Below are 71551 nucleotides of genomic sequence, written 5' to 3' on the forward strand. Positions count from 1 at the left end.
GCCCCCTCCTGGAAAGTTTGTGAAGGAGGACTTGTATGCAAGAAACAGATGGCGCAGAGTGCAATATCTAACGGAACAGTTTTGGAGTAGGTGGAAAGTGGAGTACCTTCTGAACATATCTACAAGACAAAAATGGCACCTGCCTCGTCGCAACCTTGAGGTCAATGACATTGTCATCATAAAGGAAGACATACTTCCCAGAAGTCAGTGGCAACTGGGTCGAGTTGTTGAAGCACCACAAGAGGACGGCGGCTTGGTGAGCAGAGTCAAGCTTCAAGTTGGTGATCGAAATTCAATAAAGAAGCAGGGTACAACACACAAACCTCACATTATTGAGAGACCTGTTCAAAAACTTGTAGTTCTTTTAGAAAGTCGCTAACTGACATTCATTAGTCTCACATCAGACATTATATTGCTGAAGGTTCAAATGTGACATTAACTGAATTTTGTTTGTTGACTACTTCTTTAACGTCCATTCGTCATGCTTAAAATCATGCATGAATTGTTCATATGTTCTCATCATACATGATTTGGTGAGAGTGTAAATGCCCATTCCATTATTTATGCTGTTTGTAGGTTGCTACCCATAGTACCCACTAGGGGCGCTGTAGTTTGGTTCACTTTAAGATAAGATAATAAAATAAGATTTATTTGTCATTGTCATCAACAGATTACAACGAAATTGAGATTTGCTCGACTCGAGTTAAGATGCAGGTTATGTGTATATACATAATATACAAAGATAAGGAAATAAATAGTACAAAATGAGAAATAAACTTAGACATCAGAAGATGGTTGCAGCGCCTGGAGGTGTCGCAACAGAATTTACATTTTTAACAAAGTGGTGTCAAGAGCAGAAGTTATAATGCCTTTGAATTTAGTGCCATGATTGCCATTGGGTAAAAACTTTGAGTTAGTATCTTCATTCAAAGCGAAAAATAAGAGGAAGTGTTGCTAGTTTCCTGTCAGTCAGAACTTTGGGCTCAAATATCCCACGGACAAAAGGAAGAAGAGAATATTCTTCATCTTTATGACTCTGTACTGTAGCGCACATTCTTCAGAGAAGGCTAAAGGCTAAAGGCAGCACTACACGGGCTTTACCGCCATAAACTTTGCAGCCCTTGGACAACGGAGCGAGGTACATGTTTAGAACTGCATTAGTTTGTGAAGTTAGCGTTTTTTATGTAATGTATTCATGTTTTGTGTCAAACAAAGGCACTTAAGCAAATGTATACTGCTCAAAAAAATAAAGGGAACACTTTAAGTGTTAAACACCTGTTTAAGTGTTCCCTTTATTTTTTTGAGCAGTGTATTTTCTTTTCTTTTAGTTTTCACGGTGTATTTGGAGCACGGTGTATTCAGTGCTATTCAACAAACTTGGTTTCAAAAGAAGTAAATACAAATCTACTGCACCCGTCGAAGCTCTCTGTGTTTTCTTGGGTCTGAGGGTTATACAGATATATACTGTATCTATCTGTAAATATAAATATATTTATAAATATCTACAGATATATATACATATAAATATATATTTACATACACACACCTATATAGATCTTTCACAATACCTTTTGCCAAACATTTTTAAGAATAACCTTCATGCCACATGCATGCTTAAACTTAGATAGCTCTTATACATTATTGAAACTGTTCATCTTGAAAGACCTGTCGGTTCAAACACCTGAGTTTGAACTGAAAGCCTCCCTAGTCGTTCTAACTTCCTATTTCCACCTCTGTCACGGGCTCCAGTAAACCACTTTGCCTTTTCCGTATCTTCGAGTGATTCTGTAGATGGATCCATTTCTTTTAACTGCCCCTAAAATAACAAAGGTAGAAATTGTATTAGTGTTTTACTTTAGTACAATGTAACATTCATGAGATTTGCATCTCCCCTTCATGGGGCAAAAATGCTTGCAGAGATTTGCTTTTGATTATGGGAGGTTTCTATGTGAGTTATGGGAGGTTTCTATGTGAGTTATGGGAGGTTTCTATGTGAGTTATGGGAGGTTTCTATGTGAGTTATGGGAGGTTTCTATGTGAGTTATGGGAGGTTTCTATGTGAGTTATGGGAGGTTTCTGTGAGTTATGGGAGGTTTCTGTGAGTTATGGGAGGTTTCTGTGAGTTATGGGAGGTTTCTATGTGAGTTATGGGAGGTTTCTATGTGAGTTATGGGAGGTTTCTGTGAGTTATGGGAGGTTTCTATGTGAGTTATGGGAGGTTTCTGTGAGTTATGGGAGGTTTCTATGTGAGTTATGGGAGGTTTCTATGTGAGTTATGGGAGGTTTCTGTGAGTTATGGGAGGTTTCTATGTGAGTTATGGGAGGTTTCTGTGAGTTATGGGAGGTTTCTATGTGAGTTATGGGAGGTTTCTGTGAGTTATGGGAGGTTTCTGTGAGTTATGGGAGGTTTCTGTGAGTTATGGGAGGTTTCTATGTGAGTTATGGGAGGTTTCTATGTGAGTTATGGGAGGTTTCTATGTGAGTTATGGGAGGTTTCTATGTGAGTTATTTTTGTTAACATTGTTTGAAAAACAAACAATATTACCTTCAAATGTGGTCATATATCAAAACTTTTGAAGTTCTCAACACAATGAAAGAAAACTATGCGAATAAAACCAAAAATTAAAGTCTCAGTTTTTAACCTTTTTAATCTAAAAGATTACTAAAAATAACAAACAAAAGGCATATAACAACCAAAATAAATTAACATGTTTAAGAAAGAAACATGTTTCTTTCTTAAACATGGTCATTTTACTCTGACCATAAAAACTGATATTTACCATACACAACTTCAAAAGAGTCGCGGGTCTCGGAGTTTGTGTTTCCAATGTCGTCCAAAAAGGTTGAACTGGACTGTCAATTCATGGGACATGAGGACTCGCACAGCTGGACGCTCCTCCAATTTCTGTAACCATGGCAACCTTAAGTATAATAACAATAAGACAACATTTTGAAATCAGAATACATGATACATTTTGCTTTTATTAATCGGTTTGTTATTATTTCACACTTGTATGCTTAATTTTACTAATGTATTAATCTACCTTTTTCAAATAGTCAAAAGGTGATCTTCACAGGTTGATGCTTGTTACAAAGGCTCGGGTGTTTATTACTTTGGACTGGGAGAGGGAGGTGCGCCACCCGGTGGCGAGTTCGTTATTGCACATTCAGCAGCTGCAGAAGCATTATAGCTCTGGGAGTGGAGACGCAGCTGCTCAACCGTTTCGGTTGAGGTCGATGTGCGTTCTTGACTTACTACCACATCACCTCACATCCACACATCTCCAACTCCAAGCCTGTACTACTGCTATAACAACAAATAAAGAGAGCTTCACAAACAGGAAATCCCCTCAGTTTGTCTTGATCGACACACAGTGGCGAGTGTAAACATTCCACCAGCCTCAAGTTTAGAACGTAGAACCTTCGCTACAATGCTCTTGAAGTCTGGAAAAATATATATTAGTGCAGTTAAAATAACATTTGGGCTTTTCAAAAAAATAAAAAAATATTTAAGGCAAATCAGCCTTTGTATAGATTAATCACTGAAGCCTTATATTGTAAACACTGAACAGTTTCACTAATGCAATTATCCTCATTTATTTGGTACTGTGACAGGACTAAGATAGTAGTATTAATCTTAAGAGTAGTTTAGAAAATCACTAATAAATATTACTAATAAATCCTAAAATATTGTACATATAAAAGAACAAGAGCTACACTTAAATATAAGTACATTTCACATAGGTGCTAGCAAAATATTGCAAAAACATCAAAGAGAAATTCTTCATCTTTCAATCATTGACTCAGGCTTGGCCACTTCAGACTACTCTATAGACCAGGGGTCCCTAAAGTCGGTCCTCGAGGGCCGGCGTCCTGCATGTTTTAGTTCTCTCCCTGATGGCACCAACAACCTTTTCAGCGTGTCAATGTTCTTCTTAGGCCTCTAACCAGCCATCATTTGATCCAGGTGAGTTAAACCAGAGAGAGAACATGCAGGAGGCCGGCCGTCCAGGACAGACTTTGGGGACCCCTGCTATAGACCAACACACAACAGTTGCAGATTGAAACAAACTATGACAGAACAAAACGCTTTAAAGTGTCACTTACATGATAAAACAAACATGATTTAAAAATATTAACTGATATCCCCTCATTTTATTTACAAAAAAGCTTTTAGGCCCAATATACTGAAACCACGTGGGCCCCATATAGTATTCCCATTTCTGTCCCATTCCCAGTTAGTCCACATTAATGCTGAATAGGGCCCATACATTTAGCCCAAATGGGCCAACAATATGGGTCCCATTTTAGGTTAACCTTATGGGCCTCATGCAGATAGCCCAGACAAAACCCATGCCCACTCATCATTACCTATATAGCCCACAACTAAACGATTCAGTGCAGCTTCATTTAAAAACTGCACCATTACATGAGTGGGTCCCAGCCAAGCCAGCATGCTGGTTTAATTGGCTGTGAGAAAGATTATTAAAAGCCCATGTACACAGAATGAAAGCATAATCGTTACTCTTTTAAGATCAAGCAAATGGTTTTATCGTGTGAAGACACTTTGAAACAACTTTCTTTAGTGAACCGATTTTATTCTGCCGCGTTGGCGCTCAAATGGACCAGCTGTAGCTCAGCAAATAAAATGGCGCCGAAATATTTGAAAATGGTTTGGCCCAAAATAGCACGGAGTTTGAAATCGCTCTGCACCAAAATATGCTTATCGTGTGTGTAGCTGTGTGTGTTAACAATATCAGAAAAATTATCACCTGAAAGAAAAGCAAAAATAACAATAATAATTAAGTCTGTTTTGGGGTACTCCGGTCATCCGATCTGTTCCGAGCAGCACTTTTTTTTAACTAGCGATTTAAAATCTCTCCCTAAAATTTCATACAATACAGGAAAAACAGACAGAAGAAATGTACTTACAGACTGTTTCGTAGGGCAGCCAACCTGCAGACTCCGCGCCAACGGACTGATGAAGAAAATACGCTTGATTTTGAAACCGCATATCCATCCGCAGTTAACAATTTTACGTTTTCCAAGAAACACAAGATTAATTTTGAGAGTGCTACATCGGTTTAACACATGTAAAATCGATGTAGCACTCACACACGTTATCAATGAAAATAAATAAATATAGTCCTCCTTATTCAAATGTGCTTTGGAACTATTTTCTTCAGTGGATGTGTAAAGTGCCTACTTCAATTCACCAACCTTTATTGACAACGGTGCAAAATATGAACAAAAAGGTTAAATTACAACCAGATTAAAATGTATATAAAATGAATCCTTAACAGAAATGTTAAGTTTTTTATTTTATTTATACTGATGACTTGGAAAATGTTTGCAGATATATGAAAAAAACAGATTTTGCTCTCGTCTTTTTCACTTAATAATGAGTTTTGTTTGAATTTATTTTCTAAACATTTTTGTAATATTTTTCACGATGGTCTGATCTAAACTATATCTCCAAATAAAAAATAAATCCTGCTTCAAACAGGCTGCAATAAACTCTTTGGATGTCTGAACATAATTGATCAACAAATTTAGAAAAAGCAAGGACAAAAGTCCACTCTGAACCATGACCTAATTTTGAGTAAGTAGCAGTAGACGAGTCACGTATACATGACATGGCACACATTAAAACAGTCTAGTATAAGAATGTGCATCTCTATTTTAACTGTTTTTCATTGGAGAATTAATTAATAAGTTGTAATAATTTATTCAGTGAGTGAAAATATACGCCAACATACATTCTAAGTCTTGTTAGGGTTTTGTTTTAATTTGTGGATTTACATTTTACATTTTTAAATGTTTGAAAGTGTTTGTCATCTGAACTAACATGATCTGTGCCTCCGAAGTTTTAGTTCAATTGGAAAAGCACTAAAAAAAATACACTCATAATGCAGCCATTCATGGCTTGGAGCTGCTCATGACATCACTTAAGAATGGCTGTCATGTCACTCATGACGTGAACAAGGTTTTAGAGCACTTAGAAATTATAATAAAAAATAATGTAGGTATAAAATATATTTTTTCTGAGGTAACAGCCTGCAATGTCATCGATGACATCACGTCCGTCCCTGACTGTCACTGATGTCATCAAAACGAACGTGATGTCATCGATGACATCACAGGCTGTTCCTTCAGAAGTACTTGAATAAGACGACCACGTGGTAATGTGAAGGCCTGTGAAGGCCATCGCTCCACCACGTCGATGCAAAAGCCTGTGAAGGCCAGGGATCCTTCAAGGACCTGGCCTGTGAAGGCCCTCGCACCGCCAGGTGGACGCGAGGGCCTGTGAAGGCCAGGGATCCCTTAAGGACCTGGCCTGTGAAGGCCAGGGATCCTTCAAGGACCTGGCCTGTGAAGGCCCTCGCACCGCCAGGTGGACGCGAGGGCCTGTGAAGGCCAGGGATCCTTCAAGGACCTGGCCTGTGAAAGCCCTCGCACCAGCACCTGTATGCGAGGGCCTGTGAAGTCGTATAAGTTGAGTACCTTTCTACCGTTTCTACTCTCTGCTCCTTCCATGCGTTGCTCTAGGGTGTCCCTACGCTCTTTCAGGTCTCATACTGATGTTTCCAGTTTTGTTTGCCTTTGTCTCAGTAAACACACTCTAATTTTCTTTCCACAACTCCTTTAATTCTCCTTCTCTAGCTAGCTGTATTGTTAGCCTGCTGCGGGTCTTTCTTCTCTTTGGGCGCTTTTTGTTCAGTTTATTGTTTACCAACGGTGTTTCTTGTTGGCATCGTTTTCTTATTTGCTGTTTTTTTTAAGGGGATGTCCAGAAAATTATGTAATTTGTCAGTTAATCATCAATTTGTCAGTTAAAACAGATGATGTCACAAAAGTGTTAGAAGACATATAGACTGGACTGGGCTGGACTGTTCTAGTGTAAAACAATAAAAAGAAAAAATGTTAGGCTAGCTAGAACAATACTGAACCTAGTCTCATGTCAGTAAATGAGCCAGACACAGAGATCATATAGCGAGCATGTTTTAGGTTCAAATACAATACACCAGGGGTCCCCAAAGTCGGTCCTCGAGGGTCAGCATCCTGCATGTTTTAGTTCTCTCCCTGGTGGTACCAACAACCTTTTCAGCATGTCAATGTACTTCTTAGACCTTTTAACAAGCCATCATTTGATCCAGGTGCGTTAAACCAGGGAGAGAACTAAAACATGCAGGAGGCCGGCCCTCGAGGACTGACTTTGGGTACCCCTGCAATACACCTTGGTGACCTCCAAGACGAGGTCACCATCCAAGGAGAGCTTTTCCTTTTATGGAAAGAAAAGCTTATGCAATTGCTTCTACAATTTACTTTATATCAACTCCAATACAGGCCAGTTGACTAACAATTGCCTTGGCAAAGGCCATTGTAAATAGCTACTAAATTGTGAAATTCTTCTTTTTGTTCATTGGTACCACAGTGACACTTAGTGGTTGATTTGTGAATTTATTTTAAAGAGCGGTAGATTTGTTCTTCGCGTATTTTGTGTTAGGCACTTCCTGTTTTGCTAACCACGCCGAGTGAGCGTTAGAGCCTGAAGAAAAAGTAAAGAGAATCTGTAAAATAGCGCTCTTGGAAAGCAGAACGAGGTAGGAATGTGCGCAATTGTGTTTTGTGAACATTTATGTTTATTTATACATCATGTATCCTTTGTTTATGCTGCAGTTTTCACGGTGTCTGACAAGAAAGGTCAATAATAAACTGCACCCGTTTGGAACTCCCTGCGTCTGGCTGTTCACTCCAAGAGGCCGCTACAGCCATCAATCTGATATCTTGGGTAATTTTTTTCCAAGTTTTTAGAATCTTGCCCTTGCAGCTTTTGCTTTTGATATGTAGTGAAGAGTTTGAAAGTGACAGAGCAACCACACTGTCTATTAAGATGTTCCACTACCCCACATAAAAATCTACTAGGGCCTACATATCCATGCCCAGGTCCAACCCATGTACAGTCAGCCCATGATAACGTCATGTGGGTTGAATGTGGTCAGCCCACATGGGCTTCTCATGTTGGGCCCATGATACTGAAACCATGTGTCGGGTCTTCATTGGTGTCGTCTTCTCTTTTAGGATTGTCTGGTTTGTGACTTTTCAAAACAGAATTACAAGGACCCACCTTTATGAGGATTCCACTTCCACACTTGCCTTTGTACATGCGATTGTTCCAGACAGTCCCGACTCAGAGGTCAGTCCTGACTCGGAGGCCGGTCCCGAGTCGGAGGCCGGTCCCGAGTCAATGGCCCGTCCCGAGCCGGGGGCCGGTCCCGACTCAGTGGCAGGCACCAAGTCAGAGGCCGGACCCGAGCCAGGGGCCCGTCCCAACTCGGTGGCCGACACCGAGTCAGAGGCCAACCCTGAGTCAAAGGCCGGCCTCGAGTTAGCATCAATTAAAATTAGCATCAATGCTAAAGAAAGCTGCAGTCATATGAGGAGAATGACAAGAATGTTTACTAACATGGACTTGCACCATTAAGTATGATAAAGTAAGTGTATCAGCTAAATTTAGCAAAAATGCTAATGTTAGCGTGAATGCTGTCAGTCGGATGTGGGTCATCACTAGCATGTTGTCTGTACTTTACTTACTGCATTCAGTATACTAAACATGGCTAATAAGTAAGAACAATAGCTAATAGCTTATTTAAGGTAAAAGGCTAATGCGCTGCCTTGCTGCGCATGGCAGTTCCCTAACCTGAGAGGAAAAGATAAAGCAGGCTAAACTTATTGGGCGGTGCAATAAGAGCATACTAGCGTTTTGTTGCTTTTGCCACCACTAGATTATATGCATATAAGATATAACATAAACAGCACCATTCAGAGATGCAATGAGTTTATAGCAGTTCTTCCACCATGTCTGTAGTTCTGACGTTCTGCCATCACTGTGGTTCTAAAGAGCAGCTCAGAGAGGCAGACTAAATTCTGTCTATTTTGAGTCTAACTGACTGTTTTGTGTGACTGACTTTTGCGTCGCAAGTCAGTCACTGCTCTCCTTATGCATTGCTATGGGCAGGCCCCAATGATTTCTTTTTACAGTTAATACATTCTTTCTGTGTATATAGAGCATTTATGGAATGTTATACATTTTAAGGGTTATTTCAAATGATTTAAATCACAATTCAGTTAGTTTATGTGATTGGCAAAATTCTGTCTACTTTATACAATACAAAACTGAACATCAGTTGCAGGGTCCAGACTGTTCATCTGTTTCTGGCTTTGTGTTGACAATAAATACATCTGTAGATGACATAAAACAGACCAAGTAATTCTGTCACAGCCTGTCCAACAGGTTTTATTAACAGGTCACCTCTGCACATATAAAGAGCCATTCTTACAAAAAAAGTCCTTTCAAAGTCTGCAGTAAGATACTGATCCTTCCAAAACTATGCGTTATAAAAGACCCACATAAACTAAATATTTAGTAGCTCAAACATTGAAGTGAAGTTCAGAGACTCCATTGCAATCCATTTCTTGGATTTTTCAGAATGATGGAACATTGTTAGTTAAAGTGCTAAAAAGTGACTGACAGGTCAAAATATTCAAATTTTATACAGTGTTTCCCCCCGGTAAAATAGAAAGCATGGCGGCCGCCATGCTTTTCGTGCCCTCCCCTGCCACCCACCCGCCAGGTTAAGCGTTATGTGTTTTTGTTTTTATTAAAAGGAAAAAAAATATATTTTTTAAATGTATTTATTTTTAATACGCCGGACTGCAAGTGTCTCTTCTGTGGTGAACATTTTACTGGCAGGGCAGAATTATCCCTGAAAGAAAGATGGGTTTATAGTTTTTATAGTTTATAACAGTTGATGCATTAAACAGGAAGTGCGCACCAATCAGACTGCTGGCGCCTCTGCATGTTGGACGCTTCTCGCGCGCTGTTGTAGCTTGATTTCTGTACTTTACCTCGGCGTGGATCGCTCATATTGGCTCACCATTATGGACATTTATATTAACCCCCTGTGAGGATGAAACATGCCACGAAACATTTCATATCAAACATTTCTGCTTTTATTAATGTGCAGTGAGAAGAACTCAGTCATGTTACAGAAAACATACCTGCAGGTGTTGGCCTCTTGTTATTTCAGCCCACTTGCTGCTTTTGTTATTTGCATCGGCCTTAAATTACAGCTCAGACCTTGCTGATGATCCCCAGCTTGTGTTTTTCTTCATTATTCAGCTCATTGTTTCCCCAGTAATGAAACGCCGAGAGGCCGGCTGTGTGGACACAAACAAGCAAACGGCACCCCTTCTGCATCGTGATGCTCAGCTTTACATACCTGCACAGCTTCCAGCTGTGATAGCCATGCTCTGGTTTACTGAGAAGACAATGGCCGCTCGTCACCTCCATCCAGCAGGTACACCAGATTTTAGCACTGAGCTGCATGCAGTTCTGTCATTGAGAACTACTTCCATGCAGTCACTTTAACCTGTGCAGCACATCTCTGTCATCTACAGCTGAATAACCCTTTAATTAGAAGATTATATACAGTGCCTTAGCATGATTATAAATTACTGTCAAAGTTTACTGCTCACTAATTACAGATGTTAGAGATCACAGCTGGACATGAATACCTGAAATCCACAAATCCTTTTGACCCCATCAAAAAATAGTTAGAACTACCTATTTTAATAGTTGAAACAGCAAATATATCTTAACATGCATTAATACATAAAGTGGAAACCATTTTAGATCTACCATAGAAGCTTTTATCCATGGTCTTCCACTCTTGGGGATGCAGCCAATCAGTGGCAAGGAAAATTAATGCCGCTTTTGGAGGGGCTATGTTGCAAACGCCAGCCAATAGCCTGTCATGCAGTATTATGGCTAATTATTCTGGCTTCCTAAGCTACATTTTCTTTAGAATATTCTAGGTATGTTCTACTAAAAATTCAATTAACAGTGAAATTTTCCAGTAATCGTTTGGAATTGCGTTTAACAGAAAAAATTGCAAAAAGATGAATCCACTGTAGTTGGAGTTTATGCTGCAAACCAACACAAAGTAGCACAAAATAATATGAAATACAACCAAAGCGCAAGATAGCTTTTGTATGTTTTTATTTTATTTCATTTTTAATCTGATCTCTGACTTTGTTAGGATCTTATTTCTTTAATGAAGAAACACATTCCAACACCAGGGTGCTTCTCATACTTGCTTCACAAGAGGGATGATGGATGCAATATCTGTTAAAAGCTAACGGTCAGGTTTCCTCTGAACAGAGAATCTTCTAAGAGTTTGTTGTGTCTCTACAAACCTTCCAGAATTAAAACCTTTCGATCCCTCGGAACTCAACACTGAAGAACTCCATCTATCCCAACAACATGTGATCACAATGGTTTTAATTTATTACATGACCAAATGACATGCAGGCGATTGGTTTTATGTGACCACAATCTCTCCAGCATAGCCCTTTAACTTTAATTTGTTTGTTTTTGATATGGTGTAATAAAGTCTCTCCTGTTGCTAGTGGAGCTGAATTGTTTTACACATCAAAACCCAATCACTCTCAATTGCATTTTTAAAATATTTTTTAAATTTATTACATTTTTTGCATAGTATGAATTATTCACATTGTATTTTTGAAGGTCTATGTGAAAGTTAGAAACTGTCTCAGACGACATCCGTTTAATTAAACTAAGATATACTTCATGTTTTAAACAGAGTATTAAATCCATTAGGTTTATAGAGTGCAGACTTTACATACAGTACAAAGAAAATTATAGAATATTCTTCACAAGTTTCATTCCATGCTACATCATAAACTCTGTTTTTCATCCTCCATATTCCTGAAAATTAGTATTCTAGGTGGATAGTTCTTAATTGGATTCTGTTTTTGTTTAGGCTGGTCTTGAAAATGTTTTGTATGGAGGTCGTCCACTGACCTCGGGTCATTTGTCCTGTTGGAACTGACGGAGCTGTGTGAAGGTGGAGCAGCAGGGCTATAGCCAGGGCTTCCACATGATGTGTGCTGCACTTCACTGGCTCTCCAGAGGCCTCACTGACCTCTGATGGACCTCCACTGTCTGCTTCATTGCAGCAAGAATTGAGTAGAATGCTGGTTCTTTGTCAGCGGCCTTGACTCTGATAGGTCCTTTGAGAGATCAAAAAGAAGTGGAGGATCATGGTAGGTCACGTGATCTGGTGTGCAAAAGCAGACATGTGTGTGGAAACAGGTTTTTTAATCTGCTGGATGATGGCTTCTGGGGTGAAGTAAAAGGCTTTCCACTGGAGCTGTCTGTAGGATGATCAGGAAAAGCATGTATGTGAATTGACGAGGTATTTCTGGACAAAATAAAATGCAGCTAAATAAAACAATTAAAGCAATTCTATATCAAGTCAACTTAAGAATGATGTAATTGTGCAGAAGGTTGGTTTTCCTCTTAGTGATTCTAACACATTTAAGGAGGTGGGTGGAATAACAATCAGGAAGGGCTTCAACTCAAATCCAAAGGTAGATGGTTGAAACGGCACAGTCCAGCAGGACAATGATTCCAAACACACATTTACACTCATTATAGAAAGTACCAAACAGGCTAACATCAAGTTCTTGGAAGAGCCCTGACTTCACCACTCTAAAAGGTTCAAGGACTATTTTAAGGACAAGTTGTGTTGAGAGACCAACTGATTTAAATGAGTTCTGTTACAACTGGTCACCTTCTGATTAGAAGTCTAACTGTAGACATCATGCTTATTAAGTGTCTCCTTCAATTTTTGAGAGTTGTTCTACAGAACTGACATTGAAGATCAGTTCCCTTTTCCTGGTCAGCTGTAGACATATTCCATAAGTATGTGTTTGGATACATGTAGTCACTGCCATCTAAAAATTTGGAGTGGAGCGTTTACTAAAAACCTTTTTCACAAGAGCTCCACTGTGTAAATACATTCCTGTGAATTTTTGTTTATTTCTGTTATCTGGCTAAATCTGACTTACGTTTGTCTCAAAACAAACAGAGGATAAACAACTTGTTGTTTAAGTTGTGATGGAGACATAATTTGAAAAACAAACATGCAGAACAGGTCGCAAGAAAGAAACTGACATATTTATTTGCCTGTTTATTTATTTTTTAAGTGAGTTAAAAAACAAAGGCAGCGTCCAACACCACTACTTCTCATTCTGTTTGGTCAGAGGCTGCTGAGCTTCTACATGATATTTAAAAATATACTTGAATGTAAAGCCTTTGTCAGCTGTTATAAATGCGCAAAATGATATCAGTCCATATAGCTTTGCACTGAAACAGTGCATGTGTCAAACGTTGCGTTATGTTTTATACTGCAGCACAGAGACAATCTAATATTCAGTGGGTTATAATTATTCAAACTTGAATGTCCATGTCTGGTATAATTTATGTCACTTGTGAAAATAAAACGAGCAAACATGGCAACTGTAATAAGTTTACTGAAATTGATTCATTTAAAAAATTGAAAACTGTAAACATTTTTCAATTAATATCATCATGGAGACCACATGGTAAGGAGCTGCAGAGACTCTGCTCAGGTGGGATCCTACATGCTGTTACGAAACACAAATCACTATTTTTGCTTTTTGAAAAATATCCAATTTAATATATTTTCTTATTCCATGAATTTTTCTTAAATAGTTACCATAACCATCAATTTAATGCAACATTGCATACTTCTAATGCTACACTACTTTATATAAATTTAAAACGGTGTGTTTTATAACAAAAAACGTGTTACCCCACAATAATCCAAACCTAAATGAAAACATTTATGCGACGGAAAAGACAATAAATGAAACTTCGTCACGAACAGGATTCGAACCTGTGCGGGGAAACCCCATTGGATTTCGAGTCCAACGCCTTAACCTCTCGGCCACCGTGACTACGCATGCCCTAAGACGTCATCACGTCACAATATAAACGTTTACGCAATGCTAGTGTATAAGTTACGCATAAATGACATTATTGAACGGTAAAATTATTTATTTGACAATTTGTACATCTTTTTGTAAGCATATACTGTCAGACCATACGCTGATAGACACAATTACTGTTAGACCAGATGTAACACGAGTTATAATGTCTTTGTACCGTCTTGCCTCCTAGTTTTAACCATTTTTTAAAAATTGTTTGCTTTTTAACACGTTACCCTACCTCGTTAATGCATGCCTTTCGCTACTTTCTGTCTGGAGCCTGCAAGGTTGGTCCAGTATGTTTCCGAAATTAGTTGCGCTCTGCGTGGTGGTGCATTCAAAGTCACTTAGTGAAAGCTGCCACTAAACATTTGACCGCAAGCTAAACTCCAGAAATAGTTCTCCAACCTTACTAAGTTATCAAAGCTAACGTGTTTCTATTGTAGTACCACTAATGATAATTACTAATAACAAGGTGTGACTATTTTAAACTGTACTTTGAGGAAAAGTTATCATTTGTCACGAACGCCTCACAGCTGACGCTTCGGACTAACGTCATTTCTATTGGTCTATCAGTCTAAGCTTCTGACGAGCATTAAACAGCGCTTGCGCATAGCAGACGAGAATAGCTTTACAGCAACGAAAATGATCAACTGGAAGGTAAATATTGTAAAAATGCGTTAACTCTGATCATGGTATTTATATTTGATTAATAGCTAAGCAGGTTAGCTTCCTTTAAAGCTGCCAGTGATTTACATTGCTTTTTTAATTGTTGCTAAACACACTGCTAATGTTTTCAGAGCTAACCAAACAGAAAATGCCACTATTAAATCTGATGCACATTAGTCAGAATGCTACAGTATCAGATTTTGGGAGCCCGATCTGTATAGAATGTATGGGCTGGAGCTTTTAATACATGTGTATTAATACCATGTGGTCTGGAGTGCAGCTGCTTCTCTCTGTCATGCAGCCTCCCCTCACAAATTAACTTCCTCCTGCAGCAGACAGCTGTTACAGGAGGATCACAGAGAGGGGAGGAGACATTTCTCCTGCTTCCCTGATTATTCCAGACATTTCTCCTGCATCACAGTATTTAAAAATTCACTAGAAACCTTCTAAAATAATTTTCTCAATCTGCTTTCTAGGCCCTGGACAATGTCCCCCTCCTCTTCTACATCCTGGCCCTGAAGACGCTGCTGCTGTGCTTGGCCTTTGCCGGGGCCAAGATTTACCAGAGCAGGAAAGCCGAGGAGGCCCTGAAGAAGCAGCAGGCCGAGAGGAGGAGGCTGGCCCAGCAGACGCAGGAACTCGTCAACAACCTGAAGGAGGACTGAGGAAATCCAGAGGAGCAGGTGGTGCTTTTACTCAAACGAGTCGACTAATTTTCACCCAGTTTGAACGAATGTACAGATATCTTTTCTTTTCTCTTCCTGATCAGAACGAGCTCCTCCAAACTAGTCAGAGAAGCAGAAAGAAAGGGGAGAATCTGGAGAATTGCTCATCAGCACTGGGATGTTGACTTCACGAGTTTTACTCCATATTGATTGACAGTTTTTTTTGTTTAGTTTATATATATATATGTATATATATATATAAGAAAAAAGGAAAACAGAATCTATTCAGACATGGGAAAAACTGCCTTGCTGTCACTCATGGTCTGAGCCGAGCTTTGTCTACATGTGTGGCTGAGTTTTCACTGCCTGAAATATTTTTGCCCTTATTTTTGTAACTATATTAAATAGTTTGCTTGACATCAGTGTTTTTGAGTCTGTTTTTTCTTGTGTCTGAATAGAAGTTGATTGGATCATGAAAATAATTGTTTGAAATCCATCACTTTGTGTAAAAAAAAGAAAAAAAGTGTACAGAGCATAAGAGTTTGAGTTTTGGAAGATATTCAGTGACCTAAACACTTAAACGTAAACATGCACCAGTATTTATTTATTTTAATCTTTGTCAAACAGCAGAGGGCGCTCCTGCATTCATATTTACTCAATGGGTGTAATGGGCTGACAAACAAGCAAAAATAAAGTGACGCTGTTTTTCAAAATCTTCGTTTTGTTTTCTCATGTTTTCATTTTGGGCTAATGCTCTCATTTCCATTTTTGTCTCTAAGCTCTTGTTTCCTGTTTTATTTTGATGGTGCTGCTTTCCTTTTTCAGTGTCACACCAGATTCTGTTTTGTAATCAACCCTCCTTCAGCTTCTTGTCTTCATTCCCTCTTTTAAGTATTTAATTTCCTGATTCGTTCTAATCTGTAAGTATTTCTGTTCAGTTATTTAAAAGTTTAACTGAGTCCTGCATCCTGCTTCTCTGTTGCTTGTGAGTCATCCAGCGCCTTGTATTTCCTCTAAAATGATCTGTATTGTCACAAAGTGGATTTGAATAGCAAACCATGTATTTGATCATACGAATTATATTTCAACAAAAACTCTACACAGGTTCTGCAAGATGTGTCTGTTTCCAGTTTTGGAGACTTTATCAACATTTTCTTTTCCCAAATCCTTTTTCATTGTCCATCAAATCCATTTCATTAGTATTTAAGTTAGTGGTGCATTTTCTTTGTTAAACTGGAACAAAAAGGCTTTTAGTAAGAAATAAACACTTTTTAAGTCTTTCAGATCATGCAGTAGGTTTATTTGGGATAAAACGGTAACATTGAAGAAGCCAAAACATAAGATGGTAACATTAATAAGCTGCTGCAGTAGAAGCTATCTGGAAGTTCAGATAAAAATGTTACTGTATATTTAGGATAATGTATACAGAATTAGATTAACATTGAACCAGGAAAAACATTAGCTTCATTTTTTTTAAATTAATGGCAGGAAATAAGCAATGCATCTTTTTTTTAATTCAGCCTGTTAGCGCCTACATAGCGCACAGCTTGATTATCTTTACATTCAAGTTTAAGTTGAGTTTTTGTATGTCTGTCATCACCATTATAGACACAATCTTTAACTTTCGTACAGTCAACAACTTTAAATATTTCCTTGCTAAAACCTGGCATGATCCCGTTCACCTTTTGACAGAGAGCATTCACATCTTGGCGAGACGCTACAATGAAGGTTTCTGCATGCTTGCAACCCCCTTCACTATTGAATCTTTCGTTCATGACATCGTTACATTGCCCTTTGTTCATGTTGCCGATGACGTTCTTCTCAATCGGATGCTGCCCTTCGGAGAGCTCGACAGCAGAGATCAGCATCAGCAGGAAGCCGGCAACCTGGATCTTCATGATTACTGGTGGAGAGAGAGGAAAACCAAGGTGATCAACATTTACCTGTTAAAAATGGCTAACAATGTAATTTGTCAAGGATTAAATGGAAAAAAAACCAATGAAGTCACATACCTGATGCTATTTTTCCCTTTCAGCTGACTCTGTTGGTAGACTTGGCACGGACTGCAGAAGATCTTCAGTGGTGGAAAGTCTCTGAAGCTGCAGCCTAACTGATCTGGGCTTGTTATATAGCATCCTGGTGAGAGAGTGAGACCAGTTGATCTAATTTGAATAAAGATAAACCCATATCTGAACAGAAATCAGTAAACAACAAGCATATTTTAAGATGGGAATGTGGGTTATGCAAAACCTTTAAGGTCAGGGAAATTCACAGAAAGGTCCTTTTATTGTTGTTGCACACAAGGAGCAGGAGCCTCTCTTTAATTTGAGCCATTCTTCACCAAATAAGGCCAGAAATGCAGAGATCCACACTGAAGGTACAGTTATAATTTATTCCACAATTGCAGGTAAAAATATGAAAAAGAAGCTCTTAGGGTAGGGTTGGGGTTAGGGTTAGGGTTCGCACTGAAGTATCAGGTCAATTGAAGAAGCATAATTTTATGCTTTTTCAATTGCATAATTGTAATTGAAGAAACATATCTGACAAAAGAAAAAGAAAAACAGCAACAGGTAGGTAGTTGCTGCTACAATTTTTGTATTATTTGTAGTAACAAATTGTTTTAAGTGTTTGCGCTTAATGGATAACTTCATAAAACGTCACATCATGTTCCAATATAGCAAGAATTAATTTTTTGCTTGATGTTTGTGTTGGTAAAGTAAGAAAATTTGGTTTTGGTACGCTATGGCAATGGGAATTTAAAGAAAGCTTCCTTCACATTTAAGAAAAACATTTATGAAGTAGAAGTGCAGGAGGGAAACCGTTTCACAAATTCATTCAAATATAATTTGCTTTATCTTGAAGATTGCAGATCTGCTTTGAATGAAGGGGGATTCTGAGCCTGTCAGCAGATCCAGTTGAAACCAGATATTTGCATATATTGTATGAAAAGACACGCAGCATTTTCATTTTATGTCGGTTAGGATTATTAAAATAATACTTATTTGAAAAATGCTAGAAATTGAGAAATCTTCATCAGGTTATCGGGTTTTTGTTTTCACGTCTTCAGATGGATAATGGGGTGAAAGATGAGAATCAGTTTCAGGATTCTGAAACTGATGAGTAGCTTATAAGATTTGAAGACTGAACACTCAAATTGAGTTGCTAGAAACAACAAAGTTTAAATTTTTTTCTGAAACACTATTTTTAGTAGCATGTAATTCATAATCATCAACATAAGCACAACACAGCTCTTTATTAAGCAGTAGGTTAATTAATGGCTTTATTCTGTTTGCATTTTGAAGAAAATACATATTTAGTGGGGTTTTTATATGCCAAAAAAAATTAAACATAGTTGTTTCTTAAAGTGCATCAAAAGGTGTATATATAGAAAGTATCTTTAATTTTAAAAAGTTGCTGTCGTGGAAAAAATACTATTTCCAAGCACTGTTCAGGTGAAATCACTCAATCAGGTTTATTCATATATTGTGCACAATACAGAGACAATCAGTAATGAAGCAGGTCTGGATGAAAAGCTGCCAGGCAGAGAAACACATGAGTTTTATACCAAGGATAAAGAATTAACAACAAAGGGTGAGACAGTCTGGTTCTGATGCAGCTGTAGAAAACAACTTCCAAGAGAACTATTTGGGTTACATGTAACCCAAATAGTTCTTTTGGTGAGAGTTCACAATCATTCATATAACATGACAAGCAGATGTGACCTTAAGGCTTAATGTAATTTTTCCATCACAGTTGCTCAGAAAAGATTAGCATCTAGTTTTAAAGCATTTTCCTCCCCATAAGGTTTACATGTGATCTTCTGCGTAGTGCACAGGTAAACCATCTTGGCAATTCACAGCAATGACTCTGTTATTCAGACATTTTCCCTTGTATTCACATTTGGGTTTCCTGGCTTGTTTCTTGACCGTACAAACCACAACTCTGAACTTCTTCCTGCTCTCAGTGTAATGATGTGCGTTATTATAAACGCCTTCACCGCTACAAACAGACTTGACTTCCTTGGCATCAGCGAGAATGAACGTATTCGTCTTCTTGCAGACGTTATTGTCGTCGTAGATCTTCTTCCGTTTCATCGTTGCCGTGCATTTTTCCGCCGTCATCTTTTTGTCCACGTGCTGCCTTTTGAACTTCTCGTAGCGCGCGCGCGTGTTGTTTTCCAGGCCCGGGTCGCTGGTTGTATTTACGAACTCGGAGGCGGTGGCCTGCAGGGGGAGCAAGCAGACAAGCAGGCAGAATGGCAGGACCTTCATGATTCTGAAAGAAGAAGATGGAATCATTTGAGAACAAATTCGAAAACGAATTTGAGAGAACGTTCTCCCACATATTTAGTTTTGCTCAAACACGAGGGATTCAAAACGTGAACGAAGTCTTTCTTTTTAAGAACATTTTTGTGTTTGCTGTGTTTCAGGTTCGAAAAATACTGCTTCTTATTCTAAAAATGTAGAAAACGTTTGACTTATCATAAAATCAATAATCATAATTTCTGATTGATTTTAGCAAATAAGAACTATGTTACCTGGTCCAAAATTAGTGAAGCACTTTTTCCAGACGAACTAGAGGCAAAAGGAGAATGAAGTCTTCTTCCTTCTCAGTTGTCGAAGTGAGGTGTGTGACAAAAAACTAATGCTCCAAAGTGTGTCTCCTTTAGAGGAGGAGTTTCATAGCATGTTTCTATTTAAAGATTTAACTCTTATGTTGCTAAATGTACACGTAATAATACACAATTAGTCTAAAGCAAGCTGACTGGCTATTTTATCCCGCCATGACCAATATTTATAATGCATTAGTCCGCATAAGAACGCAATTGGCTGCATAGAAAATGGCTCATAACATGCAGGACCACCAACTAAAAATATTTTTACTTAATCAACTCAGTTAGTAGAGTTTTGAGAAGGTGATAAGGGGCGGGGATGAACATGGCCGACCACAAATAAGAGCTGCTGAGAGTCTCTTTGCACTTATCCTGAAAAGGAAGTAAGATGACATTTAAAAGAAACTAAGGTTGTAGGAAAAATTGACTGAAGTTGCATCTGTATATTGGATATAATATAAATACTAAAATCGAGTCTCAACTGATATGTAGTTGAGACTACATATATAAATTTATCATGAACAGTGTGAATGGAGGATTTTCACTGAAAGGAACCACAAAACCACACCTGCAACAGCAGTCGCACATGCATGACCTGCATAGACTGAGCAAAGACACTGAATGTTGCATTTACCTGCAGTGAAATCTTAAGCATAGCTGTAGGTGTTTTGCTATTATTTTTAATAGCGAAACACTGTTTGCAAAACAGTAGCATACTTATGGTCTTGACGACAGAAATAAATCTATTGTTGCCTGTTGAACTTATTTCCTGCGTTTTAAGGAACAACTTTCACCTTCGAAACAAGAGAAAAACTGTAGTAGAGCTGTTAGTTTATTAGTTAAACTATTATAAAACGGTTTAATAATTACTTGAGGATATGCAACTTTACCGAGTTTTCCCTGAGAGTACACAATGCTCAGAATTTCTCATGAGATGGTAAAACGGACCGATCAAGAGAATGTCACTTTGAACTTTTCTCCACCAACACCTGCGACTACAGAGGTTTGTTGTAGTCATCAATAACTATCTGTCCGACCATTGTGACCACAACACCACCCCTGTTTACAAGAACTGAACCTTCAGGTCTCTTCTAGTGAATTCATAGCTCACTATCTGAAAACTGGGACACTTTTTGTTGTATTAAATCAACTAAAATCCTCTGAAGGGATAAATTGCTTAAAATCAGTAAAATATATATTCAAAAGGCATTTGAGCATTTGATGTTCTCTCCAAAGGCAAAACAACCAAACCTGAAATATTGACCTGAAATGAATCTCAACATTTTCTTTTTCTTTTTGTGTGTCTTTAAAGCCACTAAAAACCAGTTGGCTTTGGTTTTAGAGAACAGAACAAGCGTCTAGATGTTTAGACTAGGCTTTAGCCTGCATGCTATCTGATTTAGATCTGATCACATTGTGGTTGGATCTGAATGTCATGTTGGTTAAATTGATTTAAGTCTGACAGAGAAATGTGCATTTAAAGAAAGCGCGAGTCATTTTACTAAAGCCACAATAAAATGTAGTGGTATTATTATTATTATTTTATTATTATAAAGATCAGTAAAAGATGGCGCCACAGGTTGGACAGCAGCGCCCTCTGCTGTTTGTACAGAGATGTGGGAGAAAAACCTCACCACCACCTGAAAAGCCATTCGTCCTGGAAAGTTTTCTCTTTCTTTTTAGTTTTCAAAAAATAAAAATAGTGAAAAAGTGAACATCAAAGACGAGTCTGGTAGTTACATTTCCTTTCCAATTTACTTTATTGTTTGTAAATATTATTTCCAAACTGCAGAAAATGCTTTATTTCAAATAGTAATTGACAAGGAAAAGGTTCCAAGTGGAAAAGTTGCTCCAGATATCAGTTGTTGCTGCTTGTACAGAACATAGACGCAGCACAAAGTGGAAAATTAACCATTATTTCTTTTTCTCACGACTTTATCCAGGTGATAAGCCACACGGTTTTGATTACACAAGACTGTAACACTAGTTGCTTGACCTTTGACAGCTCTGTATTTGCGATGAGGGTATCCGTTTGAGTTCTTAAAACTTTTACAATCAATGATTTTGAGATTTATAGCATGTGTTTGACGGTTTTTGCCAAAGTTACAGATTCCAGTAAGAACTCCTTTAGTGTCCAAGAAGAAGGTATTGATTGGCTTGCACCGTTTTTCAGGTTTATTTATCTTTTTCATTTTGCTATATGTAGGAATTCATGCTGGTGACAACGTGTTTCTGGAAGAAGTTCAGAGCCTCGGACACCTCGGCTGCAGAGAGAGCAAGGATCAGGACGGCAACAGCGTGGAGCGTCATGGTTTCCTGTTGAGGGAAAAACAAGCCAAAAATCTTCTTTGCTGTTTTTGCTTAAAAACCAGCAAAACAGGAATATCTGCAGTATCAGAAAAAACTTTGAAATCGGTGCATTCCCGGAGTGAAAAAAGTACAGGTTATGGCATCAGACATCAAGTATGAAGGACAAGGGTTCAAATCCTGGACAGAATGTCTATTTTGTCAGCCTCTTTCAAAATTACCATTGACAGCAGAAAATATAAATGCGCCACGAGAAACTTCTGCAGTGTAGTAGATCATGTGGTCCACAGGTTAAGGCATCAGACCTCAATTACAAAAGATGTGGGTTCAAATCCTGATCTTGGTCTGTAAGTAAAGTAGATATTCATGCTTAATTTGGGATTTAATGGGATTTTTAGGTTAAAACCCACAAAGTTCATCATAATCAATTTTATTCTGGGAATGCACCGATTTCAAAGGTTTTTTTGTTGATACTGCTGATATTTTTGTTTTGCTGGTTTTTAAACAAAACCAGCAAAACAGGAATATCGGCAGTATCAGCAAAAAAACGTTGAAATCGGTGCATTCTTGGAGTAAAAATGCACCGATTTCAAAGTTTTTTTGCTGATACTGCCGATTTTCCTGTGTTTTTGGTTTTTATGCAAAAACAGGAAAACAGAATTATCGACAGTATCAGCAAAAAACTTTGAAATCGGTGCATTCCTGGAGTAAAAATGCACCGATTTCAAAGTTTTTTTGCTGATAATGCCGATTTTCCTGTGTTTTTGGTTTTTATGCAAAAACAGGAAAACAGAATTATCGACAGTATCAGCAAAAAACTTTGAAATCGGTGCATTCCTGGAGTAAAAATAGATTGATAAAAAAACCCAGCATATTTAAGCAGAAATCATTTGTGGGTTTTAATTTAAAAATCCAATTAAATCCCAAATTAAGCATGAATATCTACTTTATTTACAGACCAAGATCAGGACTTGAACCCACATCTTTTGTAACTGAGGTCTGATGCCTTAACCTGTGAACCACAAACCCTTCCACACTTTGCAAGTTTCTCGTGGCGCATTTATATTTTCTACTGTCTGTGTCACTTTTGAACAAGATTGAAAAAACAGACACTCTTTCCAGGATTTGAACCTTTGTCCTTCATACTTGGTGACTGATGCCTTAACCTGTTGACCACATGATCTTACACAACCTTCCACAGTTTCACTGCTCACTGAGTGACAGGTTTAACTCATGACTCTCAGGTGTAACTACCTGCACCACCACACCTGGATTGACTGATTTAATTAAATGCTCTGCAAGCAAACAGGCTATTCAGACTTTTAATTATCATTCAAGATTGTTTGTATATCACATTTCAGCAACAAGACAGTTCATAGTGCTTTACATCATAAAAATACACAATCTTGAAAACACCACCCAGTAAACAATTCTGAGTGACAAATGGGGATCCAGGACACCTTCTTATTCCTACTTTAGTCTTGGTACATCAGTCAACCTTCCAACATCATCAACATGAAGATCTTGAGATCTGGGTTTCCTCTCCCTAAAGAGATGGTACAGATGTATCCCCACTCCCCTGGAATTCTGTCTCCACCTTGCCATGGCACATTTGTTCTGAGCTGCTGTTTGTCATTCGTATTTGACAGATTTTGGCAAAGCAAAATTAGAACAACAAAGCTCCAGGAAATAAGCCAAAGCTGAATCTGTCAAAGAGGCTTCATCACAAGGTGGTTGGTTGTTTGGTTAGGAGACATTCAGTTCTTGCCAGGTACAAGGCCATGAGATTGAGATCCAACAGTTACTCTGACACAAGAAGTCTTGACATAAAGTCAACACCTTCAGCAGCTAAACAACTTTTTAAAGGATTACTTACCTTCATGTAAAGATTCCGTTTTACATTGTATACTGAGGAAACTAAATCACTTCAATCCACCAAACTGACTCCTGGTGGATTTAATCTTCACCTGAACATATGAAGGTTCTTGAAGCCGAGCTGTGTGAGGTGATTCTGATAAAGTTCAGGCCCAGGGCTTAATGGACCTCAGGAACAGATGGATCCCTCCTGCACACTCAGTAAACACACCTTCAGCAACTGCTGAGATGCAGCTTTGTCTAATCTGATCAAAAACCAGAAAGTTCAAGTAGATTTTAGCAAACTCTGCATGTTTACGTTTGTTACAGTAGGAAAGATTTTTACTGGCATTACTCCCAAGCATCTGGATGGCATGTGTCTACATCTCTGGTAATCCAACCTTTAACGATTACCAGAGAACCCAGGATCATCTTTGTTTTCCTAAAAATAATGTGCTCTCCTCTCTTTCCTGCTTTGAAGAAGAAGAAATCAAATGTGAAAAAAATGGGGAGGGGGAGAATTATGCTTTTATGAATATTTACTTTTAACTCATCACCTTATGAGAGTTTGGCAAGCGCATTCTGTAATATAAATGGACTTTTATGAATAAATTGCACGTTGCACGTAATAATAGCAAGCTCTAAATATGAAACAGACAACACATTTTGCTTGATAAGAAGAAATAAACACTTTTAATCGCCAGTTCGATCAAAAACCTAAAAAAAAAAACATTTACTCAACAAAACAATAAATATGTTTGAAAATAAATAGCAAAAACTAATTTAAGTCAAATTTCACATTCCTTGCGTTAAATAAAATGGTATATTAATTTATGCATTTTTTTGTGCAAGCAATAAATAACATTTAGAAACACAAGACCAAAATGTCTGCCACTGAACACATCAATACATGTTGGCTTTTATAACAAAAACATGTCTAAATATATATTTTTTTAACTGAGGTAAGACGTCCAATATGTTTGCACAAATAAAATCACATTTAATTTCTAAGGATGGCTTATGAAGGAATAACATGTTCACACAACAGGACACTAGATGGCGCCAGAAGCTCAGTTAAGAAGCCATTTTGCTGACGTAAACTTTTTATTGCGCAACACTTCCTTTAGAGCACGCGGCTGTGGTTGTGCCGTGGCTCCTACATTCAACAAAGTCGGTAGACAAACTCCGAGTTAAAGTGCAAGAAGAGCTGCAGTTGGAGAGACATGTGAGGTGGTGCCGTTCAAATTCAGAGAGTCGCGTCCGGCTTTAGCTTATGAACAGTGAATCAGTGTGACAGACTCCGAGGTGGTTGTAATGCTTGAATGCTGTGCTGCTGAAAAGGCGGATCAAACGACATTTAAATCGTTACATCTTCTCTTTAATCTGCTGGAAAGAGAAACAGAAAGATCAGGAGGGTGTGTGTGTTTAGGGGGGGTGATGATGCATGTTGAGGTGTTATTGCACCGGGCAGTACAGTTTCTGTTTATGGAAAGTGAAACCTCACCTCTTGTGGAGGAATACAACTGCTATGACAGTGACGCAGGTGATGATTGCTAGGACTGCGATGATCAGAGTCTTCTGTGACACATTACCTGAAGAGAAACAACACTTGGTTAGTTTGCTCAGAAATGAGCTAGCTCATATTTCCCAAAAAGAGGAAGTTGGGAATCCCTGCCTCTCTTACTTTTACTATTACATTCTGAGAATGAACCTCTGGGGTCAGTACAGTAAACCTCCTGAGACCCCCCTCTCTACCCCAAACCTCACAGTGCAGTGTGACGTGGGGTTTCCGGGAACATGAAACTGGACTAAAAGTGAAACTAAAGCCTTGGAGGGCTTGTGAGTCACAGCTCAGCTGATTAAAAGGGAACCATGACTCAGCTTGCTTTGACTTCCAGGGCTGAGAGAGGTGAGACTGGTGCACCGGGAAATGAAGTGAATTTCTGGGATTTCCTGACTTCCTGATTGGGTGATCATTATGACAACAATCAGGTATGTAAATGTTTGACATCACTACCAGGCAGTGAGAACTCTTAGGGAATTTCTTATGCCTCTATGGAACTTCGTGGAACTAGGTATTTGTACATCAATGGGAGAGCTGAAGATTATCTGGAATTTGAACTTCCACAGGAGTGGCACTTCCTGATTGGTTCCCTCTCAGATAGCACATCAGAAGACACAGGCCGTTTACACAATTCTCCACATGATAGCTTGTAAAACTTTTAAGTCCAGCATGCGTACCTTCCTCCTCTTCCTTTTCGAGTGAAGAAAAGGGGAATTCCTCCTGCCGCTGTCCCGGCAGTCCTTGGTTCACTACACAGTACACATGTCCTCTCCAGTCTGTAGGCATCTGCACTGTGATGTTGCTGCTGGTGGTGAATGTCCCATCACTGTTGCTGACTGTAGTCGGTGGGGCGTCTATGCGAGCAAGATTGGAGGTGTTCCAGGAAATCTTGGGAGCGGGTTTCCCTGTGGCTGAGCAACTGAGTTCTTCCTTTCTGCCGTTAGGGGCAGAACTGCTTGTGGAGGAGTTCCTTTTGTGCGTCTCTGATATTCCTTCATGGAAAAATTGGAAATCGTTACTCCTGCTTAATGTTTTGCGACATTTTGAAATAAAGACCATCGTAAGAAAAGAAACACCAGCTCACCTTCCACCTTGAGGCAGATCTGCTTCCTTTTGGAGCCATCAGGATACACGTTGAAGGAACAGACGTAACAATTTTCATCTGCCCACATCACATTCTTCAATGTGATGGACGAGGAGCTTAAGGATGAGTTGTTCAAGATCACCTTCCCTTTAAAAGGCTCATTTATTTGCTCCCCAACAGGTTTGTTGTATGTTGCCATGTTTTCCAATGACTCAGGTCTAAGACCCCGCTGCCAGGTGACCTGCAGAACGCCTGCGGGGAAAACAAACAGTCAGTACGTCACAGGTAACCTTTGAAAGAGTCATGGTTGTTTATTTATAGCCAGCTGTCAGGAAACGCTCCAGATGTGGGACTTACCTGTTGGGTTTGCTAGCATACAGTTGAAGTTTGCATCCCCACCGTACGAGACTGTGGTCGTCCCATGGAGGTCGATGTCAGAGGCGTGGGCTGGAAACAGAAACACAGAGTCAGCAAACAGAGCGTAGCAAGAGACCTCACCGACATGAAAACGGTTCAACACGGTGTGACAGAATAATAATAAAATTGTTATTGCATAAGTCCTAATCAAAATAAATGAAATAGAAATACATGAATCCATAAATTACATGAATATAAAGAAAATGCAATATATAACTGGATAATGTATCATAAGTAAACCACAAATGAAACATAAAATACATTTCATGCTAATAATTTAAGAAAATAGTCCAAACCCTGACATAATAATAAATGAATTTAAATAAATCATAAAAATACATAAATCTATAAATGATGCAAATGCATAAATAAAAATGTATATTTTATGATATACACTACTAAAATTGAAATTGTATTATTGTAAAATAATATTTTATTATTTTAAAATATAGAATTGTATATATTATAAAGTTTATTACAAAATATAATGTATAAATATACATTTTCATTATTTACGTGAACTGGACCTTTTTTTAAGTGCAACTATTCACAAATTTAACTAAAGATAAATTTCATGTTAATAAAAATAATAAAATAACATTTTATTATTAGTATAACATTTTTATATTAATCAAATTCTTACAAGCCCCTTCAGAAAGAAGAAATTTTGTTTTACTGTACACTGCAAAACAATATTATACTGTATAATAACTAAACATACAGTCAGTACAGGTGAAGTAAATATAAAGAACAGAATTGTATTATGGTCAAAAAGCAATCTTACCACTGAAAGCCAAACAGAGGACAGAGAGGATCAGTAGCATCCTGTGTCACTGAATGCAGCACGATCAGAAAATACTTTCTGTTTAGGCTGTACTGCCTCTTATATGCGCCGGATTTCTCCTGAGTGACTCATGATGATTTGTGGGGGAGGAGGGAGGGTGCTTCCCTCTGCCTCAGTTGATTTTCTTTGCAATTCAGTTTAATAAATAAATACCGCAAATAATTTCTGGGGAAAGTTAAAACATTAAGAATCAGATCTGAAGAACTGAAACAGTTGTAACTTAAAATCAGACTAACTTAATTTTAGATCTGCTCTATGAGGTATATTTTTATATTTCTGCTAAAAAATTGAAACTAGTCAACTAGTGTTTTGCAGCTTTTTTTTTTTTTTTTTTACTCAGCATCCAGTAAACAGTGTCAGCACTTCTGCAAACAATATTTACTTGACGTTGACTTGAGTCAAGAAGGGAAAGAACACTGATACCAATAGTAGAAGTTCCCTAAAGTTGTTGGCTTACTCTAGATTTATTTTCTGTTGAGCACATGATCACAGTCACATTCTCATTTTGGCAGGTTGTGAACAAGTTCATGATACTCGACACATGCAGCAATGTTTCGTTGCCCCTCCCAATCACTGGTACCTCAGCAGAAACAGTGTTTATCCTGGAAACTCCAACATATCACCGCATGCTTTGATTGAATATTTTTCTCGCCTTTCCCATTTTGAAGAATGACTAAGACCGCACAGAAACACAAAGTCACAGCTTACAAATTCCAACCGAAACAAGTAGAAAGTTACACTGTTACATTTCTAGAGTTTAGATTGTTTTCTCATTTAATTCCCGTCTGACGTGTTCTCGTTTTGGGTCTGGGGTTTGTGGTGAACCACGTCTCACTTCAACCACAATACCAAAGGGAAAAAAAAATGACAGAAGTTTGCTGAGCTCATGTTCGGTAAATTTCATCACCACTCAGATGCCGTGACATGTTTAACGTCCACTTCAGACTGTTTCGCCCGTCTTCTACAGGAACATAAAACCAACTTCTCCAGGGAATCTATGAATGGCGCATGAACATTATGTTAGAGGAAATCTAAGCTACAATTTCCTCTGTTCTATCCTAGGAAAGGAGAACAGGAAGAGACATTTAGAAGCACAATAAGTCTGGACTGGTTTGGTTGGTTGAATCATAACTGTTACAATAAACCCATGTTGTGAAAAAACCATATGATTACCAAGTAAAGTCAACTTGTCAGGTCATGCTAGATCATTTCTTACATCTTTTATAGTTTGCAGAGACGTTACAAAGGATTCTAGTGTACAAAGGCATCAGTCAGGAGAAGGGTGCAATGAATACAATAGTATTATATTTCACAGTAATTGGAAAAAACATGGGATAGCCAACAGGTGAGAGACGCATTGCCAGGAAGGGTCATGTGAAGAAGAATAGTTGAAAACAGAAATATCCTCTCAAACCTTGAGGGAGGACACGCTATGGTCTGACGTAGTTCAGCTTAAAAACGTAGTTTCAGGCTGACTGGAATCTGAGAGGCGTAACGATAACTTACGCCCTGGGGTGGGACAAAACACTAAATGGTTAATTGTAGCAAATTGTCTCCCAAGTTCAAGAAATAGAAAACTGAAACTTATCAGAAGGACCACCATGAGCTCCTCTGTAATCTACTAACTCAGCCCCAAAACCTTCAAACAAATGTGTTTTTCAGTTGAATTGCACAGCATTGGAATGTGTTAAAAGGGTTCAGATGTTTTTGTATGACACAAATCCCTAGCATTATTCATTAGGGTGTTGCTCAATATTGTTTATAGAACTTTTATGGGGAAGTTCCTGATTAATTCCTCAGAGTCACGGCGTAGGAAATAACCTGGTAGCTCTGAGTTGTGCTGCTGCGAGTTTTTAAAAGATACACAAAACATTTTATCATTATCAAAATATTTAATAGTTTTGCTTCAGTGTGTTTTCTTTCATATTTCAGTTTCAGACTGAATCACCTGCTCTTAAGCACGCATCAAATGTATCTTATCATTATGTAATTCCATTCTAAGTGCTTTACAGCAAATGTAGCCATAGCTACTATATCTAAATGGATGAACAACAGTAATTATGCCATATAACTTGGAATAAAATGGGGCAGGGAAGAACCTTTATACTGAGGTTAAATTTGGTTTTAAACCAGAACCAGGTTAGAAAAGCTAGCTGCTTAGACTTTTATGAATCTAAATTAAACCTCCCGTCAGACTGAAATACACAGGCCTTTTTTTTTTGTTTGTTTTTTGTTTCTTATCGCAGGTGTCACTTCTCTCATTTTCAAACTTCTGCGCCTGCCTGTCAAAGATAGTCACAGTCTGCCAGTCAGTCAAAAAGCAGTTCCTTTCCCTGGGGGGTTTCTTTTCAAAAGGAAGAGCTGAAATTCTTTTTAAGCTGATACAAAGAAATGACAGCTATAAGCCAACATGTCACTGAAACAGCTTATGCATGAAATAGTTTCATAATAGGGCTGCACAGTGGCGCAGTTGGTAGCACTGTTGCCTTGCAGCAAGAAGGTCCTGGGTTCGATTCCCGGCCGGGGTCTTTCTGCATGGAGTTTGCATGTTCTCCCTGTGCATGCGTGGGTTCTCTCCGGGTACTCCGGCTTCCTCCCACAGTCCAAAAACATGACTGTCAGGTCAATTGGTTTCTCTAAATTCTCCCTAGGTGTGTGTGTGCATGGTTGTTTGTCCTGTATGTCTCTGTGTTGCCCTGCGACAGACTGGCGACCTGTCCGGGGTGTACCCCGCCTCTCGCCCGGAACGTAGCTGGAGATAGGCACCAGCAACCCTCCCGACCCCATTAGGGACAAGGGTGCACAGAAAATGGATGGATGGATGGATAGTTTCATAATTGGTTCCAGCAAACAAACTGTTGTGGTTCACAATTGTGTTTAATCTAATGGATGCAAGATGCATTTGTCTTGTCACAAAGGGCAATTTGTTGTTGCACCGCTGTTATTAAGTTTGGCCAGTAGTCCGTTTAAGACATTTTTTGTTTCATATTCTGCAGATTTGTAACTTGTATGTTGATGTTAACTTGAAATGCTCAAGATTACAAGATAATTTGCCTAGGACCTCTGGAGTGGGGTGCAGTCACGAGATAACTCTTTGTTATCATCAACAGAGGGCCTTTATGTTTGTGGTTTTCACAGCACACAATAAATTAAAGTCAATCTTGAAGAGATTTTGTTGAAAAATGCTTTTTTTTTTTCATAATTCTTAAAATTATCATTGCCAAGAGACAGACAAATAATCAGTGGAAAAAAAAGCTCCTTTGCTAAGTGCAAAAATGCACAAGTCAGAAACAACCAATCAGAGCCAGAACAGTCACTCTCATGCTACTACAGTTTGCTCACCACAAATTAGCCTACTACGAAGGCTAATTCATAGTAGACCTTCGTACTACGAATGGCCTACTACGAATTAGTAGTAGGCCATTACTACTACGCTAACTAGCCTTAACGTCATCGGACGCTAAGGCTAGTTAGTGTCTGATGACGGTGGATTAATGGGTTTCTCTGGAACAGTAAGTTGATAGACAGCGCTAAGACCCTCCTCCTGGCTCTGATTGGTTGTTTTTGGCCGGGAGCGGTGCATTTCTTCAGACAGCAATATCTGAAGGCCATGGAGGATTTGGATCTTTTCACAGATTATCATCATTTCAGGTAACTAGTTTTCACTCAGGAAGTTTCAGAGAAAAATCACCTCTGGTGGTTCCTAAAGATCCTTCAAAAGATCCAGGCATTCTGCTTTCAGAATCTAACCTGTATTCTGAGAAACAGCTGAAAAAGAAACAAACATAAAAGAAAAAAAAACAATACAATAGCTTCTAAAGCAATCAATGCTCATAACATCTCTGTATTTTACAGATTTGCTTTCTCGTTGTCCTCAAATCCTGCTTTAAAGTCTCGGAGGTTTGAACTTTGAGCCGGGGAATACCTTCATAAACACGACAACCACAGAAAACCATGACATCGTGACTGGCTAGGAAAAATAACCATCATTTGTGCAAGTAAATAACAAGTGTGCAACTCTATGTTTGGAGCAGCAGCGTTTTGTCTCAATGTTTTGGTCTTACAATAAAAAAAAAAAAAGCTCTTTAGCAGAAATTTAAGCTCTTATCCAAACAGAGCATCCACCTTTCCTTCAATAACAACCGACTCTAGGTAGTGAAAGTAATAAGAAATCATGGTTTATTGCATGTCACTGAACCCTCATTAGCAAGTATTCTGCTGAACTTGCAGCCTGAGTCACGATAGCTGATGTTTTTTGGAGTTTTTTGGACCGGAAGTCCCTGAAATTGTGCTGAGATGACCTGTTCTTCTGACCCCGAATACTGCAAGTCTGCACAAGTCCTGAGCAACAGTCATTGCAACCGATAAGGAAAAATAATATGACGGACAGGAAAAGTGAACACAATCGGCTGCATGAACTGCATGTATAGATGGAGGGGAAAAAAAGGAAGCCACACACCTGAAAAGTAAAGAGGAGGGGGTTTCAGGTCAGATGCTCTTGACCTCGTACTTCCTCTGTGAATAAACAGAAATGTCGAAGTTAGAGTCCGGGGAACACCAAACATAAACAAAGAAAATCTGTTTGTCGAAGGGTTTCAGAAAGGAAATGAAAGAAGAATTTAAAAAATAAAAACATAATAAAATTTAGACTTATGAAAGATTGTATTGTCCCATTTCTTTTAATGCAATCAAATAAATTCAATCAAAGCTTCCTGTTTCAGGAGGTGAAGGGTTCTCTAAATGCTAATTAAATTCCTGTGTAATTTCAACAAGAACCTACAACATCTCAAAGTCCTGCAGCTTTTAGATGATCCATTCACCTGAATCAAAAGACTGAATGACCTTCTCAGTATGCAGTCAAGTTCTCAAGCTAAGACTTCTAAGCTATTTGATCCACATGTGTTCAAGCAGACACCTAAAAGTTGCAGGAAACCAACTTAAGACATGTTTATATGCACTAGATGAGTCTTCAGGAAAGAGAACGTGAGAGGAAGTGTTCACCCATTACAGGGCAACTCAGAACAAACAGCCACACACATCTAACTAGGTGCAAGTCCCACTTGTTTACAATTAAATTAACCTGACAGTCATGTTTCTGGACCGTGGGAGGAAGCAAGAGGACCGCCCCACAGATTAAACCCCGCCCCCCTCATTTCATATTATATGGACATGAACCAAAAAGACCCGGAAATAAAAACAGCAATTAAAAACTACATAAAGTAGCTTTATAAAACAAGTGTCACAAAATAAAACATTATATGAGCAAATAAATCTGTCAATTCTAATATAATTACATAACAAATATTTATTTTATTTTATGTAATATTTATTAGCAATAAAGTATTTTTATTATTATTATTTTGAATAAAGTGGCTCTTTATACAATTAATAGTTGATTAAAATTATTTAGGGCAGAATTTTCTTTAATAAAAAAATTTCAAATTAAAATCTAAAAATTGTGCAAAAAAGAAAAAGAAAAAAATGGATTAGTTTTTCTTTGCATTTGATCCTAAATGGGTTTTTTCCCTGTAACTTAGTCAACTGAATAGCATGCAATTATTTGAGTGCAGCAAACATGCAATCTTCAGTCGGTTGGTTGATTCTGTTTGGTGAAATTTATTGATGAACGCCAAATATTACAGTAAAAAAATCGATTGATTATTTTTAGTGTCAATGTTTCCATTTTAAGATGAACTTTAACTCACCTGCCACTTCTTGATGTCTTAATAAATTGACTCCGCATGAAAAAGCTTCAGTGTTTTATGATGTTGAACCATTTTTAGAGCCTGAAACACAGGGAGTCCTGATTACTAAATGAGAAACAGGTGGCTGATTGGCTGCAATGACCAGAAACCAAGAGAATCAGTTTTAGGGCGCGACCCGTATTTGGAGGCCTTCGGTCCTCGACGCGGCCGTCGTGGGTTCGACTCCCGGACCCTGTCTTCCCCCCTCTCCTTCCCCGTTTCCTGTCGGCCCGCTGTCATGTGGGGGACACTGGGGCCCACAAAAATACCACCTAGAGGGGTAACAAAAGAGAATCAGTTTTAGTTATACACTGTAAAATGCACACAGAATACAAAGTAAGAACAAACAAATAACAGGAATGAATAAACTGGTTGGGTAAGATCAAAACTTAAAAGAAAATATGAAAGCAGATGAAAAGCATCCCAGAATTGTGACATATATTTCACTCAGATATAAAACGAACACAAATACATATTGTCATATAGGTTGTCTGATGGTTTTGTAGTCAAAAGTAGCACAAATTTCACTTAAAAAACCCAAAACAAAAACAAGAAGCTTTAAAATATAAAAAAGCTTCCTTACAATGCAAAACTTGAGTTTTCACTTTTGTTTCTGTCCGTGGGGAACTCGAGCTGAAATCCTGAATCATCAACAACAAAAAATGAGTATGAGGAAGACTTCAAGCTCAAAACCAAACCACGTTCATACAGTAAGTCCAATCCACACTTTGATCAGAAACAGGAAAAACACGCCAACCTCAGTCTGTGTCAGTTACTGCTGGACAAAACTGAGGTTTGGGTTTCACTAGAAGGATCTTTACAGAGTTGCATAAACTGGAATATGCTGAAACAGAAAACGTACAACTTTGACAAACACATTTCTTTTTCTCTCAGTATTATCACGACCCCACCACTAGGGGGCCTCTGATGTAAAACACATGCAAAATGCATCTCAATTCCTCCAAACTTGCTTGATTAAGATCTCAAACTACAATCTCGTTTGTTTTATGTAACAAACACAAGTTATTCATTAAATATTACTGAAAGTCACTCCCAGTTTTTACAACTTAACAATATATACATATTTTTTCTAATCTAATGAATTGATTAAGACAAAAAATGTCCCTCAGAGTCCAACTGCACACAGGTGTGGCTGGTCCGCCAATCAGCTGCCAGAGAAAAAACGGTTTTTTTTTCAGAGCCAACAAAACATTTTAAGGTGCTTTCAGGAGAACTTGATTTTCCAGTTACGACATCACAAAGACGTTGCTTAGATTTTCCCCTGCTTGATCACTGAATATGGCTGCTTGATAAATACATTGATATGTGTTATGTAATAAGCCGACTCCGCTAGACAATCCAAAGTGGCTGCAATGCTTTCGCCTCTCCTTTTTGGTTGATATTTGCAAAATGTATATTATTTTTTGAATACATTAAATATTAAAATATTTTGAATTTAAAATCTTGTCTATTTTATGAATCAAACCTCTTAGATAACTTCTTTTTTTTTTTATTTTTATGGCGGTTGGCAAACAACTTATAAGTGCATTACCGCCACCTTCCAGATTGGAGTATGGATCGTTTACCTATTATAATCACCCCATAATGCCAGTTCTTCTTAGAAAACAAAAAATACTGCTAAAAACTACATCCCCAGATGATCTCTGAAACAATTCCCTAATATCTAATTTATTTTTATTCCTACTTAAATCTCTAAGTAACACCTGTCTTTCCTGAACATATTTATTACATTCTAAAAAAAAAATATGTTGGACTGTTTCTAATTTTCCACAATAGTTACAACAACCTGTACTATGCTTATTAATTATTTTAAGAGTACTATTTAATCCTGTATTTCCAAAGCTTATTCTAGATATAACATCTTCTTTTTAATTCTATTACATTTCCTTAATTCCCCAACTTCTTTTTGAATACTACAATAAAACCTAGCATTGAATCCTCTATCCCACTGGTTTTGCCATTTCTTCTTGATATACATTTTAATAATATTCTTTACCTCATTTTTACTTATTTTAACATTTAAATCAACAATATTCTTTTTTGCAGCACTCTTAGCAAAACTATCAGCCAACTAATTTCCTACCACACCAATGTGGGCAGGGATCCAAACTAGTTTAACATGAGAACCATCATTTTTAATCCTAAATATTGAGTGACTGATATCCAATATAATATCTTGTCTTGATTCTGAATTTATCTCTAGAATACTTATTAATGCACTACTTGAATCTGAACAAATTTAAACCTCCCTCTCTCTTGTTTCCTCAATCCACTCTAAAGCCATTAGAATAGCCATTAATTCACCTGTACACTGTCAATTTATCTGTTATTGTCATGAAATGGTGGTGAGGCAGACGCTTGTAGACTCAGGTAAAGATGAAATGAAGGTAGTTTAAGTGCTTTGTGCATTGAAGTTCCCACACCAAACTATTTTCCCTGTCCAGTCTCTAGGATTGTTTCAAGTTTGAACTTTTCTAATTGTTTACAAGGATTGTAATAATTTATTATTTTAATATTCCCATCATTTGTCCAAATTTCTACAGCAATAATTTCTAAATCTGATATTATTTGGAGCTGAATACATTTTATATTTTCCTTTACAAATATGGCACAGCCTCCCATTTATTCTGTTTTTATGCAAGATTGAGTAAACATGAACACTAAACTGCAATGACGACTTGAGCCATGTTTCTTGAATACATATTATGTCTGGTTTTGTATTTAGATTATTAATGAAGCCTTTAAATTCCTGACCATTAGCTATTAAACTTTGAGCGTTCCATTGTAATATTAGAATTATGTGATGATTTGAGAAGCCTCATTTTCAGATGATCCTTCTTCATGGATTTTATCCCAAGATAAATCTTTGGCATTAAAAAACTTTCCAATGTAATATTACACTGATTATTGTCTGCAATTCTTTCATAATTTGTTTGTGGATCATTATCATTATTCTTCACTTCTCTCACTGCTTCAGCATAAGTAATTCTCTTATCAGTTTTAACTTTTTGAATTTCAGCTGCCTCTTTTCTTACCATGCACCCTGCATATGCTGCAGTTTGACTTCCTCCACTGTTAAAACATTTAACAGGATTATTTCCACACTCACCATAAGGATGTTCACTTCCACACTTACCATATCTCTGTTTCCCTTTACAAACGTTTGCAGTATGTCCATACTTATCAGGTCAAACCACATAGTGCAATACGATATCACTGGTCAATCTATCCGCCAAATTCTTATATTTTTTTTGTGTTGTATTTAGATTTATTTATATTCTTATATTCTATATTCTTATTCCTTGTTTCTTGCATAATTTAAGGTTTTTCTTGCATAATTTAAGGTTTTGGTTACTCACATTTAGTGTGTACCTTAGTATTTAATTTGTATTTTTGTATTCTTTTGCACTTTTGCTTACTGTGTGTTATCTTTGTTTTTTGCCTGGGAGCTGCTGGTAACTTCAATTTCCTGAGGGCGTCTTCCCAAGGGATCAATAAAGTACAAGTCTAAGTCTAAGTCTAATACCGTTGACACTTATAATATCTGAGAGGTGGTGGAATATAAGCTCTTATACACTGCTCAAAAAAATAAAGGGAACACTTAAACAGGTGTTTAACACTTAAAGTGTTCCCTTTATTTTTTTGAGCAGTATATTAAAGCTCATGTAACCAATCATCACCTTATCAGGCAGAACTCTATCTTTGAAATCCAGTAGTAGATGTACTGTCCATTTTCTCCCCACTCCTAAAAGCCTGTAATCGCTTGATGCCTGTAATCTCTCCTCCTTTTATTATTTTCTTTAGCTCCTCCAAGTTTCTCCTACAGGAATCCCTCATATTACCCCTTTTACTCCTCTTTCTTCCCCAACTACCTTTCTTTCCAGCATTTCTTTTTTACACACCATTTGTAATTTTAGGGCCTTATTCTTTTGCTCAGCATTTTTACAAATGATAAATAGGCTTCCATCCCTTAAGACTTTAGCTAGTTCTACATCTCCAATAACTTTCTTTAATCCATTTGACAAACTGATAGGATTTACTCCAATCATATCCTGTCCAGCCCTAAATTTTAATGACTATAAAATCTTCCTTCATTATTTTCTTTATTATTTCAACTCTTTCTTCCTCATCCTCAAGAGATCTTTTACCAACATTTAGTCCCTTTTTAACCTTATCTTTTCCCCCTCTTCTATTTTCTACCACAGACCATCCTGTGTCCATATTTTCATCTTCTGAAAGCCCCCCACTACAACCAGCCATCTTGATCCACTCACAATCCAGATTATGCCAAAAACCACCTTTAAATTCAACTTATTACTCGCCAGATAACGTTTAATCGCTTTCACTTTTAAAAAAAAAACGTGTTCTCCAGCCACTCCACACCCTACTCTCCTCGCCCTTCCCCAACCAACCACCTCTTAGATAACAATTTTAAGTGACCTCTTTATAGCTTTGAGGCAGGTGTTTGTCTTAGACTGTAGGTACCCTCGGGTGCCCTCTGCTGGCGTAAATGCGCTAAGCAGAAGCCTAGTTTGGTGCTGCCAATGTCTTTTTTCTACATTTGCAAAATAAAGGGAGCACACTGCTGACTGGCATTTGTAGAAAAAGTTAAAATTATAAACATTTTTTAATTTTATTGAGAGTTCAGTCAAAAAAAAACCCAAATATGTTAAAACAGGAAATTGGACTTTATTTTAATTTTTTTTAATCACTTTTTGGCCCAAATATGTCAGACTAGGGCTTGACACACAATGAGAGGTTGATCATTTTGTGTCAGAGCATCTTCCTCAAATTTTCATAGTCAAAGAGACGGCTATCTGCACCAGTAGGATTATAAAATGTCTGTATGTAAAATGAGGTTGGTTTTGTAATATTTCTAAACGTTTTCCACCTATTATATATATATATATATATATATATATATATATATATATATTCTGAAAATTTCAACTCAACTCAAAGAAGATCAGTTGATGCAAACATGTAGAAACTGGTACTGTAACCACTTGGTTAAATGACTTCTCACACCATCGAGTGAAGAAACTGTCTGCTTACGAAGCAACACTGATTGACAATCAATTCCACATGCTGTGGTGCAAATAGAATCTGGAGGCTGGAGGCGCTACCAGGAGACAGGCCAGTACACCAGGAGACGTGGAGGAGGCCGTAGGAGGGCAACAACCCAGCAGCAGGACCGCTACCTCCGCCTTTGTGCAAGGAAGAGCAGGAGGAGCAGGAGGAGCAGGAGGAGCAGGAAGAGCAGGAGGAGCAGGAGGAGCCCCGCCTGAGCCCCTGCAAAATGACCTCCAGCAGGCCACAAATGTGCATGTGTCTGCAAAAACGGCTAGAAACCGACTCCATGAGGCACGTTAACTAACTTTTGAGTCAAAAGAAACAAGTTGAAATGTTATTTAGACAGAAAATAAAGCAAGTGGTGCTATTTAATTAATAATAACATTGCTAGATGTACTTGAATCTTAACTTCCGTTGTCAAACAACAATATTACATATTTCCGGTGTTTTTATTTTGAAGGAGCATCAGGGTACAGAAAAATAAAAAATATAATTATTAAGGATACACGTCAGCTTGTTGAGATCACAGCAATAAAAAAATCTAACAACATTTCTTTAGAAATAATATGAAATAATATGATTTTAAAAATCCATGTTTTTAAAATGTTATATTGTTATGATTGACCAATATTTTTATTTCAGATGTCGTTTGCGCCTGAGCTTTATCCGTCTACTGCCATCCAGTGGTAGTGGCCCGCAACTACATTCTAAAATCTTTAGATGAGATTATTAATACATTTATAAACGCTTATTTATAAGCTGGAGAAAATATGCTACTATTCAGCACCAATGTGTGGATTTGCACCTGCCGATAATCAGAGTTTGTGTCAGGTCTAAATACCTATTAAAGACAAATTAAACAAACACAGGAAAGACAAGAGAGTTAGATTCTTTGTACTCGCGAGGAGAACGGACAGGGACATGTATTCAGTTACAAATCTCCAACCGCTCTGAAACACATTTGTCCGCTCCTCGCTTTTTATTACTTCTAGAATTCCTCTTACATTGGGTGCTGCAACTCTCAAAGGGCGGGGGAAACAATTCATCACATAGTTGCAGCGCTAATGACAATCACTATCTAGACACATGTTATCTACACACTAGATTCTTCTGTTCCAGGCACGGCGTCGAGCAGAACAAGTTGTATGTCTTCACGGCGACAGCTTTATTGCTATCTAACAGACAAAGGAAAGCAGAGTTTCTTGCAAGGCAATAAACTCTGCTGGGAGTAGTTGTCACTGCTATCGCTCAGGAAGGCCTCACTGCTCTCTTTCCCAGGGAGGCCTCAGGAAGGAAATCAAAGTTATTCAACACACAGAAACATTACTTATACTAAGAGTAAAGAGAAAAAGCATATAAGTAAACATTATCTAAATGTAACTACAAGGCTACATGATACAACGAATATTTGATAATACTAGTAATACAATTTACCCAACAGTTTGTGTGTAAAACACTAAACTTTTTAAAAAATCCTGCGATTTCATGATAGAAAAAAAAAATCGAAATACCTTCAAATAATATGACTGGAAATACTTAAAATTATACTGAGAGTAATTTTTTTTAAGATGCTATGAACATAAATGTATATTTTTGATGGAAAACAGATGTTTACTCCTCCCCGTCTCTCGCTTCATACACGTGCTCGTCTTGTCTGATGCCTGAAACTTATTAGTATCAAGAGTCTAAACTTCATTGTTTTTGTTCAATAAGAAACCAGTCTGTAACATGGAAATAACAAATTCCTTCATTTTTTTTATTGGTTTAATCCGAGAAAAATATCATGTCCATTCCAGAGGACGAATTAAAAACTTGAAATAAGGCAAGAGAGCCACCTGGTGGACATCAGACAGTAGTTCACTCATCATAAAACTCAATGCAGTAAAAACAGATATTTACTTCTGCTTTATTAAAGAACACAATAAAAAAAATTTTTTCGCCATCATCTAACATTAAGTTGAACAAAATGTTCTAGTTGCTGAGTTGAGAGTTTTTAATGATGGGAAAAAAATTAAATAAAATTACAGATCCCTATAAAAGAGAAAGGAACATGGAACTGATGGACGAGAAAGAGAAGTGTAACTGAAGAGTCCAGCAATGAGCAATGAGAACCAGCGAGCTTTTGTACTGCGGCAGGAGTAGAAAATGACAGATAAACCAGATGAACCAATCAAAGTTGATGTTGTACAGCTGAGGCAAGCAGAAAACGGAGAAACTGAGAGAGGAAGTCCAGGTACAGAAACTACAACTGAGATAAACTACAAATCAAGTGGAAAAGATCAACAGTGATCTCAGAGAACTAAATCCAATTGCACAAATAACAGAACACAACAAAAAACGAAACACAAAGGAATTAGCTTATATGGCAACAACATTCAAACATTAATGAATACAAGGAAATTTACTGAGTATGGCAAGATGTATTGAACATAAATAAACCACAAGGAAATTACCATAAACACAAATTAAATGACAGCCAAGGGCAGTGAAGGCAAATTTGTCTGTTCAAGTGAAAATATTTGAATAGTCAGAATTAATTTGACAGCTGTGCAAGATGCCTGTTGAATAAAGTGAATTTTCCTTCTGAGTGTAGGAGCTGTACGGCTCAATTTCAGTCAAATCCTGCAGAACAAAACACGTTGTAGAAGTTTAAGACATGCTTAAAATCTGCATGTGTAAATAAAATCAAATGCAAATTACCTCCTCTAGATTATGTCTGCATGATTCTGGTTGCCCTCTGTTGGGAAATACAACAGTTATAAATAATCGGATTATTATTACAGTGACTTATATAAGACAGGAATTGAAAGTAGAGCTCAGTCTCTCAGCGCTACAATAACTCAAGTGAAGACAGAAACGGCATGAGACAGCGGCCGGATTTATTCTTAACTACAGACAAAAAAACAATTCTTTCGTTAAAAAGATATTGCTGATGCTGTGAACATGAGTCTGAGTAAAAAAAGAAAAAGGAAATTATGAATATTGAATTAGGTTTTCACCGATGTTGATGTCTTCTGTAAATAAATCCCAGAATAACTGAAACTATGATAACTAATAAAGCTGCAGCAGTCAAAGCAGAAGGAAGAGTCACTCCTACAGACTGGCTCCAAACTCCATCTGATAGATTATTATTAGGAAATGAGTCTATTGGAAATAAAGCAAACATTGTTAGAGAATAAATAGTTACTGTAAGTTTGATAGAAGGAATATAAAATGTGCTCACCATTAACTGTGATGCTGAGATGAAGAAAATATGTTCCATCAAGATTTGAACACTGACAGGAATAGTTCCCACTATCAGCTGCTGTTAAACTGGTCAGGTGCAGAAACACAGTTTGATTCCTGGTTTTTAGTGAGAACCTGGAGTCACACTCATGAACAAAGTCACCTTCGTCCTTGTACCGTAAACTGCATCCCTCTTTGCCGTTATTCTCCGTTCTGATCCTACACACAATCAACATGATGATATTTGATGTTTCGTTGGTGCAGATTGGAGTGAAATCAGATTCTTGCCAGATTGTTTTCACAAGAGTTTCTGCAAGCAGGAAAGAACAATGAATGAAAAATAGTCTGATTGCTGTAAGAGTGGAATTTTAAAATAATAGAGCAGATGAAATTAAGGTTAACAGAAACCTTATAGAACACCAGTTCACCAGTTCTGAAAGTTTATAGTGAAAAACAATTCAAGATTCAATTGAAAGAAAATTAGACTTTGTACATTACCTTCAGCATCCAAAAAGCACACAAAACATGGCAATAGCAGTAAAAGGCCGACTCTCACTGCATCCATCTGACCAGCTTATCGATGCAACATCTGCTGCTGCTCTGAACTGAGGTCGTCTCAACTGTCCTCTGAACTTTTATTGGGCGACTCAAGCCACAAATTCTCATCTCTCAAAGTGGTTCAAGAGGATGTGACACTTTTTCTGGAAGGGAAATGCGTCTGCATGACGGCTTCACTTTGAAACAACAGAACACAAACCAGAATTATCTCTGCACATCTCAGCATTACAGTTTGAATGTCATGATGGGTCAGAGGTTTGTTTAAAAATCAAAAACAATCAACTACTACGGTTACTAGCAATTAGAACATGTATTTTCTGCACCATCTTAAGTCAGAACAAAGCTAGGGGCGTGACGGCATGTTGTCATGACAGATGGGACTTCCTGCCTTGTTTTCTGCAACAATTCGGTGTTTGTAAGATCTAAATGTCATGTTTGCTTTGTGGTCTTCACACTTTACCAGTCTAGACTGTCAGACTAAAATATCCAGGAAACCTTGTTTACGGCGCAGCTACTTCATCTTCAACACGACCTAATATCCTCTAGAGGTCCATTTGTAGAACTGCAGGGTTGCTTGGGTAAACGTAAAGCATCAAAAAAGCATATTTTTGTGTGTCCATGCGTATGCATCCAGGCGCATACACACGGACAGCTTGGTGAGCAAAACCTTAGATAATTACAACATTCTATTTAAATATACTATATACGTATATATATATATACATATATATATATATATTAATCCTGATACTGATGGTCACTTGTTTTTATTTTTTTGTACTTTAATTGTGTTATACTTTAATTCCCTCACAAGTGCTCACATGTGTGCACACACCCCACACACCCACCCACCCATACACACGCACCCACCCACGCACACACACACACACACACGAATGGCTTGGTGAGCAGCACTGTCATGGGGCCTCCCCCCAAAAGTCACGAGAATGAATCCTGTGCTGTCGTTTACATCATATCAATCAACCCCTGATAGAGACCCAATTGAGATGATCAGAAATTTAAAGAGCCACACGTGTCATGCATGATGATCGGCGGTCATGAGAGTCTTCCTGATGGCTGGGGCCTGTCCCACTTCAGGCAGTATATCAGAAAGACCTTCTGTTTAAAAACCGGAGGTAGTTACAACATCCAAATCTATTTCAATATACTATATTGTCTATACTATATTGTCCAACTGGAAACTGTGGTGGAGAGGAGGACACTGAAGAAGGTTCTGTCTATTATGGACAATAAACAGCACCCTCTCCACCACATAGTGGACAGACAGCGGAGCTCCTTCTCACATAGGCTGCTCCAGCTCCGCTGTCGTAGGGATAGATACAGGAAATCCTTCCTGCCACATGCCATCTCACTGTACAATAAAAGCTAAATCATTGTTCTGCACTAATCAGTCCAATTTCGCACAACTGCACTGTGGCACACTTGCTGTACATATATTTACATATACATACTGTATCTGCATTTTTTGAATCTTTGCAAGGACTGCTCTAAGCTGCTTTTTATATTGACAGCATGTTAGTTTTTATTTTTATTTTTATTTTGTCTACAATTGCTACTCAGTGGTGGTTGTTGTGTGTCTTGTCTCTATGCTGTAACTGCGAAATAATTTCCCTGCTGGGATGAATAAAGTAATTCTATTCTATTCTATATTGTATATTACTATTGATTTTCTAACACCGAACCCCTTGTCTCTGCTTCTATTGGGGGGGATCATGTGACCGAAAATTAAAATCAATTAGTCACGGGTCATTAATCACCCATCAATCACTCCCCGATTAAATTTTGACAGAAGGTTGCTTATATAGTTTTTTAACGTGGTTATGGCTGGTCAGGGTCTAACCAAATATGACTTTCAACTTTTTTGTTGGCCTATTTTTGTGTGGCATCAATCAGCTACAACAAAATGTGTCTTTCTAGGTTAGCATCATTCTACAGTGATTACATTTGTGAAGGCTGCAGGTTTACTTGATGATCTGTGTCATTCTGCAAGGTCGGTCCTTCATTTGTGTTTTCAGTTTTGCTTCCTTGAGTTGTAAAGTCACAAACGTTTAACTCACAAGGAATCCAAAACCAATCTTTGCAAATATTGGTGAACCACATGACAGTTAAACAGGTTCTGTCACCTCAGTCAGAGAACATAATGGCAACAAGTTGACTTTTCAAATAATCTGGTGGTTTGAGGCCTCTGGGTAAACTGACCTGTTGACAAGTCAGCTTAACCTCAATTAGCTTAACTGCTTCCTCTAAGTTTCTTTGACTCTTCTGTTGTAATTTAGCCATTTTTTAAGTCCTGTTTTAAAAGAGAAAACAGTTCCTGACTATATCTGGTGATCAGGAAGCTAAAGAGCTAAACCGCAGTTTAACCTTAGCGGAACATAGGCTGAAAGTGAAGGCTAAGGGCTGTTAGCGCCCCTCTGAAGGATTTTGTTCAGCCTTTAGCCACAATTCAAGAAGATGGCGGCACTGCTAAAAGATTTATATAGATTTATAATATTTTCTACATTTTCTAAATTCTCTTGTTCCTGCCACTCTCCACCATTGTTTTGCCGTGGATAAATACAGCAATTGCTGACGCCTTCTTGTTGCTAAGTGTAGATGTCAAAGATTTATAGAGTCCCATTTAACAACAACAACAAAAATAGACTGCCTTAATATTTCATTAAAAGACAAAAGTAAGACAAAAAATAAAGGAATTCTTGTGCATTTTCTTAAAATTTATTTTTGGCTGCGAGTCCTTTTCACTCGGATGATTTTGGCCATCATGACAAAAACGTTTGGACACCACTGCATATCAGTGATGTCATATAAACCATGCATTTTCAAGCAAGACAAATGAAAACCATAATACACCAGTACATAAATAATAAGTACATTTTATATGTACATACGTCCTGACCCGTGCAGAAAATGTATTAATAGTGTTTTAACAACTTTGCAAAAATAGAAATAGTACCTTCTGTTCATAACACAGTTGATAAAGATGTGAGAATGTAACAGATTCTGTTACCAGAGGTAAATTTACATACATCATCTTAGCTTAATTAATACAGTAAAACATAAGAAAATTCAGCCTGATGTAAATCAAACTGTATTTATCCTGATAGATTATTAGTTTTCATAAATATTCCTGTTCCTTTCCAGATTTTCCAGGTCACCGGTTACATTGTTCTTGGCCGAGTTTGTGTGAGCTTCATGCTGATCGTGACCTGAGGAGACGGTTTGATAGAGGTCTCTGGATAGCCGCTGGAGATTCACGTACAGCTCATTCAAATTATCGTCATCCTAAACAACAATAATAAAAAAAACATTAAAAACAATTTTGAAGCAAAATACCCTTAATCAAGACAGACATCAATCTACGTCGCTCCTTAGTGAAAATCTCTCAAGAACTGATAAATCTAATTACTAGAAAGCAGAAATTGACAAGAACATACTATTTATTTATTTATTCATTTATTTATTTTCTCTAATTCACATTTGCAACAGTTTCTTGTCACAGTTTCAGCACAACGAGCATTAATGTTTGTATGCATATTTTAAGCGTTTTTTCCTGTATCTATGGTTCTCTGCATTAGTGCAACAGTGCCATCTTGTGGTTATTTTCTATAGTACATGAATACTTTTGTTACGTAGATGAATTTAGTTCATCATTTTGTCCTTGCAGCTAAAACAGTCTATTTATTGAACCAGAATTAATGAAGGATTTGTTCTGACTGTAGTTTATGTTAATGCACCAAACAGATACACAGACTTTTATTTATTTCTGAGGATTCAACAGCCATGTCAAACTCTTATTTATTCAATACGTTTTATATACAGATGAAACCAGAAGTGTGTGTGAAAAACACGTACACCTTCTTTTTTTCACCGTCTGAAATTAAGTCAGGTCAAATGTCTTATTTTAGGTCTATTAGAATAACCAAAATTATTTAGATTTCCTAAACATCACAATAATAATATCTGGTCTTATATCTTTAAACATCTACAGCTCCTGTTCTGAGAGGTGTGCCACAGGGTTCTATTTTGGGCCCTGTGATTTTCTCCTTGTCCGTTGCCACTTGGATCTATTATCAAACTCCACAATGTCAACTTCCCATTGCTATGTACATGATCAGCAAATTCAACTGATCATCTGGGCATTACCTCATTGTTTAAGAGAGAAATCATTCCTGTAAAAATCTGATTTTGAAAACACTGATAAAAAAAAAGTTTTCAGCAGCAATCAGATGGAACAAACTCTCTGTTACGAAAGCAGAAGGAAACTACTTCATGTTGCAACAGACTGAGATGATATATTTTTCTGTCTCTCAGATCTTTCTGATGTTGCCCTGGGCAACCAAACATATGACTCAAATCAAAAACCACAACTGGATGGATGGAAAGATAAATGGAAGACGGGAAAACAAATGAATGTTTGTTTTTCATTCCAGCCAGTTGGAACATACAAGCTTGTAATTTCTAAAATGGTCTGCAAAGTAGAATAGAAAATAGAGAATAAAAAGGAATGCCTGTTCATGTGTTTACTAGTCCTTTTTATGCCATTTGGCAAAAAAAAGGTGTAAATTATAAAATAGTAAATTAGATTTACTCACTATAGAGGCAGCTGATCCATGTACAGATGATCCAGATGTTTTGGATCTTAAAAAAGTGCAAGAATTCAGGATTAGTGTCAAAGTATAATCATCAAAATGTAAAGTTGAGACAAACATTCAAAGAAAAGTTTGTTTTTACTTAAGATAATGGAACAATTATGTTGAAGAAGCAGAAAAATGACATTAAAAATCAACTATTTTAGTTGGAAACCCAAAATCTAAGTAAAATAAGAAACTTTATTGAATCAGTTTCTCACCGATGTGGACGTCTTCTGTGAATAAATACCAGAATGACTGAGACTTTGATAACTAGGAGAACTGCAGCAGAAAGAAGAATCACTCCAGATTGGCTCACAGCTTCATCTGATGAATTCTCATCGGGATTTGAGTCTTTTGGAAGTAAAACAAACATCGTTAGAGAATATATAGCACCTAAAAGTTTGACACAAGCAATGGAAAATGTGCTCACCATTAACTGTGATTCTGAGTTGGAGAAAATGCGTTCCATCAAGATTTGAACACTCACAGGAATAGTTCCCACTATCAGCTGCTGTTAAACTGGTCAGGTGCAGAAACACAGTTTGATTCCTGGTTTTCAGTGAAAACCTGGAGTCACACTCATGAACAAAGTCACCTCCATTCTTATACCGCAGACTGCACTGCTCTCCACCGCTTCTCTCCGTTCTGATCTTACAAATGATCAACATGATGATATTTGATGTTTTGTTGGTGCAGATTGGAGTGAAATCAGATCCTTTCCCAATCGATTTCACAAGAGTCACTACAAACAGTAAAGTTCAATTGATGAGAAATAGTTTCAATGCTGTAATAGTCGATTGACAAAAAATGCAGTAGATGGAAATAAAATGAACAGAAACTGAAATTTCATAGTACAAGACGACTTCAACGCTACCTTTGCCGTCCAAAAGCCACACGAAACATGGCAGAAGCAGTAAAAAGGTGATTCTCATTGCATCCATCTAATTACTCTGCGACTGCAACGTTTGCTGCTGCACTGAACTGAAGCCATCTGAACTCTCTGTACATTTTGGGCGACTCAAACCACAAATTTTCGCCCTTCAAAGTGCTTCACGAGGACGTGACACTTTTTCCGAAAAGGAAACGCTCTTACTTTCACCGCTGCTCTCTGAAACAACAGAGCACACAAACTGCAGGTATATTTGCATTTCGGTTTTAAGCAAACCTTTGACCCAACAGGACTATTAAACAAAAACAATCAACTCTTATTTATATTACCCAGCAGAAAAAGGTACTTTTCTTTACTGTAGCCCCTTATATCAGACAATGACACAGCTAGATGCAAACCTAACCATGCACGTTCTGGTAGGCAGGACTTCCTGCCTCGTTTCCTGTAACTGTAGGGGCTTAATAAGACTAGATAAAATCTAAATGTCATGTTTGCTTTGTTGTCTTCACATATTTTGAGGCTTGACTGTGAGCAGTAAGAGAAGAAAGCGTCCTGGTACAGGTTGATGTAGGTTTGGTCCCTTTTCGTTTCTTAGTGCAACACTTTCACACAAACATGTTCGCAACTAGACAGAAAAATGCATCAGCAGCTGCAAGAGACTGATCTCACTTAATGTAAGTAGTTAACAGACTCTTAACCTCACACTGAAGTTTGTTGCAGTTACTTTTTCCAGTGAGCCACAAATCCTGCCAGAAATATTGTGGTCAATAAAACCACCAGTTACTAAAAATGTGAAGGTAACAAAAACAAAATTGATGAAGAGACGAGTTCAAAGGTCAGCTCATTCTTTAATATACATTTAAAAAAAGGGATTTGTTACTGGGTGAAAATCAGGTGAAGAGCTTCAGCTGTCATCCTTCAGTTAGCAGATTCTGTCCACACAAACCAACGTAGAAGTCGATCACCAAAGAACTGAAATAGCGTCATAATTAGTTTTGCTCAGTTAAACATAGAAAGAAAATTCAACCAATCAGACTTTATTCATCTCAACAGATTATTGGTACAAAGATTTTCATAGATTTTACAAATCCTGTTCCTCTCCAGATTTTCCAGGTCATCGGTTTCAATGTTGTTAGCCGAGTTTGTTTTAGTTTCTTGCTGATGGTGACCTGAAGAAACAGTTTGGTAGATGTCTGCTGTTGGCTGCTGGAGACCTGTGTACAGTTCATCTGTGTTTTCTTCATCCTAAACAATAAAGTAAACAGTAAAGAACAATTTCAAGAACTGTGAAATCTGTTTATTAAAAGGCAGCAACTGATTAAATTCCTTTTATTTGCATGTTTAAACTGCAACAGTTTCTTCTCACAGTTTTGGTATCAAGAAGATGAGAGTTTGTGTGAATATTATGATTGCTTCAGTGACTCAGTTTGGTTACTGCAGCTAGACGTCCGGGGCGCTCAACAGTGTCATCTTGTGGTTATTTTCTGCAACTGCCCAGAAAACAACCACTTAAAAAACCACCACTGGAAGGATGAGTGTAGTGAAAAAAAATGGACATACAGTCAGCTGGAGGCTTCAAGTTTATAATCTCTAAAGTGGTCGGCAAAATTCATAAGATAGAAACATGTTCTACGTGTGTTTTCTAGTCTTCTTTATAACAAATGGCAAAGAAAAAAGTGTTCTGTGACAATGACAACATAAAAATAAATATATTTACTCACTATGGCTGCAGCAGATCTATGCACAGGTGATCCAGGTGTTTCAGATCTTAAACAGGAGCTTTAATACGAGAGGAACCTCAGATTAGTGTAAAAGTTTATTATAATCATCTGGAGGTAGAGTTCAGGCAAATGTATTAAAAAAAACAATTTAGATTCAGGATAATGGAAAAATTATGTTCAAGATGCAAATAAAGACCACAAGTGAAATTTTAAATCAGCAGTTTTAACCGTGAAGCTTGTATTTAGGTAAAAGAACAAACCAGGAATATTGCGTTAGTTTCTCACCGATATTGACGTCTTCTGTGAATAAATCCCAGAATAACTGAAACTATGATAATTAAGAGAACTGCAGCAGTCAAAGCAGAAGGAAGAGTCACTCCTACAGACTGGCTCCAAACTCCATCTGATAGATTATTATTAGGAAATGAGTCTATTGGAAATAAAGCAAACATTGTTAGAGAATAAATAGTTACTGTAAGTTTGATAGAAGGAATATAAAATGTGCTCACCATTAACTGTGATGCTGAGATGAAGAAAATATGTTCCATCAAGATTTGAACACTGACAGGAATAGTTCCCACTATCAGCTGCTGTTAAACTGGTCAGGTGCAGAAACACAGTTTGATTCCTGGTTTTTAGTGAGAACCTGGAGTCACACTCATGAACAAAGTCACCTTCGTCCTTGTACCGTAAACTGCATCCCTCTTTGCCGTTATTCTCCGTTCTGATCCTACACACAATCAACATGATGATATTTGATGTTTTTTTGGTGCAGATTGGAGTGAAATCAGATTCTTGCCAGATTGTTTTTACAAGAGTTTCTGCAAGCAGGAAAGAACAATGAATGAAAAATAGTCTGATTGCTGTAAGAGTGGAATTTTAAAATAATAGAGCAGATGAAATTAAGGTTAACAGAAACCTTATAGAACACCAGTTCACCAGTTCTGAAAGTTTATAGTGAAAAACAATTCAAGATTCAATTGAAAGAAAATTAGACTTTGTACATTACCTTCAGCATCCAAAAAGCACACAAAACATGGCAATAGCAGTAAAAGGCCGACTCTCACTGCATCCATCTGACCAGCTTATCGATGCAACATCTGCTGCTGCTCTGAACTGAGGTCGTCTCAACTGTCCTCTGAACTTTTATTGGGCGACTCAAGCCACAAATTCTCATCTCTCAAAGTGGTTCAAGAGGATGTGACACTTTTTCTGGAAGGGAAATGCGTCTGCATGACGGCTTCACTTTGAAACAACAGAACACAAACCAGAATTATCTCTGCACATCTCAGCATTACAGTTTGAATGTCATGATGGGTCAGAGGTTTGTTTAAAATTCAAGCTATTACTTATATTAGCCATTAAAGAAATGTATTTTAATGTACCGTCGCCTCTTAGATCACACAGAGTTAGTGGCATGACGACATGTTGTCATGGCAGATGGAACTTCCTGCCTTGTTTTCTGCAAAATAGGTGGTTAGCAAAACTGAAGATCTAAATGTCATGTTTGCTTTGTGGTCTTCACATATTTATAATCTTGAATGTGAACTGCTAAGAGAAAAACCATCATGCTGCAGGTCACAAGTCCTGTAGATTAAAATAAACTCACGCTGACACGTTTTTTGCAGTGCAATAAGAGTATTTTTATTTTCCATCTTTATGTTATAAATAGATATTTCTAAATGAATGTATTTTTTCTTTACTGCATTATTAAATACTAGATTAAAAGTATCCAGGCTGAAATATGACTATGATGATTCCGTTGGGACACAGAAACAAAACACCAATTCAGGAAATATACTGAGAAGAGAACAGATTTCTTTTCAAAAGATTAATAGTTTTCTGAAATTTGATTTACTGAGTGTTTCAACAACTTTAAAGAAAAAAATTTAAAGATGTTTCAATGTGGAGCTTTTGTCAAGTAACTATAACATTTATGTAACAAAACAAAAAAAACCCTTTTTGAAATGGTAGAGAAGAGACACCGTGTTCTAGTTCTTGTAGTTCTTGATCAACGCAGTTAAAAAGTGAAAGATGAAAAGATGTCCCATAAAAAACATGAAGATGTCAACTGATGTCTAAATGTGGTTTAAAGGTGGTTGAGGCTGATCATGGTCTAACCAAGCCTGACTCTTAACTTCTTTTTCTAAATTCATGAGGCACCGATCAGCTAAAATGTTTTCAATGTGTTTTTCTACACTAAATAAAAATGAGCAGCATCAAATGTTTATTCCAACCTATTTTTATACAATCCATCATCAGCTTTAGTGCATAGCAATGTGTTGAGCATTTTGGAGATTTTTTTCTTTAGAAATGACCAAAAATAGCAACTTTTCTTTGTGCTTGCTTGGTTGTTTTTGGACATTTATGCAAAAAAAACCCATCATGCCAAGATTTCTGGAAACATGTTAAAGGATGTACATACATATATTATATATTATATATTATATGAACATGCCTTTATAAGGAAGCGAGTGTGGCAAATGACAGCTGAGGAAGAGACAGAAGGCAGATAAACAGAGGGAGAGTCCAGAAAGATGAACTAAAACTCAGAAAAGCAACAAGCCAAGTGAAAAAGAGAGAAATGAAATGAATCCAAATGAACAAAAAAACTAACACAAGAAACTAAGCACAAAGGAACTTATATAACAACAACATTAATAAACACTGGGAAATGAACCGAATACAGCAAGACCCATTCAACATAAATAAATCAGAAGGAAATGATCAGAAATACAAAAGAAAAACATCCAAACACCCAAGAACTGTGATGGTAAATTTATCCATTCATTAGACAATATTTGTAGAGTCAGAATTAATTTGACAGCTGTGCAATATGCCTGTTGAATAAAGTGAATTTTCCTTCTGAGTGTAGGAGATGTACGGCTCAATTTCAGTCAAGTCCTGCAGAACAAAACATGTTGCAGAATAAGCTAAGACGTCTGCATGTGTAAATAAATAAATACATCCTTTGTTTAAATGTAAATTACCTCTTCTAGATGATGAATGCATGACTCCGGTTGCTCTCTGTTGAGAAATAAAACCGTGCAACGGTGGCCTGATTTATTTATTAATTTATTTATTTATTTTACAGAAGAAATACATTTCTTTCTTTTTAAAAAAATATTGCTTATGTTGAGAAACCTAAGTGTAAATAAAAGAAGAAATATTGAATTAGTTTCTCACCGATATTGACGTCTTCTGTAAATAAATCCCAGAATAACTGAAACTATGATAACTAATAAAGCTGCAGCAGTCAAAGCAGAAGGAAGAGTCACTCCTACAGACTGGCTCCAAACTCCATCTGATAGATTATTATTAGGAAATGAGCCTATTGGAAATAAAGCAAACATTGTTAGAGAATAAATAGTTACTGTAAGTTTGATAGAAGGAATATAAAATGTGCTCACCATTAACTGTGATGCTGAGATGGAAAATATGTTCCATCAAGATTTGAACACTGACAGGAATAGTTCCCACTATCAGCTGCTGTTAAACTGGTCAGGTGCAGAAACACAGTTTGATTCCTGGTTTTTAGTGAGAACCTGGAGTCACACTCATGAACAAAGTCACCTCCATTCTTATACCGCAGACTGCACTGCTCTCCACCGCTTCTCTCTGTTCTGATCTTACAAATGATCAACATAATGATATTTGATGTTTCGTTGGTGCAGATTGGAGTGAATTCAGATTCTTTCCAGATTGTTTTTACAAGAGTTTCTGCAAGCAGGAAAGAACAACGAATGAGAAACAGTCTGATTTATGAAACAGTGAAATACAAAGTAAATCAGATCAAAGTACAATTAAAGAGAAATACCCTCTGATTGATTTAAGAAACAAAACTCAAAATTAATTGAAAATAAAGTGTGATTTTTACCTTCAGAGTCCAGATGGCAGCCAAAACATGGCAGAAGCAGTAAAAGGCTGAATCTCACTGCATCCATCTGACCAGCTTATTTCAGCAGAATCTGCTGCTGCACTGAACCAAAGCCGCCTGAACTGTCCTCTAAATCTTTCAGGCTACACAAACCACAAATTCTCATCTCTCAAAACGGTACAAGAGGATGCGACTTTTTTCTCTTTTTTTTTTTTTTTTTTAAAGAAATGCGCCTGCATGACGGCTTCTCTTTGAAACAACAGACCAAACAAACAGGAATCATCTCTGCACAATGAAATTACATTTGTAATGTTAGTTTGCTTAAATGCATAACAATCAACTACTATTGGTATTAACTATTATTGTATTTTTCTGTACTCTAACATGTTAGATTAAACAGCATGTTATGATGTTAGGCAGGACTTCCTGCTTGTTTTGTGCAACAATATGGGGTTAGGAGATCTAAATCTGCTGTTTGCTTTGTGGTCTTCACACTTTTATAATTTTGAATGTGGGCTGTAAAAAGAAGAAAGGTCATGCTACAGCTTTAGGTCCCTCGTTGCTTCTTAATGCAACACTTTGACACAAACATGTTCGCAACCAGACAGAAAAATGCAACAAACATCCAAGAGACTGATCTCACTTCAAAGATGCATGGATACAAATGCATTAGAACCACTGATTATTTACTACTTCAATTACTGCCAGTATGACAGTAAATTCTTAACATCTTGATAACAGGATATTAAGGTTTTTGCTCAGCGACAGCCAGAATCAAATTATATAGACAACAAAACTAAATAAACATTAAAGAGGCGTGCATTGTGGTGTCGCTTTTAAGTAGCAATAAAAATAAATAAAATTTCACGTCAGCGACTGGCATTACAAGGATGTTTTTATTTTAATCTCCCATCAAGAAATATAAAATTATATCCTTCCATGTAGGGACACAGAAATCAGATCCTATTGTGAATCATTGTGTTATATAGTTGAAATAGTGTCCATCATTTTCAGAGGTGAAGTAGATTCATTTATTCATTTGTAAAAATTTAGAGCTATTTACAGGAAAAACAAGAGAACATATGAAAAATGTCAGATATGTTAGAAACATGATATAAAAACATAATCAAGCAGAAATAAAAAATGTTAAATGGCAAAAAAAAAAAAAGTTCAACATGTAAACAAACAGAAAGGTTGTGATTTAATATAATACCACAATATTTCATCGGTCTGGTAATAAGCAAGCAGGTCATCAGTGTAAGGGGAGAACACTGACCTTCAACAATCTGCATGTTGGTCTATTACTGTACAACATAACGAGGAAATTCAGTTGTATTTATCAAGACAGATTTTTAGTTCAAAATGTTTTCATAAATGTTACAATTTCTGTTCATTTCCATGTTTCCCAGCCCGTCAGTGACATTTGTTTCAGTTTTATACTGATGGTGACCAAAGGAGACAGTTTGGTAAATGTCTCTGGTTTGTTGTTGGAGACTTGAGTACAGTTCATCTGAGTTGTCTTCATCCTAAACAATAAAAGACAAAAACATTTAGAGTAAAAATCTTCATGCAAACATCCTAAGTCCAGTGAAACATCATTTGATGTCTCTGCTGGGAAAAGAGGTTTGAAGAATCAGTTTAATAAAAGACAGGATTTAACAGTAACACGTTAAATCATTCAGTTCTTATTGATTTATTTTTTTGTTCTTCACATTTGAACTGTTGTTTCTCACAGTTTAAATGCAGAGTAGGTCAGTGTTTGTTTGCATAGTTTGGTTCCTATATTTAGAGATTCTAAGCGCAACAGCACCATCTTGTGATCATTTTGTAAAGTACATGCAATATATATTCGGATTTATGTCACTGCTCCTTTACTGGAGCTGAAACAATCTGTTTATTGAACCAGAATGAATCAGAAACTTCCTCCAGTTGCATATAATGTTGACAGGAAATGATCTGCAGCTGGTTAGGAGGCAGAAGGGAAGTTTCTGTATTGTTTATGTTAATATACTCACTATTTAAGTATTCTGTTTAATAAGCATTGTGCCATCTAGTGTTTGTAATGTTACTTTGTGGTACTGGGTGTCTGTCCGCATGGCTCATTTTAAAAACCACCACTGGATGAATGGATGTAATATCTAAAATGATCTACAAAAAAAAGTTAGAGGTAAAGTTTTGGGACAGTTTTTTTTACAGAATAAAAAGAAAACATGTTCTTCCTGTATTTTCTAGTCTGCTTTGTGACAGTCTGAAAATAGTAACTTATAAAATAAGGATTTACTCACTACAGCAGCAGCTTGTCCTTGTACAGACGATCCAGATGTTTCAGATCTTAAACAGGAGCTTTAAATATGAAATAAACTCCAGATTAGTGTGAAAGTTTAAAATAACATTTGGAGGCAGAATTTAGGCAAACATGTTCAAAGAAACAATAGTTTAGATATAAGATAATAGAATGATCATATTGAAGACACAGTTAAAGACCGTAAGTGAAATTTTAAATCTGTATCTTCAGCTAAGCTTGAATTTAGGTAAATGAAGAAACTATGAATATTGAATTAGTTTCTCACCGATATTGACGTCTTCTGTAAATAAATCCCAGAATAACTGAAACTATGATAACTAATAAAGCTGCAGCAGTCAAAGCAGAAGGAAGAGTCACTCCTACAGACTGGCTCCAAACTTCATCTGATAGATTATTATTAGGAAATGAGTCTATTGGAAATAAAGCAAACATTGTTAGAGAATAAATAGTTACTGTAAGTTTGATAGAAGGAATATAAAATGTGCTCACCATTAACTGTGATGCTGAGATGGAAAATATGTTCCATCAAGATTTGAACACTGACAGGAATAGTTCCCACTATCAGCTGCTGTTAAACTGGTCAGGTGCAGAAACACAGTTTGATTCCTGGTTTTCAGTGAGAACCTGGAGTCACACTCATGAACAAAGTCACCTTCGTCCTTGTACCGTAAACTGCATCCCTCTTTGCCGTTATTCTCCGTTCTGATCCTACACACAATCAACATGATGATATTTGATGTTTCGTTGGTGCAGATTGGAGTGAAATCAGATTCTTGCCAGATTGTTTTCACAAGAGTTTCTGCAAGCAGGAAAGAACAATGAACAAGAAACAGAGTCTTGTTTTTAATATGTGAGACACTATAAAAAACACAATGGCTATGTGAGACACAGCCATTGTTAAATATTTGAGGATTAAAGAACATTTTATTTGGTAAATGCCAGAATAAAGAAAGTCAGCAGTTTACACTTTGTTTATTTTTCCTCAATTATTTTACCTGTATTTTCCTGACTGCAAACACTTAGACCATTAAGAAACAAATATGGGACTTTGTAATAAGAAATATGAAATACACATTGATTTGAGGATCCAAAAAAATACCAACTACACCTCTGAACACAACACAACTTCCACGTGAAACAAATTAAGGGGACAGGGAATTCAAAAACAAGTCTCGACAAGGTATAATTTCATTTTAGACCATATCAGGTGATTTACTCAAGAAGCTTAATAAGAGACCAACATGAATGAGCAAAGCTGCCATCAATGACTCTGCAAAATCTCTGACAGTTGTTAGAAAAGGAAAAAAATCAATGAATGTCCAAACTCTTGACTAGTTTATATTTCATTTACATTAAAATGTCAAATATATCTTTACGTTACCTTCACTGTCCAAAAATGAGAGAGACGATGGAATAAGTAGCAAAACATGCAGCTTAAATATTTCCACAGAGATCATGATGTCCAAGCAACAAGGAAATGTTTTTTTGTATGTTCACTGTGTTGGGCTGTCAACCCAGTGAACAGACACTGGGTTGACAGTGTATGTTGGTGGTGACAACATAAACCACCAATTCTCTGTCAAAGCAACAGAAACAGAAGTGCAACTACGGGACTATGGCTGCTTTGTTTTTGAGTTCCACCAAATTTGACACCGAACTGTTTTCACTCTATTACTTTCTATTAAACATCAATTTAATTTCCCCTTTGGGATGAATAAAGCATTTTTGAACCCAATTGAATTGATCAACAGCTATGATGTCAAAAGAAAGGTATTGGAGCATATAGACTTTAAGTTTCTTTTCGCTTCACAATAATTACCAACATGAAAATAGAAACTAAAATTATTGACAGTTTCAGGTATTTCCAAACAACATAATTCAAATACAAATACAAATTCAAACAACATAATTCCTACCATTAATTTTACAAGTGTAATTGATAAAAATCGAACAACATCTCCAACCAATTCACAAAACTGTCTTTTATACTCTCTCTTGGCCTCTAGGGGTCCCACAAGACCAGTTGTTTTTACACTTTTTGTTGATGTTTTTCTAGTTATTCCCAGACAATGTCAATATGTATGCAGATGACACTGCAAAATTTGACAAAAAAATCTGCATATCTGAGCAAATATTTTTAAATCTTGTCCAGTCTTGATAAAAATTTTAAAAAAAAATAGTGTACAAAACACAAAATATTGCTGGTTGAGTTTTAGTATCTTTCTGTTGTGGCCTGAAAATTACCATTTGAAGATCAGATTTTCTTGGTTGAAACTTAAGTTTCATCTTGAGACCAAACATGTAGATACTCTTCATATCTTCTCAAGCTAACTGTTGCGTTACAGCATGATGTCCACATCAAGACAGCCTTTAACAGGAAAATATATCTCGCACATCTCAGTCCGAACTGTGGTCTGTGGTCTGTTTACTGTAAAAGTTACAAGATGGTCGACTTTAAACAGACTAACCTAGAGCTCCTTTTAAGAGCACATGCTCTCCAGAAACATGACAGAGCCCATTATTTATTAAGCATTAATCATTTACTCAAATAGTCTACTTTCCCCCAGATTCTAAAAGATAGACTCTAGTTTCACAGAAGACTTTATTCTTGACTTGGACTGATCCTCTAAAGACTCTAGCTTCAACTCTGACTTTTTTTTTAACAGTATCTAAGAATCAAATCCTGGTCTCTTGTAAATGCAACAAAAATAGATAAATTATCACTGATAGAACAGACTGTAGTGAACATTTAAAGCAGGTCCTTATTGGAAGAATCTTCTAAACCCATGTTTGAGTGAGATTTAAAAGAAAAGAAAAAACTTAATGCAATGAATGCACACATATAAGAGCATACAGTAAATAAAAAAAATAATTTTAATATAATTCTATTTTTCCCTACATATTTACATCTTTTCAGTTTCCTTATTGCAACCAATACAAATAAATAACAGGGGAGTGAAGTTAGTTAGAAGAGAGACCAGAAGTTAACATGGTGTTTGCAGAGTAATCGTTGTGTAGATCTGCACTCTGCAGTTGACATGTGGAAGGGTTACACCTCCAGTTTCACACCAGCAGGCCATGCGGCCTGTGCGGCTGAAAACAGGAAGTTCAAACAGGAAGAAAGAACATGTTGAGAATTTGTCGGTCAGCCTTAATGCTTCGCTTCGACCTGCTGCTGCCTGAGTGAGTGGTCGACGTTCAAACGACCCGAAACACCCACACTCACCCCTCACCCATTACATTATAGCAGGTCGAGTCGAGACGACTGCAGGGGAGAAAGAGAACGTGGTTCTGGTTTTAAATGTGACATTATACTGGTCTTTGTTTTACTTTAACATGGAAAAACAGTTAACAATATTTAGAAAATAAGTTTTAAACAAAAAACACAGATTACACAGAAACATCGACAGTTACAGTGCTCCATAGAAAAACATGAATTAAAACATAAAATGTCTATAAAGGTCTCCCTGAGATTGGACTATCCATCCCAATCACAATCAGATTATTTGTAGACAGGCTGGTGTGAATTACGGACGTTAAATAAAGTTCATTCTCTCTGAAGACGCTGTACGGCTCAATTTCCTGCACTTCCTGCAAGAGAGCAAACCAAATAATAAAAAAGAATATCCCAAAGTAAAGCAAGAAATGAAAACAACCGCATTGGATTCAATCACTTACAACATAATGTACCGTGTTTGGATGAGGCGTTATGGTCACTTCACGTCTTCTTCTTCTAAACGACAAACAGAAGTTATTGTACATTTGTCGATTTCCAGTCAAAATATTAACTTCTGTACAAACGTAGATATGTTTGCAGATACTAATAAACATCAATGGATCTTCTCCATGTTCTGCACTCAGATGAACTTCTTGGGCATTTTTTTTTTTGCGTGTTTTTGGTTCTGCGGTTTGTTCAAACTTTCCCCTCCTTACCATACATGCTGCTGAAGCAGGACGCCTGCTGAAGAGGGTAAAGTGTGTTTGCATTGAGAAGTGTGCCATGTGTCAAACATGAACATCCTGCCTTCCCATAAACTGCATAAAACTGCAATCATCATTTTGACTTCATCTGCATTATGAGCAGATGGATTAAAACAATATACTGGTAAATGATGCCTTACTTACTATTTTTGCACGACTTAATTTGTAAAACTAGATCAACAAGACCGAGATCAAACCAATTAGAGACAGGTAGTGTAATCATAGTAATGTAGTTGTTGCCATGGAAGCTCATCAACAAGATAACTGTATAACCTATGACCGGGTACAAATAAACAACACACACTGGGTAGAAAGTCAACAGTAACTGTGTGTTTAAATGCGCCCAGTTAAATGGCGACAGAAAAACCTCTCAGTTTTGAACCTGGAGCAGAAAAAAGTTTCACCTTTGCGTTTGATTCTCAGATCTTGAGCAGGTTAAAGAAACTGAACTCACAACTTTAATAAATGAAACGCTGCATAATTCTAGAACAATTTAAGCTAAATATTAAGGATGCTTAAAAGGAGAATCTTAAATTGATTTTGATTGTGTGGATTTATGTCCGTCAGGAAGTCAAGAAAAAATTGCAAAGAGGATAATAAACCTGGCTGTCATCTGCATAAAAATTAGAGGGAATATTATGTTTACAGATAATATCAATAAAAGATAACAATCATACAAAAAAAGGGTTTGAGAACGGAGCTTGTGATACTCCATTATAGAAATCAAAAACTATAGATTAACATTTCACAATTTTGTTTTAAAAGGTTTTACAACTGAAAAAAAGTAGGACTTTCCCCTCGCTGGTTATCTGACTATTAAGTTTAATAATAGAATAATGATTTACTTATTTCAAACTAGATTAGAAAAATAAAGCAAGACCAGGGATGCTGCAGGTGTCGTTTGGCCAAACAACATGACTTAAATTTTATTCTCATTCTAATTCTGAAGATTTAAGGCCATGTGTCTTCGAATTTCAACTACACAATTAAGGAAAAGATAGAAAAGGCTCTGAGTGGTACACTTTTAGTGGTAAATTAACCTGATCTTATCTGCATACGGATGAAAGAAAATATGTTTTTAAAATGATTTTTATGGCACTAGAGACCTTTATTGATGGTCAGAGGGGGAAGACTTGCAGCAAAGGTCTCATGGTCGGGAATCAAACCCAAAACGACCTTGTCAGCGACTACAGCCTCTGTTTATGAGGAACACCCTCTTCCTTAATGCTACGGGACGCCTTAATGAATGAGGCAAAGTTATGAAAGCATAGATTACACTTTGAAGGTTTCATGTAGAGAGAATGGACCAGACCTCACTGGGAGGAATCACAAGGTCCCAAGAACTGAGCCTTGTTGTATCCCTGAAGGCAGATCAGCAGCACTGGAGATAAAGTCATTGATGCTGACACAGAAAATTGTGTCCAAAATTGTGGACCACAACCATAAGAATATCTTAAGATGGTTGTTGTTAAGTCCGAACTAAGGCGCGTTTTAAACCCAGTCTGGGACATTTCCAGTAAATCTTGAGTTTTCAGCTAATAGTCAGGTTCCCAAGTTTCTTTTCACTAGTATCTTGGAGGAGGGAAGCTGGAAATTAGGGGAACAACTGCCCTTCTGTACTATAATTTCAAAATGCACAGTAATCAAAGGTTAATGACAGACTAACCTTTCAGAAAAACCATATTCATCTACTACCTGTGGCACTTGTTCCTGCAGACACATCCAGAAATGACTCCCAATAGAATGATGATGATGATGATGATGATCAATCCACAAACTCCAAATGAAGTAATAAAAGTTGTTTCTGATGGAGGGGTGGTGTCTTCGTCATCTAAAAAATAAATAATTGAAAATTGTCAAAGATGTTAAATGAACAGCTACTTGGACACCACTTTGTTACACGATGCATTCAAGTACAAAAAAATACATGGTTTATATAACGTTTTAAAAAGGAACGCGGATTTGTTTCAGTGCCTCTGAGTTAAAACTTGTTGAACTTGTTGTGTTTCTACCGGCCTTCTACATCTGGAAATGGAAATTTTAATTCTGTTTGTCTTTGAATTACAGTCCAAGCTCAGTCAGATGGCACAGAGACTTTGACTGGGCCATTTTACTACATGACTATGCTTTAAACCACTATTGCTGTTTTTTGTTTGATTTGGATTGATGTTGTGTTAAAGTCTAGCCTAGACTGAAATCTTCTGTAGCTTCTTACAGATTTCGCAGTGGGATCGTTCTGTATTTACTTCCAGGGAAGAAATGAATGATGCTGCTGCTACCATGTTCACCACGGCGATGTTAAGTTCAGGATGATGGGCAGCGTAAGCTAAAAATGGGTTAGCTTCCAATTTACACATTTCCACTATTCAAATGAGGGTGGCGTTCAATTAAAATCCCAAATCAAATTGACAGCATGAATACTTTAACAAGAATATAGACTTTTGCTCTGAATCTATTTTATTATTTTCATCATTATAAATGTGATTCATGGCAGACAAAAACTTATTGATGTTTTTAAACAAAATAAATCACTTCCTTACCTTCCACAGTGACGTTGAGCTGTAGCACAAATGTTCCATCACGGCGTGAGCACTGACAGATGTAGCTTCCACTATTTTCTGGTGTTAAATTGTTCAGATGGAGAAACATTGTCTGATTTATTAACATGAGTGAAATCCTGGAGTCACATCCCTGTTCAAAGCCTCTCTCCAGGTGGTATGATACAAGACACTCTTCTTCTCTGCTCCTCACTGGTCTGATTTGACAGACAACAAATAAGATTGGATCCTGTGTGGAATTGCTGCAAACTGGAGTCAAATCTGATTCTTTCCCAATGGTTTTCACCACCGGCTCCAGATTATCTGCAGTAATAAAAGTGGCAAAGATCAGCTATTAATCAGCTAATAAATGCTATTGAACAGCATTTATTGGTGTTTTTAACATGTATTGATTGAAAATGAGCGAAACAAAATATTGTTTGGTTCTGGTGAACTTAAGAAATAAAGATCTTTATTTATTTTTCTTTATAATTTTTGTAATTCATGGTATAATATAGTAGTTATTGTATGTTTGCTTTACCTTTGTCATAGGAGCAGAATGCCAGCCGCAGAAGTAAAACAAACCACAATGTGCATCTCCACATTCTGGTTAAATTACCTACGACGAACCACAAAGACGCTGCAGCTCGTTCCTGTAAGCAAAGACAAGAACATTTACCTTCATATTACATTTTAAGCTAAATTCCTTCAGGTTAAGACAAAGAGTGTTAAAGATGAAACAGCATCTCACCTTTAACAGAAGCAGAGCCAGACGAGGTTCCCATGTATCCTGACAGCCTGTGTGAAACCGAACTGAGCCGCACTGAGCAGGTTTCTGCCTCTTCACACTCTTCTACAGCGACAGCAGTCAAAACCTCAGAGGCAGACAAAATGTTTGTTCTCACAAAAGGAAGATCTAGTTCTAGACCCACTGAAAAAGGAAGTGCATAACATTTTCCACAGCTGCCCTTGTGGTGGAGCTGAAGAAGTGGCCAACCAAAGGAAAAATGGCAAGAAAAATCAGTGATACGAAAAACTTTATTATATTTGTGATTTATGCAACATGTGGATGTGTGTTTTGCATAAATCAAGATATCATCAGTCGCCAAAAATAAATGAGTCAGTTTAGTCTTGCTAACTAGTAGCAACATTCACTTTATCAGAAACAACTTTTTTCTACTTAGGTCAGATAGGATTACTAATTGCTAATTGGTGGCAAAAAAATAAAACATATTTTTTCTCTTCTTCAACCCAGTGCAAACATTGATCACATGCAGGAGAAGAAATCCTCTCAGTCTGTATGAAATGATTCATTGATTTGTAGTTTGACAACAGGTCACTTTGACTTCAGAATAAAACCTGGTCACTTCCTGTTTAAGGTACGGCTCAGCCACCGCTGCTTCCTGTTAACAACAAATGAAAAAGAAAAACTATATAGACTGAAAGAGGACAAACATAACAGTTCATTCAATGTTTTACCTGGTATAATGCAGCGCTGGTCAGTTCATTCCAAGTCAGGATTTTCAGTTTTCTTCTGCAATCAAGCAACAAGAAATGTAAATATTAATATTACAAGCTGTCCCTAATCAGCTACATTTTTCCATGCCAAAAATAATGTAGAAATACAAAATCTACTGGACAACAGGACAAAGTGTTCAGAAATGCACTGTTAGTGGAAAAGTAACCTGACAGTCATCTTAGTCATCTAAGATTGAAAGGAAATATGATTTATAATATCTCTAAGAGGCAGCGGGTAAAGCAACAAGGAAAAGCTTAGAGAAGAATAAAACTACATTTGGATTATCATTCTGAGGTCTAATTTAGACAAAACTGAAGTATCTTACTGAATGTTACAACAAGGGTCTGAGAACAGAGCCTTGTGGTGTCTCTAAAGCAGCTCAGCAGCAGTGGAGATACAAACATTAGTGATGACACAAAAACACTTTTGGTCCACAGAGTTGGACCAAAACCGTCAGATTATCTGGGAAAATTGTTTCTAAGTCCAAAAGCAAACTTAGTACACAAAGAGGAAATCAATAAAAACTGTCAGCAGAGTCCAAACTGGAGCAACTTTTAAACCCAGACTGGGACACATTTCAGTAAATGTTTGAATTTTCAACTAACGGTCAGAGTTTCATATTTCTCTCACTTGTGTTTTGGAGTCCAGAAGGTCAAAAATAAAAAAACAGCTACACTTATAAATATTAATTTCAAAATGCATGAAATTCATTGATTGGTCAGAATGTCCTACCTGTTGTGTTTATTCCTGCAGCAACATATGGAAATGATTCCTTGTACAATGATGACAATCAGCACAAAAACTCCAAGTAAGGTGATTTGATTTGAAAGGAAAATTGTTTCTGAAGGAGGAATTGTGTCTTCATCATCTAAAAAATATTTTAAAAATTTACAAAGGGAATAAATATCTGAACACCTTCTTTGGAAATCATAATGCATTGCTTAACGTTTGTCTTGCTAAAGTATTTCTACCATTCTAACTTCTTTTATTGTCACATTTAAAACAATTTATGATATACTTTATAGAAATTGAAGTAACATGATGCAAGGTAGCGGATTTGAAGTAAGGGCTTTGTGACTAACTGATCCAAAACAGGAATACTGAGGAAACAGTGTTTCATACAGCCACCGCATATGATGATGGCATGTTAAATATTTTGTTTTGTATTTCTGTTTTTGTTTTTTTGTTTTTTCAAAAATTGTAAACAAATTTTTATCTAATTAGTGAAGAATTTTTAGCCCAGAGTCACTTTAAGCCCTGGGTGCGTCAGAGTTTTTAAAAAATTATTTTACACAAAAACATGAGAGTAAATTCATAAGGAAATGTAAGAACACTCAATTACTAAGGTTTCTTATGCAGATGATTATGTATTTAATACATTGATATCAAGTAAACACACACACGCAACTGATTCTCACATTTCATTTACTAAAATAAATGTAGATGTAAATGAAAAGAGAAAAACACTTCAAAATCTGTAGATACCTTCAAAATACATAAAACCCCGGATCATTTTCTTAAATCCAGGAAATTCAAAATTAGTTCATTAAGAAATATTAATACCTGACAAAGACAACCACATGTAAGAATTTTTTTTTTGAAATGCTGATTTTATATTTAAAAAAACAAATCTAAAAAATGTATGTGAAACGGCTTAGTTTTCTAACTAAAACTAGTTTTTTAATCCTGTCTTTAACACACCACATGAAGTTTGACCACTAAACATTTCATCACCGTTCACTGTTATTTCATCATGGTAAATCTTTATCATGTTAGAGTTAAACTAATATTAATTATTTTCAAAGTTAATAAATCACTTCCTTACCTTCCACAGTGACGTTGAGCTGTAGCACAAATGTTCCATCACGGCGTGAGCACTGACAGATGTAGCTTCCACTATTTTCTGGTGTTAAATTGTTCAGATGGAGAAACATTGTCTGATTTATTAACATGAGTGAAATCCTGGAGTCACATCCCTGTTCAAAGCCTCTCTCCAGGTGGTATGATACAAGACACTCTTCTTCTCTGCTCCTCACTGGTCTGATTTGACAGACAACAAATAAGATTGGATCCTGTGTGGAATTGCTGCAAACTGGAGTCAAATCTGATTTCCTGGCGGTTTTCACCACCAGCTCCAGATCATCTAATAAACCAACGTGTCAAATAGCAACTATTAAACTCAAGTTTGCAAATATTGTATGTAATTCACAGCTGTTTTAAACAAAGAATGTTCGAGAGAAATGAAAAAAAAAACACTCTATACAAGCAGTTCTTGTACATACCTTTGTCGTAGGAGCAAAAAGTGAACGGCAGCAGGAGAATAAAGCACAGATTATATCTACTCATGCTGGTCAAGGCTTCAATTATAGCAGCAATGCTTCTGCTGCTGCTGCTTGTTTACTGTAAATGGTTTATATGGCGCTCTGCAGTTTACCTCAGCAGCTAAACCGCAGATTCTTTAACTCTACAAAGATACGAGCTGCAAAACGCCCCTTTAAAAGGAAGCCGACATCACCGTTAGTTCAACCTTCACTTCAAAGTTATAAAAGCATCCAAATGCACAGAAATAAGTATGAAAAATGTCATTTATTTTAAAAGTAGTTTTAGAACGAGGGATACATACATCAGGATTCCTGTCTGAGACTCGAAGCTCAGTATCGTTTATAGCTAATTAAATCTCAGATTGACAACAGAGAAGATAGTTGGACTAACTTGACTTTTTGTGTTAATTTGACAAAGTAAGTACTCCTTCTGCCACTTTTTACTCAACAAAAACAAATTATATGACTGTAAGAACTAAAATTTGCTTTCTGTTGGGGTCCAGGATTCTTCCCTGCACCAGTCTCACTTCTTAAACATAAGAATCTCAGGATGGAAATGATTAAAATCAGCTGCATCTTGGTCAGCTTTTTTTTTCTTCCCCTCCTGTATGGCACTGAAAGTTGAGGATACTTGCAGTAATCGATGCTACTACGATTTTTCATTTAGGTACAAGTAAATGCGCAAAAATCCAGCACATAAAAACTTCTTTTAGCATAAAACACAAAACGTATAAGTTATTGAGTTATTTATGGTGTGTTTTTAGTGAATTGAGCTTCATGTATTGAGCTCCTGGTACCAAACAACCTAAAATATAGAAAATGATCTAAATTCTGGGACATTAAAATGAGGTCTTGCTGAAATACTAAACCATTTGCAGCACAAATAAAACAGAAAAGTTGGTTAAGAATTAATGTGGTGCTTGTGCGCCCTCTTTCTACAGCTGCCCTGGGAAACCACCCATATGCCTCATATCACAAACCACTCTAGAGATTGAAGCTTTATAGAGTTAAGATAATAAAAACTAAATATTGTAATTTCTAAATATTTGTAAAGTTAAAATCCTCAGGTAGATGTTCCCAGATTAGCAGTTTTTTTTTTTTGGAAGTTTTCTTTCACCACAGAATATTTATTTTGTTTTACAGGTTTTCATAGATGTCCTCTGTTTCTTGTTCAGCTTCTAAACAGGCCTTTTTACTTTTCCTCCCCAGAGCGCCGACATGCAGATGCTTCACCAGAGATGTAGTCTGGTAGAAATCTCCCGCAGGCTGCTGAAGGCTGGCGTACTCCCTTTCCTTTTTACCCTGTTAAAGACAACAAAAGCTCCACCTCAGTGACGTCAACAAGTTATTTTTCAAAATCTAACAAGAAGGTCAACGTTTGAAAACATAAAGCAGCGAGCTGCATCCTAACGATGGGCAGAGAGACGCTCGACGCACTGCAAGTGTGATCAGGAAGCTGCAGTCAAACTGAAACCCGTTTTTTTTTTAGGTCACTCTACGCCCTCATCCTGTCTGCCACTACTGACCTCCTGAAACTTTGTTAGGCCTCAAACATCGACAACAGGTGACTAACAACCACTTAGGGCAGATTTCCAGCTTTTCCAATCAGCACAAGCTGATTTAAGTTCAGCTTCAACACACATTGAGCTGTTCAAAAAGATTTGTGGTTTTTAGTCTCATGTCTTGCACCTCATCCACGGTGTGAAACTGTCACAAATATAAATAGTTTGAGACATTTTAGGTTGATTGTTTCAGCATGCAGCACTTTGCAAAAGTATCAACATCTCTTTTTAGTTTTTCACACTTAAAACCAAACAAATGCATTTTAATGCAACAGAATATCAGAAATGTTGCATAATTGTTAGTTGCAATGTTAAATACTGGTAAAGCTGTGCTGTGTTCATCTTCCCCAATACAATAAGGCACCACTTTGTGTTGGTCTATCACATACTGTACATAACCAATAAAATACATGAAACGTTTTGGTCCTCGCAAGACAAAATGTAAAAAAGCTCAAAAGGTGTGAATATTTTTAACACGTTGTGTTAAGCTTCCAAAACTGTGATATTAATTTAGAAATTTAAGGGATCTGAACTGAAATGCAGGTTTCTGCTGTCGCTCTACACACATACAAAAACAGAAAAGGAAATATTCAGCACATCTTCACAAACAGTGAAGAGTCTGTGTTTAAAGAAGTAGCTTCACTTACGTCTAATTCAAGACTTTCAGTCTGTCTGCAGCATCTGGAAACAAAAAGAAAGAATCAGAGTTAAACCTATTAAATCAATGTCAAGGTTACAAAGATTCTTGTCTGCACAGAAAATTGACTGCACCCTTAAATAACATTTAAAAATGTCTCACTTTACCTTCTATGCCCATTGACTAGGTACCAAATTATCAATTCTGTATGTTGATTTTCACTTCAGATCAGTCAGAACAACTTGTGGTCCATCATTTCTTTTATATCTTACGGTTTTGTAGATTTAAACCCGATAAAGGTTTTGCTGATAGATAATCACCTGCAGAGTATTTTTCTCAAGGTGAGTCCAAGTGTCACTGCAGCTACGGCGGTAAAACCAGCCTCAGCACTGACCGCCACCATGCAGCTGATCACTCTGAGCAGAGAAGAGCTGCCGTCATCTGCTGGAGATGCATCGAAGCAAAATACACAAAAATACAAGTGGATCACTATTATTTAGTATTTCTATTAAAGGTAGAAATACATTTTCTGCATGTCATTTTTCTAGTGTCTTAAAAATAATGAATTATTTTTAATGAGAAGATTAATAATTAGCATAAAATTTTAATTAATAGATTAAATGCGGCACAACAACTTGACCACTACAATGTAAAATAATGAATAGTTAGAATAAGTAGAAAATCAGGTGTGATATGAAGAAAAGACAGACTTGTGCGTAGAGGTTACATAGAAAACTCTTTTCTTATACCTTCAGGTTCCAAACAAAAACAAAGAGGCAGCAGCACAACGAGCCACAGTTTGTCCAGATTCATGACGGTCAAAAGATCTGCACAAGACTTGTGCTGTCAGACGACTCTTCAGAGCTAATGCAAGGAGGAGGGCGAAGGTCGGGACGGCAAAAGTGAATTCATATCAGCTCATTTTGACCGCAGCTGAATAGGAAGTAAAACAAAACTGCTAATTTCTAAGTTACTGTCAGCGACTATAATTAGAGCTGCTGCTTCTTTCTGTAATGGTTCATTTAGCCACGTTGGAGGGTTTTTAAAATGAAAAAGGAAGGAAACGGGAGAAAGTTGTAATTTTTTGAGGAAAATCGCTTTTCCTCTACTTTGCTCGAGTCTCAAAGTCTTGTAAATAGATTTATAATACTTTCCTGACTTAATATGTCTCATTTGTTCTTAAATGTCTTTAGATGATGTCATGTTTTCACCTATTTTAACCTACATCTGTTGTCAAACAAGTTACTTTTAAGCGATTTCTTGATTCAGCCAGTGTGGCCCATAAATAATAATATATAATAATAATCACAGGTAATAAATGGTGTCAGAAGGGAGTGATTACTTTCTCACACAGGGTCTGGTGTATTTTGACAGTTTTTATTCCTTTGTAAATGAATTAATCATCTGCAAACAGTTATTTTATTTTTTTTTTACTATTTTAGGTCATAGTTTCTGAATAAAATGGACCATAAAAAGGGGAATTAAAGAGGAGCAAGGAGTTATCCCTGATGAACGCCTTCAGTTATGTTTCCTGAGGTCAAGTGATAGTCAGAGCTGACCAGTAATGCACTCTTTTACAGAAGCTGAGGCTAAAAATAAACCTATAACTCCCAACCAGGAAAGGGAAACGTTTCATCAACATTATCAAAACTGGAACTAAAACCAGCATGGTTTCCCTCATAGCTTATTACATCAGGCGCTTGTTCTGTAAGTTATCTGTCAGTTAGTGGACTGACCGCTGTCTTCTGAGAACTCATCACTTCGTGAAGTTGGCATGTTGTTTCTCCAACTGCTGGTGGGTGATGTGTTGCACGAGTCGTCTGCTAGTTTGACACCAGCCTATACATCCTGCCCACAATCACCTCTGTTTTTGTGAAAATGATAGACTGCAAAGTGTGACCCTGAAACTAAATGTAGGAAGCATTCATGAAGTTTGGGGATTTTACCATTTATACTTCATGTTTTATGTAAAAGAAAAAAGAAAGGAAAAAGAAATATTTCCTCTGTTTTTTGTATGTTCCTCAGCTGGACTAGAAGGAAGATTTAGACCCAGAGTGATTTGTGAAAACGAAAACAGCCATAGATTTATGGGATGTGGGACCCTGAAGCAACACAGACTGCCGACGCTGTTCATATAGTAGCTCTGACTGGTGATGATGCTAAGAGCGGTCAAGGTGGTGAGCTAGGAAGGTTGTGGTTTCACACTACAATGCAGAAGTGTGAACAGAATAGGTTTGGGGTTCCCACGCTTCACTTATAGGAAAAACATGGATGGCACACAACAATATACAACCTTTTACTTCTGTGTCGAGCTGCAAGCCTAACACAGCAGAATTATGAAACTGATTCAGAATGAGGAATGAAAAGAAACTGGTGGTAAAAGCGATGTGATGTGTATTATTGAAAAGCAAATACTTTAAAATATCTGCTGTTTTCATCTTTGGTTTGGGCACTGCAGCTTTTAATCTGTGCTACTCTGTACTATAAAGCTAGATAAGAACAGTAGCACGTGGCTGGCACTACTTTATGAATCGTATCAGGACAAAACAAAGAATCAAACTGAAATAAAGTTCAGGATGAGGTTTCATTCACAAAAACGTGGATTATTGGGAAGATTAAAGCAACAGAAAACTTGTTTAGAGCTAAACTTTAAATATCACATGAGTCACCGCCCCAAAACAGCTGCTGCTACAAGCAGAGAAACAGCAAAAGATATATCATCATTATTATTAATTATATATACAGTATAGATAGATAGATAGATAGATAGATAGATAGATAGATAGATAGATAGATAGATAGATAGATAGATAGATAGATAGATAGATAGATAGATAGATAGATACTTTATTTCTATGGAACATTTTTTAATGTACAAGACTAGGTGTATACAGAAGAAAAAGAATTTGGGCGCATTCGTTGCTCATGCTACAGGCAGTAAAATAAAATCAAAACAAAACCTGCTTTTCCTTTTTATACCGTCAACACACACATATTCCTACGTGAAGGGAGAAAACATGTTCAGAGAAGACGCT

At 37.0% G+C, this 71551-nt stretch overlaps 4 protein-coding genes, 3 long non-coding RNA genes and 1 other non-coding gene across 16 annotated transcripts; 1 reads left to right on the forward strand and 7 right to left on the reverse strand.

Moving 5' to 3' along the window:
* Positions 1-11045: 11045 nt before the first annotated feature.
* On the reverse strand, positions 11046-14269 carry LOC114141051 (uncharacterized). Its single transcript, XR_003594754.1, has 2 exons — positions 14120-14269; positions 11046-12240 (listed from the first exon to the last, which is right to left on the reverse strand). It is a non-coding gene; the product is annotated as an uncharacterized LOC114141051 (long non-coding RNA).
* trnas-cga (transfer RNA serine (anticodon CGA)) lies at positions 13767-13848 on the reverse strand. Its single transcript has one exon. It is a non-coding gene; the product is annotated as a tRNA-Ser (tRNA).
* A 124-nt stretch (positions 14270-14393) lies between the features above and the next one.
* Positions 14394-15629, forward strand: smim11 (small integral membrane protein 11). Its single transcript, XM_028011457.1, has 3 exons — positions 14394-14538; positions 15024-15230; positions 15317-15629. The coding sequence occupies exons 1-2, from the start codon at positions 14524-14526 to the stop codon at positions 15210-15212; spliced, it is 204 nt and encodes a 67-aa protein (XP_027867258.1). The 5' UTR covers positions 14394-14523; the 3' UTR covers positions 15213-15230; positions 15317-15629.
* Positions 15630-15824: 195 nt separating this feature from the next.
* LOC114141050 (uncharacterized) lies at positions 15825-17350 on the reverse strand. Its single transcript, XR_003594753.1, has 2 exons — positions 17225-17350; positions 15825-17115 (listed from the first exon to the last, which is right to left on the reverse strand). It is a non-coding gene; the product is annotated as an uncharacterized LOC114141050 (long non-coding RNA).
* A 1488-nt stretch (positions 17351-18838) lies between these two features.
* On the reverse strand, positions 18839-20075 carry LOC114141048 (ribonuclease-like). Its single transcript, XM_028011456.1, has 2 exons — positions 19750-20075; positions 18839-19487 (listed from the first exon to the last, which is right to left on the reverse strand). Exon 2 carries the CDS (start codon positions 19481-19483, stop codon positions 19019-19021), a length of 465 nt encoding a protein of 154 aa, XP_027867257.1. The 5' UTR covers positions 19484-19487; positions 19750-20075; the 3' UTR covers positions 18839-19018.
* Positions 20076-22031: 1956 nt separating this feature from the next.
* Positions 22032-33684, reverse strand: LOC114141047 (OX-2 membrane glycoprotein-like). 3 transcript variants are annotated; one of them, XM_028011453.1, is made up of 7 exons: positions 33600-33684; positions 32354-32409; positions 26991-27080; positions 26634-26885; positions 26227-26541; positions 25490-25577; positions 22032-25371 (listed from the first exon to the last, which is right to left on the reverse strand). In XM_028011453.1, exons 1-7 carry the CDS (start codon positions 33635-33637, stop codon positions 25332-25334), a joined length of 879 nt encoding a protein of 292 aa, XP_027867254.1. In that variant the 5' UTR covers positions 33638-33684; the 3' UTR covers positions 22032-25331. The 3 variants fall into 3 exon arrangements, with proteins under 3 accessions (XP_027867254.1, XP_027867255.1, XP_027867256.1); XM_028011454.1 differs by having other exon boundaries at positions 22032-25368; positions 33600-33683; XM_028011455.1 differs by lacking the exons at positions 32354-32409; positions 33600-33684 and adding an exon at positions 27835-28190.
* Positions 33685-40467: 6783 nt separating this feature from the next.
* LOC114140859 (uncharacterized) lies at positions 40468-53771 on the reverse strand. Of its 7 annotated transcripts, none has more exons than XR_003594704.1 (8): positions 53655-53771; positions 53188-53497; positions 49778-50207; positions 48042-49301; positions 47598-47909; positions 47386-47518; positions 47129-47174; positions 45236-45818 (listed from the first exon to the last, which is right to left on the reverse strand). XR_003594704.1 is itself a non-coding variant. In XM_028011125.1 (6 exons), the coding sequence occupies exons 2-6, from the start codon at positions 48106-48108 to the stop codon at positions 45645-45647; spliced, it is 732 nt and encodes a 243-aa protein (XP_027866926.1). In that variant the 5' UTR covers positions 48109-49301; positions 49423-49568; the 3' UTR covers positions 45236-45644. The 7 variants fall into 7 exon arrangements, 2 of the variants coding, with proteins under 2 accessions (XP_027866926.1, XP_027866927.1); XR_003594705.1 differs by lacking the exons at positions 53188-53497; positions 53655-53771 and adding exons at positions 50287-50598; positions 50787-50962; XR_003594703.1 differs by lacking the exons at positions 53188-53497; positions 53655-53771 and adding an exon at positions 50787-50962 and having other exon boundaries at positions 49778-50598.
* A 13997-nt stretch (positions 53772-67768) lies between these two features.
* LOC114140862 (uncharacterized) lies at positions 67769-71262 on the reverse strand. The gene is made up of 2 exons (XR_003594708.1): positions 68837-71262; positions 67769-68560 (listed from the first exon to the last, which is right to left on the reverse strand). It is a non-coding gene; the product is annotated as an uncharacterized LOC114140862 (long non-coding RNA).
* Positions 71263-71551: the final 289 nt, after the last annotated feature.

Source organism: Xiphophorus couchianus, chromosome 24 (assembly GCF_001444195.1).
Source record: "Xiphophorus couchianus chromosome 24, X_couchianus-1.0, whole genome shotgun sequence".
Taxonomy (NCBI): domain Eukaryota; kingdom Metazoa; phylum Chordata; class Actinopteri; order Cyprinodontiformes; family Poeciliidae; genus Xiphophorus; species Xiphophorus couchianus.

Excerpts from the sequence above, each read along its gene's own strand:
- LOC114140859 (XM_028011126.1), bottom strand. The coding sequence starts at position 50,853 with ATGGATGCAGTGAGAGTCGGCCTTTTACTGCTATTGCCATGTTTTGTG. Across the intron at positions 47,519-50,286 it reads TCTCAGCATCACAGTTAATG|ACTCAAATCCCGATGAGAAT; the intron begins GTGAGCACATTT and ends TACTTCCAAAAG. Across the intron at positions 47,175-47,385 it reads CACAGAAGACGTCCACATCG|ATCCAAAACATCTGGATCAT; the intron begins GTGAGAAACTGA and ends CACTTTTTTAAG.
- LOC114141048 (XM_028011456.1), bottom strand. The coding sequence starts at position 19,483 with ATGAAGGTCCTGCCATTCTGCCTGCTTGTCTGCTTGCTCCCCCTGCAG.
- LOC114141047 (XM_028011453.1), bottom strand. The coding sequence starts at position 33,637 with ATGCGGAGTCAATTTATTAAGACATCAAGAAGTGGCAG. Across the intron at positions 27,081-32,353 it reads CCCTCCTCTTTACTTTTCAG|CCCACGCCTCTGACATCGAC; the intron begins GTGTGTGGCTTC and ends TTCTGTTTCCAG. Across the intron at positions 26,886-26,990 it reads TATGCTAGCAAACCCAACAG|GCGTTCTGCAGGTCACCTGG; the intron begins GTAAGTCCCACA and ends TTTTCCCCGCAG.